At 48.0% G+C, this 70,023-nt stretch overlaps 3 protein-coding genes across 7 annotated transcripts; all 3 read left to right on the top strand.

Annotated features, from left to right (window-relative positions):
• Positions 1-17,196: 17,196 nt before the first annotated feature.
• Positions 17,197-26,671, top strand: LOC122455207 (serpin A3-3-like). Of its 2 annotated transcripts, none has more exons than XM_043490172.1 (5): positions 17,197-17,260; positions 19,130-19,756; positions 21,590-21,860; positions 23,584-23,731; positions 24,766-26,671. In XM_043490172.1, exons 2-5 carry the CDS (start codon positions 19,147-19,149, stop codon positions 24,958-24,960), a joined length of 1,224 nt encoding a protein of 407 aa, XP_043346107.1. In that variant the 5' UTR covers positions 17,197-17,260; positions 19,130-19,146; the 3' UTR covers positions 24,961-26,671. The 2 variants fall into 2 exon arrangements, with proteins under 2 accessions (XP_043346107.1, XP_043346106.1); XM_043490171.1 differs by having other exon boundaries at positions 17,218-17,264.
• Positions 26,672-35,232: 8,561 nt separating this feature from the next.
• Positions 35,233-43,624, top strand: LOC122455206 (serpin A3-3-like). Its single transcript, XM_043490170.1, has 5 exons — positions 35,233-35,358; positions 37,203-37,829; positions 39,665-39,935; positions 41,519-41,666; positions 42,724-43,624. The coding sequence occupies exons 2-5, from the start codon at positions 37,205-37,207 to the stop codon at positions 42,916-42,918; spliced, it is 1,239 nt and encodes a 412-aa protein (XP_043346105.1). The 5' UTR covers positions 35,233-35,358; positions 37,203-37,204; the 3' UTR covers positions 42,919-43,624.
• Positions 36,328-60,908, top strand: LOC122455205 (serpin A3-8). 4 transcript variants are annotated; one of them, XM_043490167.1, is made up of 5 exons: positions 36,328-36,377; positions 53,896-54,531; positions 56,375-56,648; positions 59,304-59,457; positions 60,499-60,908. In XM_043490167.1, the coding sequence occupies exons 1-5, from the start codon at positions 36,365-36,367 to the stop codon at positions 60,691-60,693; spliced, it is 1,272 nt and encodes a 423-aa protein (XP_043346102.1). In that variant the 5' UTR covers positions 36,328-36,364; the 3' UTR covers positions 60,694-60,908. The 4 variants fall into 4 exon arrangements, with proteins under 4 accessions (XP_043346102.1, XP_043346101.1, XP_043346103.1 ...); XM_043490166.1 differs by lacking the exon at positions 36,328-36,377 and adding an exon at positions 51,776-52,035; XM_043490168.1 differs by lacking the exon at positions 36,328-36,377 and adding an exon at positions 51,777-52,039.
• Positions 60,909-70,023: the final 9,115 nt, after the last annotated feature.

Here is a 70,023-nt window from a genome sequence, read left to right as displayed (position 1 = left end):
CATATTTGCTGGCACATTGAGTGAAGCACTTTCACAGCATCATCTTTCAGGATTTGAAATAGCTTAACTGGAATTCCATCACCTCCACTAGCTTTGTTCATAGTGATGCTTCCTAAGGCCCACTTGACTTCACATTCCAGGATGTCTGGCTCTAGGTGAGTAATCACACCATTGTGATTATCTGGGTCATGAAGATCTTTTTTGGACAGTTCTGTGTATTCTTGCCACCTCTTCTTAATATCTTCTGCTTCTGTTAGGTCCCTACCATTTCTGTCCTTTATTGAGCCCATCTTTGCATGAAATGTTCTCTTGGTATCTCTAATTTTCTTGAAGACATCTCTAGTCTTTCCCATTCTATTGTTTTTCTCTATTTCTTTGCATTGATCACTGAGGAAGGCTTTCTTATCTCTCCTTGCTATTCTTTGGAACTCTGCATTCAAATGGGTATATCTTTCCTTTTCTTCTTTGCTTTCTGCTTCCCGTCTTTTCACAGCTATTTGTAAGGCCTCCTCAGACAGCCATTTTGCTTTTTTGCATTTCTTTTTCTTGGGGATGGTCTTGATTCCTGTCTCCTGTACAATGTCACGAACCTCCCTTCATAGTTCATCAGGCACTCTATCAGATCTAGTCCCTTAAATCTATTGCTCACTTCCACTGTATAGTAATAAGGGATTTGTTTTAGGTCATACCATAATGGCCTATAAGAATGTGACTATAAATGGCCTATAAAAGTGAATGGTCCAATAAACTGTGGAAAAACTGTGGAAAATTCTGAAAGAGCTGGGCATACCAGACCATCTGACCTGCCTCTTAAGAAACCTATATGCAGGTCAGGAAGCAACAGTTAGAACTGGACATGGAACAACAGATTGGTTCCAAATAGGAAAAGGAGTACGTCAAGGCTGTATATTGTCACCCTGCTTATTTAACTTATATGCAGAGTACATCATGAGAAACGCTGGGCTAGAAGAAGCACAAGCTGCAATGGAGATTGCCGGGAGAAATATCAGTAACCTCAGATATGCAGATGACACCACCCTTAAGGCAGAAAGTGAAGAAGAACTAAAGAGCCTCTTGATGAAAGTGAAAGGGGAGAGTGAGAAAGTTGGCTTATAGCCCAACATTCAGAAAACTAAGATCGTGGCATCCAGTCCCATCACTTCATGGCAGATAGATGGGGAAACAGTGGAAACAGTGGCAGACTTTATTTTTCTGGACTCCAAAATCACTGCAGATGGTGATTGCAGCCATGAAATTAACAGACCCTTACTCCTTGGAAGGAAAGTTATGACCAACCTAGACAGCATTTTAAAAAGCAGAGACATTACTTTGCCAACAAAGGTCCATCTAATCAAGGCTATGGTTTTTCCAGTGGTCATGTACGGATGTGAGAGTTGGACTGTAAAGAAAGTTGAGCACCGAAGAATTGATGCCTTTGAACTATGGTGTTGGAGAAGACTCTTGAGAGTCCCCTGGACTGCAGGGAGATCCAACCCATCCATCCTAAAGGAGATCAGTCCTGGGTGTTCACTGGAAGGACTGATGTTGAAGCTGAAACTCCAGTACTTTGGCCACATGATGTTAAGAGCTGACTCATTGGAAAAGACCCTGGTGCTGGGAAAGATTGAGGGCAAGAGAAGGGGATAACAGAGGATGAGATGATTGGATGACATCATTGACTCAATACACATGGGTTTGGGTGGATTCTGGGAGTTAGTGATGGACAGGGAGGCCTGGCATATTGTGGTTCATGGGGTCACAAAGAGTTGGACACGACTGAACGACTGAACGGAACTGAACTGAACATCTTGGATTGATCCTTCAAACATTATGTAGTGTCCTTCTTTGTCTCTTTTCATGGCCTTTATTTCAAAGTCTATTTTATCTGATATGAGTATTGCTACTCCTGCCTTCTTTTGGTCTCCATTTGCATGAAATATCTTTTTCCAGCCCTTCACTTTCAGTCTGTATGTGTCCCTTAGTTTGAGGTGGGTCTCTTGTAGACAGCATGTATAGGGGTCTCATTTTTGTACCCATGCAGCCAGTCTTTGTCTTTTGGTTAGGACATTCAGCCCATTTACATTTAAGGTAGTTACTGATAAGTATGATCCCATTGCCATTTACTTTGTTATTTTGGGTTCAAGTTTATAAACCTTTTCTGAGTTTCCTGTCTAGAGAAGATCCTTTAGCATTTGTTGAAGAGCTGGTTTGGTGGTGCTGAATTCGCTCAGCTTTTGCTTGTCTGTAAAGTTTTTGCTTTCTCTTTCATATTTGAACAAGATCCTTGCTGGGTATAGTAATCTGGGTTGTAGGTTTTTCTCTTTCATCACTATAATTATGTCCTGCCATTCTCTTCTGCAATAGAAGAGTTTCTATTGCAAGATCAGCTATTATCCTTATGGGAATCCCCTTGTGTATTATTTGTTGCTTTTCCCTTGCTGCTTTTAATATTTGCTCTTTGTGTTTGATCTTCATTAATTTGATTAATATGTGTCTTGGGGTGTTTCATCTTGGGTTTATCCTGTTTGGGACTCTCTGGGTTTCTTGGACTTGGGTGGCTATTTTCTTACCCATTTTAGGGAAGTTTTCAACTATTATCTCCTGAAGTATTTTCTCATGCCCTTTCTTTTTGTCTTCTTCTGGGGCTCCTATGATTCAAATGTTGGGGCATTTAACATTATCTCAGATGTCTCTGAGGCTGTCCTCATTTCTTTTAATTTTTTTTCTCTCTCTGCTTCATTTATTGCCACCATTCTATCTTCCACCTCACTTACCCTCTCTTCTGACTCAGTTATTTTACTGTTGCTTCCCTCCAGAGTTCTTTTGATCTCAGTTACTGCATTATTCATTACTGATGACTCTTTTTTATTTCTTTTAGGTCCTTGTTAAACATTCCTTGCATCTTCTCAATCCTTGTCTCTCGTCTATTTATCTGTAACTCCATTTTGTTTTCAAGATTTTGGGTCATCTTTACTATCATTATTCTGAATTCTTTTCCAAGTGGACTCCCTATCTCCTCCTCTTTTGTTTGGTTTGGTGGGCATTTATCATGTTCCTTTACCTGCTGAATATTTCCCTGCCTTTTTATTTTGTTTAGATTGCTGTGTTTGAGGTGGCTTTTCTGTAGGCTGGAAGTTTGTGGTTCCTCTTTATTGTGGAGCTAGCTCTCTGTCAGTGGGGTTGAACTAGTAGCTTGTCAAGGTTTCCTGGTTAGGGGGGCGTGCATCTATGTTCTGGTGGGTGGAGCTGGAGCTCTTCTCTCTGGAGTGCAATGAAGAGTCCAGCAGTGAGTTTTGAGTTAACTATGGGTTTGGCATGGCTTTGGGCACCCTGTCTTTTAGTTCTCAGGGCTGTGTTCCTGCTTTGCTGTAGAATTAGCTTGGTATGTCTTGCTCTGGAGCTTATTGGCTCTTGGGTGGAGCTTGGTTTCAGTGTAGGTATGGAGGCTTTTAGGTGAGCTCTTGTTTATTAATGTTCCCTGGAATCAGGAGCTCTCTGGTGTTATCAAGTTTTGGAGTCAAACCTCCTGCCTCTGGATTTCAATCTTATTCTTACAGTAGCCTTAAGACTTCTCCATCCATACAGCACAAATGATAAAACATCAAGGTTAATGGTGAAAGAATTCTCCACAGTGAGGGACACTGAGAGAGGTTCACAGAGTTACATGGAGAACAGAAGAGGGGGGAGGAGATAGAAGTGACCAGGAAGGTAATAGTAGGTTATAGGGCTTCCCCGGTGGCTCAGAGGTTAAAGCATCTGCCTGCAATGCAGGAGGCCTGGGTTCAATCCCTGAGCCAGGAAGATCCCCTGGAGAAGGAAATGGCAACCCACTCCAGTATTCTTGCCTGGAGAATCCCATGGAGGAAGAAGCCTGGTAGGCTACAGTCCTTGGGGTCGCAAAGAGTCAGACACGACTGAGTGACTTCACTTCACTTCAGTAGGTTATAGAAATGAAAATTAAAGGAGTAATAAAGAACTTAAAAATTTAAAAGTCATAATAGTAAAAATCTATCTAGGAATTTCTCTGGAGCTTTTGTGGGCAGTGTGGAGTCAGTTCAGTTTCAGATAGTTCCCTTGTTCCAGCTTGTTCTTCTTCTCAAGGTGTGTAGGCCCCTTCCAATGGTTAGTGAATGTTAACTAGGGTGTTTTCATCTGTTGCTCTGTCACTTCCAGAGCAGTTCCCTCCTCTTTGTTTTGTTAGGTAGTTAGAATAGGGATAAGGAGTCCAAAATGGCGGTGGCTAAAAGACCTGGAAGGGAAAAGCCCATGAAAATAGAACAAAGGAAGGTCCGAGGACCAGAGTGAGAACTTCAGGTAAAAAAAAACAACGCTCCTGCCTAAGCCCAATTTGCATAGGACAGGCCCAGGGGGAACAAAAAACATATAAAAAGAGGAGCAAAAGCCCTCTTCTCTCTCTCTCTCTCTCTCTCTCCCCCCTCTCTCTCCCCTCTCTCCCTTCTCTCCCCTCTCTCCCCTCTCTCCCCTCTCTGCTCTCTCTCTCCCGCATGATGGGGCGCTCTTCTCTTCGCATCTTTGGGTCGACGTGCCCTCACGCCTCAAAGATGGATTTTCCTGCTATTATCTAAATAAATAGAGCTGTAACACTGAGCTGTAACACTGATTTATTTAAGAGCTATAACACGGTCTGTCCTCCGAGAGCTGTGACCCACCAAGGGGCTTCAATGTCCATCACTCCAAATTTTTGTTGTGACGAGACAAAGAACCGAGGAGCATACACTCACGTGACATCTATGGTGCCGTGACTCGGATTTAACCTGGCTGAAACAACCTCCAAGCTGAAGAGGCCAAGCGCAGCAGGAGCCCAACTCAGCGAAGCTCCTGCTGTAGAAGGGGAACGCGAAGAAAACCCAGCGCAGTGGAAGGCCATCGTGCTGGAAACCGGTGCAGTGAAAAACGAACTCGGCAGAAAGCCCACGTGGCTCAGCCTCAGATTCCAGACGACCTCCGGTTAAGGTAGGAGGTCCTTGCTTTATGGCTGGAAGGACATGCCTAACAATTACAATCTCTCGTTTCTCATTTCCTTGAACCTCCCGCGAACAGGCAGGCGGCAGTGGGTGCAATTGAGGGACTCTAGAGAGGCTATTTTTCAGTATGTCCCAAAGGCACTATCTGCTGGGCCCCAGTAGCGGTTACCGAAGCTGGTGGGGGTTCTTCTCTTCTTACTCTTTGTGCCAAAAATCAGGCCAATAAAAACTGTGAGCACCGGCTAGATATCTAGCAAACTTTCCAGTAGGCTATGAAGGGGATTCCTTGGCACACCTTTCCCACTGCTTTTCCCTCTTTTCCTTCAGCTCTCTCTCCCGGGATGCGAGCCCGACCAAAACCCAGGATGCCCAGCTCAGGCTCTGAGGTCTTATTACAAAAATTCAGTGATAGACAAAGCGATAAGTGGGAGGTGGATTTGCTAGGATTCAGAGAAAAGCGCCCATTCTACAGGGTACCGGCCATGGAATGTGACCTAACTAAGTTTTGCGAGCGGGGAGAGTTTATATGCTAATGAGTGGGAGGATCATCCCAGCCATTGGGGAACCACCCACTCCTCCCTCTGTTGACAGTGCCTTAGGGCTGTTCTGCCACCTCTGGGTGTGTCTTTTGGTTTACAGATTGGGGATTCAACTTTGCCGGAATTTGACTTGTCTTGATGGACCCAATTGACTTTTTTTTTTTTTTTTGACCCAATTGACTTTAATCGGTTTACGTTATGCCCTGGTGCTATGTCATTCTTCCAAAGGTTGTGCTCTGCCCCTCTTCCTTCCTGTTTCATGCTCCTTTCCTCAGCCCCATCCGGGCCCACAATGTTGCCTCTACAATCTTCTAGAGGGATAACCAAAACATAGCTGGCCTTGGGAGGGAAGTACTGTATAATATCCAACCCCTTAGTCCTACCTAGCATTGGTCACACTGGAGATCTTGGGGACGCCCAAACTCCAGTCCAGGGGTCCCAGGAGGTCATCACGCCTTGACCTGCCTAGGGATCTGGTCCTTGAAATGTTGTCACGCCTCAGCCTTTCGGGATCCGCTAGTCCCAAGGGTCCCAGGAGGTCCTCACGCCTCGACCTGCCCAGGGGCTCAATTCTCGGGAGGCTGTCATGCCTCGACCTGCCCAGGGATTCGATCTCTAGGAGGCTGTCACGCCTCAGCCTGCCTGGAGATCTGCATCCTGACCCGGGGACGCCTGGCTCTCAGGTTGCGACAGTACTGGGTAGGATAAGCTTCAAAAAGCCTATTAGTTTTTTTCTTTTCCTTCCTAACATGACTGTTTTTCAGTTGGGAAATAACCAATCCACTTCCCAGCAGACGCCCTTGAGATGCATCCTTGACAACTGGAAGCTGTTCGATCCTCTAGCTCTGAGGAAGCATCGTTTGAAATTCTTTTGTGCCACTGCGTGGCCACGGTATCCCCTGGGGGACGAGGAACACTGGCCCGAGGATGGGACTTTAAATTACAATACCATCCTGCAATTAGAATTATTCTGCAAAAGACAAGGGAAATGGACAGAGATCCCCTATGTCCAAATTTTCTTCAGACTGAGAGATATGAAGGAACTCTGTCTTAAGTATGGGATTGTTGTACGCCCTAAAAGTGAGCCCACTAGGCAAATGGTGTTAGGCACAGGCAACCAAGAGAAGGAAGCCCCCCGTGAAGGCTCACCTCCCACAGCTCCCGAGTTGCCTGGTGCTTCTTCCTTGCATCCAAGCGTTCCCCCATATCCAGGAGCACCCCCTCCACAAAAGTCAGCTCGAGTATGTCCCTTAGTTGAAACTGGAGGAGAATTCAGGCCATCCCGAGTCCATAAACCCTTCTCCCTCTTAGAACTAAGACAGATCAAACAAGACCTGGGAAGCTATACAGATGACCCAGGCAAATACATAGATACGTTCCAACATATTACCTTGGCCTTTGACTTGACTTGGAAGGACACCATGGTCATTTTTAGTCAAACTTTATCTGACCCTGAACATACTAGGGTCTTAAATGAAGCCCGGAGGTATGCAGCAGGGCTTCACATGTCAAACGATAGATACCCAGTAGGGGAAACTGCAATTCCCTCCTCTGATCCTAACTGGAATTATAATGACCCTGAGCACATCTGGGAAAGAGATCATTTTCTAATCTGTATAAAGGCAGGACTGAAAGCAGCCCAGCAAAAAGTAATCTGCTATGCCCAGGTCTCAGCAATAACTCAGGAGTCCAATGAGAACCCCATTGCCTTTCTGGAAAGGCTGAAAGAGGCCCTCCAAAAGTTTACCAATTTGGACTTAGACTCTTACGAAGGACAGGTGATTTTAAAGGACAAATTCCTCTCCCAATGTGCACCAGATATCAGAATTAAGTTACAACAGCTATAGCAGCAGGACTCTGCTGCCTCTCTAGATGAGATGATCCAGACAGCCACCAATACCTTTTATAACAGAGAACAGGAGAAGGAGGCCAAGGCCCAGGAGAGGGAGAGAAGGAAAGAGACAAGGCATGCCCAGATGCTGGCTGCCCTCCAGGGAAGCCCTATGGCACACCCCGAGCCCTTGAATGACAAGGCATGAAGCAAATGCCTAATCTGTAGACAAGCGGGGCATTGGGCCAAAGAGTGTCCTAACCGTGACAAGTCTCCTAGAACAGATTGCCACAAATGCCATCAACTGGGACATTGGGCGGCACTCTGCCCTTGGGACCCAAGAGCCTCAAGGTCAAGCGCCAAGCCTTCCCTCACGATGGTTCAAGAGGACTGAAGCGGCCCGCTCCAGCCAGCCCGCCTGTCACGGATAACCATCACGGGGCTGGAGCCAAGGGTGCGACTGGATGTGGCAGGTAGGTCCGAGAATTTCTTGGTTGACACAGGGGCTACCTACTCTGTCTTGATCTCCTACTCTGGAGCCTTCTCCTCCCAAACCTGTACCATTTTGGGTGCTATAGGAAAAGCAACTACTAGAAGATTCACCCAAGCACTTTTTTGTTGCTGGGATAGACAGATATTCTCCCACCAGTTCCTGGTGGTCCCTGAGTGTCCTACTCCCTTAATGGGAAGAGACATACTCACTAAACTGGGGACCACCCTTGTGATGGGAAGCTTTTCAGCCCCTAGGGCCCTACAGCTTCTGGTTACTACTGAGGAACCCATTACACCTCCAATAGAGAGAGAACAAAGACTATGGGAGGATAAAATTAACCCCCAGGTGTGGGACCAGGGGATTCCTGGACGAGCCCACCAAGCCGAACCGGTCATCATTGTCCTCTGAGATCCCACTCGGTTTCCTAACCAGAAACAATATCCTCTCAAAAGAGAGTCTCGGGAGGGACTACAGCCTTTAATAAATAAATTCCTTGCTTGTGGGCTATTGGTCCCCACCAGTTCACCAAGTAACACCCCAATCCTCTCAGTAAAGAAAAAGGATGGAATCTGGTGAATGGTTCAAGATCTCCGGATCATAAATGAAACTGTAGTCCCCCTCCAGCCCACAGTACCCAATCCCTATGTAATCTTGGGAGAAATCCCACCCAGTGCCAAGTGGTTTACAGTCTTGGATCTCAAAGATGCATTTTTTTGCATACCACTGGCTAAAGAATCCCAATATCTTTTTGCTTTTGAGTGGGAGGCCCCAGGAGAAAAACACCAACAGATGACCTGGACAGTATTACCTCAGGGGTTCAGAGATAGCCCCCACTTGTTTGGACAGGCCCTTAGCCGGGATCTCCTAGATCTGGACCTGGGACCTAATGGGAAAATATTACAATATGTAGATGACCTACTAATCTGCTCTCCAGATGAGAAAAGTGCCCAACAACATGCAATTCAGGTTCTAAACTTTTTGGCAGAAAGGGGATATAAAGTCTACCGTGCTAAGGCACAGATGGTCAAGACAAAGGTCACTTACCTGGGAGTTCAGATTACACACGGGTCCAGGAGGCTGTCCTCTCTCTGATCAGGTACAAGGAATCCTCCAGTTGCCCTCCCCCACGACTCGAAAACAATTGCGAACTTTCCTGGGGCTAACTGGGTACTGTAGAATCTGGATACCCAACTATGGTCTAATTGCCCAGCCCTTACATAAAAGCTTAAAAGGATGAGATGATTCAATCCCACTAATGTGGGGAACTCCTCAAAAGAAGGCAGAGGCTACACTAAAACAGGCCTTAACTCAGGCACCTGCCTTGAGGTTGCCAGATCCAAAAAAAGCATTCCAACTTTATGTCCATGAAAGAGAGGGAATAGCCTTGGGAGTGTTAACTCAAAGGTTGGGATCTGAGCCCCAGCCTGTAGCTTACTTATCCAAGAGACTTGATCCAACCGCCCAAGGCTGGCCCCCCTCCCCCTTCAAAATCTTGCAGCTATTGCAATCATGATAGAAGATGCTTTAAAACTCTCCTTTGGGGGCAAACTAACTATTTTTACCAGCCACCAAGTAAAACAACTCCTAAATGGGAGAGGCCATTTATGGATGTCTGATCAAAGAATACTCAGACATCAAGTAATACTGGTGGAAAATCCAGGCCTCACTATATCCCCTTGTGAGGTTCTTAACCCAGCCACCCTCCTGCCTACCCCCGAGGGCTCTCTCCCCTTTCACTCCTGTCTAGAAACCTTGGACCACTGGACAAAACCCCGAGAGGGATTGTCAGAAGATCCTCTGATCAATCCTGAAGAAATCTGGTACACTGACAGAAGCATCTTTGTCTTGGATAGAAAAAGAAGAGCCGGATATGCAGTAGTCTCCAATTTTGAGATCATAGAGGCTAAGCCTCTGCTGCCAGGTACTTCAGCCCAATTAGCTGAGCTCATAGCCCTGACTCGAGCTTTAGAGCTGGGAAAAGGAAAAAGAATAGCCATTTACACTGACTCCAAGTATGCCTTTCTGGTGCTACATGCACATGCAGCTATCTGGAAAGAAAGGGGCCACCTCACCACCCGAGGGTCCCCAATCAAATATGGTGATCAAATTCTTAGACTCTTGGAGGCAGTTCATCTGCCCGCTGAGGTTTCAGTCTCCCACTGTAAAGGACACCAAAAAGCTAGCACTGAAGTGGCACGAGAGAACCAAGCAGCCGATCAGGCAGCTGAGAGAGCAGCGTTACAGAACCATGACCTAATAGGGGTTGCCACCTTAGTTCCACAGACTAACTTGTCAGAAACTCCTTCATATACTGAAGGTGAAACTCTTAAAGCTAAGAGTGAGGGCTTTCAAGAAGATCATATGGGGTGGTTCCAAAAGGAGGGGCTCCTTTTTCTGCCTGGGAACCTCCAATGGAAGTTGGTTAACTCCTTACATGCCACCACTCATTTAGGAGAAAAGGCCCCCCAAAGATTACTAGAAAGGTCTTTCAGAGGAACAGGCTTCCAAACAACTATAAGACAAGTGGTCTCCTCTTGTCTCACTTGCCAATTAAACAACCCCCAAGGAGCTCAAAGACCCCAGCTGGCCCAGCCCGTCCAACAACATGGGGCCTATCTAGGAGAGGACTGGCAGATGGACTTCACCCAGATGCCAGTTTCTCAAGGGTATAAATACCTATTAGTCATGATAGATACATTCACAGGATGGATTGAAGGCTTTCCCACCTGAACTGAGAAGACTGAGGTGGTAGTAAAAAAACTGCTCCATGAAATCATTCCAAGGTTTGGTCTGCCCAGGTCATTACAAAGTGACAATGGGACATCATTTACCTCTAAGATCACTCAAGGAGTCTCTAAAGCATTGGGCATTACTTATTATCTCCATTGTGCCTGGAGGCCTCAGTCTTCAGGAAAAGTAGAAAGAGCCAACCAATTCTTAAAATCAGCGATAAAAAAGATAACCCAAGAGACTTCCCTGGGATGTAAGGAGGCTTTACCAATAGCTCTCCTCCATACCCGTATTGCCCCTAAGGAACAGGTTGGTCTTAGTCCTTATGAGATGTTATATGGGAGACCTTTTGTTTATGTCAATGACCTCTTCCTAGATCCAGAGGTTCAGACCCTCCAGTCTTATACCATGGCCATTGGACAATTCCAACAGGATATATGCTTGTGGGGTATGAGCCAGGACCCAAAAGACTCCAAGGAGTCACCACTATATGCTCCAGGGACTGAAGTCCTAATTAAAGTCTGGAAAGATGGGTCCCCAAAGGCTCAATTCCAGCCCACACAGAAGGGCCCCTACCCTGTAATACTTTCTACTCCCACAGCGGTCAATGTGTCAGGACATGACTCCTGGGTTCACTACTCACGAGTCAAGCCATGGAAGAAAACAGAAGAGGACTCTCAATACACCTGTGAGCCCCTGGGAGATCTCAGATACCTATTTAGAACTTCAAATGAGTGCCCTTCTAATAAACAACCCCAAAATCTGGTCTCTGGGGATAAGATTTCTCAAGACAGCTCTAAAGAGCCAACACAGCTTGGCAGGGATAATACTCCAAAACAGACAGGAAGTAGATCTTCTGATCTGTGAACAAGGAGGGACTTGAGCCATCCTGGCGATGTGAATTTAAAATTGGCTAATGCCCCTACTAGTCCTTGTTATGCCATACTGACGCTGCTAATGATTGCTCCATGTACTGTCAATTGTCTAACTTGTCTTGTCTCTGCCCAGGTCAAGCTATGACATGCAGCGCCAGTTCAACAAAGATAAAACTACAGCCAACCACAGAAAACATCAGTCACCCTTAGACGGACACTGCTAGAAGGACTCTGAGGCCTGAGACTAGCAAGAGGGGGAGGCCCAATGCCCCTCGCCGTCCCAGTTCAGCAGGAAGTAACCAGAGAGACCTCGACGCCCCATTCCCAAAGAATTGGGCCTCCCACCTCTTGAGGAGGGAATGTTAGGTAGTTAGAATAGGGATAAGGAGTCCAAAATGGTGGTGGCTAAAAGACCTGGAAGGGAAAAGCCCGCAAAAATAGAACAAAGGAAGGTCCGAGGACCAGAGTGAGAACTTCAGGTAAAACAAACACGCTCCTGCCTAAGCCCAATTTGCATAGGACAGGCCCAGGGGGAACAAAAAAACATAAAAAGAGGAGTCAAAGCCCTCTTCTCTCTCTCTTCTCTCTCTTCTCTCTCTCTCTCTCTCTCTCTCCCTCTCTCTCTCTCTCTCTCTCTCTCCTCTCTCTCTCTCTCTCCTCTCTCTCTCTCTCTCTCTCTCTCTCTCTTCTCTCTCTTCTCTCTCTTCTCTCTCTCTCTCTTCTCTCTCTCTCTCTTCTCTCTCTTCTCTCTCTCTCTCTCCTCTCTCTTCTCTCTCTCTCTCTCTTCTCTCTCTTCTCTCTCTCTCTCTTCTCTCTCTCTCTCTCTTCTCTCTCTTCTCTCTCTCTCTCTTCTCTCTCTTCTCTCTCTCTCTCTCTTCTCTCTCTTCTCTCTTTCTTCTCTCCTCTCTCTCTCTTCTCTCTCTCTCTTCTCTCTCTTCTCTCTCTCTCTCTTCTCTCTCTCTTGTCTCTCTTGTCTCTCTTCTCTCTCTCTCTCTCTTCTCTCTCTTCTCTCTCTCTCTTCTCTCTCTCTCTTCTCTCTCTTCTCTCTCTTCTCTCTCTTCTCCCTCTCTCTCTCTCTCTCCCCGCCCCCCCTCTCCCGCGCAATGGGGCACTCTTCTCTTTGCGTCTTTGGATCGATGTGCCCTCATGCCTCAAAGATGGATTTTCCTGCTATTATCTAAATAAATAGAGCTGTAACACTGATTTATTTAAGAGCTATAACACGGTCTGTCCTCCGAGAGCTGTGACCCACCAAGGAGCTTCAATGTCTGTCACTCCAAATTTTTGTTGTGACCAAGACAAAGAACCGAGGAGCATACACTCGCATGACAGTTTATTTTGGCTTCCTCTCTTTGCAAGTCCCTTCAGTGCCTAATTTCTGCCCTGACACAAGGGGACGAAGGTGGTCACTTTATTTAGGCTTACTTTTTCAGTTGTGTTGTGGGGAGGGGTGAACACTGCAAACAAATAGAGCTGGCATGTGTTGGGAGTGCCTGCAGTGTATGGACCACACATGAGTGTGCCCCAGCTCACAGCAGCATGTGTTTTCTGGGTCTACACTGCCCAGGCTCCAGGTTGCTCTGCAGGGGCACTGTCCAAAGCAGGCCTGCATTTCGTGCACTTTCAGGGTCTAAGCTGCTCAGGTTCAGTTTCTCGGGTACTCCACAAGGGCACAGATTCAGCTGAGCATGCGTTTTGTGCCCTTCCCAGGTCCAAGCAGCTCAGCGAACCAGGTGCTTGGTGAGTGCACTGTCCTAGGTGGGCCGGGCATCTTAATCACCCCCCCAGTCCCAGACACTCTGCCCCCTTCCCCCCCACCCCTCTCCAGGGAACACTGTCTCAGATGTGCCCTGTGTCTGCTCTGGAGAGCTGATCTCAGGCTACAACCCTCCTGGTGGATGTCAACCATCCAGGATCCCAGGAAGACATGGTTAGCAACTGGGAGCCTGCTCACAGTTTGGTGGAAGGTGCCATCTCTGGGGCCAAGATTGCCCCTCGCCTTCCAACTCTGGCTATGGCTCGCCTGCCTCTCTGCCTCCAGTGGTGGGGGAGGGGCCTGTATGCAGGAGGCTAGCTTTCCTTTGGTGTTCCCTCAATCCTTTGTTCTGTGAGAGAGCCAGGTTGCACATCAGGTTAGAGCCTTTTGCTGGAAAGTTCTCTCTCTCTCTCTCTTTTTTTTTTTCTCTCTGGCCATCCCACAGTTTGGGTTGCTATCTCAACTAAGCTCCCTCAGATTGTCCTCAGGGCATTCAGGCCCAGTCCTTATCCTAAGCACGCAGCCCGCACCTCCCTGTCCAGCCCCCACTTGCTGGTGGCAGAGGCGAACCTCTGGGCTACTTCTCTGTTTGCAGTTGTGGCTAGGAGCATATTCTGTGTTTTGTTTTGTTTTTTTCTCCTCCCGGTTATGTTGTCCTCTGAGATTCTAAAACTCCCCACAGACCTGCCCATGAAAGGGTTTCCTGCTGTGTGGAAACTTCTCCTCCTTCATGATTCCCTCCCCAGGATGGGTCTCCATCATCCCTAACTCTTTTACTCTCTTTATGTCTTTTAAAAATTGTCCTACCTCCTTTGGAAGAGAATGGGCTGCCTTTCTGGGTGCCTGGTGTTCTCTGCCAGCATTCAGAAGTTGTTTTGTGGAAGTTGCTCAGCATTCAAATGATCTTTAAATGAATTTGTGGGGGAGAAAGTGGTCTCCGTGTCCTTTTCCTCTGCCATCTTGGGACTGCCCTCTAAAGTGTACTTTTTTCCCCCCCACCAAGATAGAATATTATCTTTCCCCTGCTTTACATCTAGGGTTTGTTTCCAGCTTAATAAGATGAAACCATCAAAAATTGTTGTTGTCAGTCTCTAAGTAATGTCCGACTCTTTGTGACCCCATGGACTGCAGATCGCCAGGCTTCCCTGTCCTTCACCATCTCCCCAAGTTTGCTCAAACTCATGTCCATTGAGTCGGTGATGCCATCCAATCATCTCATCCTCTGCCTCTCACTTCTCCTCCTGTCCTCAATCTTTCCCAGGATCAGGGTCTTTTCAAGTGAGTTGGCTCTTTGTATCAGGTGGCCAAAGTATTTGGAGCTTCAACTTCAGCATCATTCCTTCCAATGAATATTCAGGCTTGATTTCCTTTAGGATTGACGGTTTTGATCTCCTTGCAGCCCAAGGAACTCTCAAGAGTCTTCTTTAGCACCACAATTCAAAAGTATTAATTCTTCAGCATTCAGCTTCTTTATGGTCCAACTCTCACATCTGTACCTGACTACTGGAAAAACCATGGCATTGACTATACACACCTTTGTGAACAAAGTGATGTCTGTTTTTAATATGCTGTCTAGGTTCGTCATAGCTTTCCTTCCAAGGAACAAGTATCTTTTAATTTCATGGATGCAGTCACTGTTCACAGTGATTTGGAGCCCAAGAAAATAATATGTTGTTGTTTCCAGTATTTCTCCTTCTATTTGCCATGAAGTGATTGAAGAAGGAACTCATAGGGCCTGGACTCCATCTGAGGCCTGTCCATGCTGATCGTGCTCGGCCACTTCTCCAGTGGACTCTGAACTCTGTGCTTAGCGCCTGTGGGAAAGACAATGGAAGGATAAGACCCACTCTGGGCAGGGGAATCTTGAAGATCACATCCAGGTTACTCATTGCCTAAGAGAAAACACACTAATCACCCCTGCCTCCGGACAGTATCTATTGGAATGTAACCGCAGGCTTATTGATTACTAACTGTTTGAACACGAGAATGATGGGGTTATTGTGATTGTATTTACCCTTCCTTTGTAAGCCTCAAGGGATTTGGGCTGGTGGGTTTGGACACGTACACATGGGGTATAAAAGATTTTCACAAATGCTGGTCGGGGTCCTTGGCTAAGAGGAGACTCTGCCTTGGGCCCATCGTTGCAATAAACTGCACTCCAATATCTGCATTGTCCTCCTAAGTGAGTTTGTTTCCCGGAGAGCATGGCTATGTGATGAGACTGGATGCTACGATCTTAGTTTTTTGAATGTTGAGTTTCAAGCCAGCTTCCCCTCTTTACTCCCATTAAATGGAAGGTGAATGTGGCAATGAGACCTCTGGGACCTGGCAAAAAACATGAAGAATACAAGCAGACTGGGTCCCTGACAGATTGGAATCACCATTTCAACCCACCACTGCTTAAATCAGGACAAGAGAAGAATAAACTGTAGTCTTGTTTTAGCTACTATTTTCTCTGGGGTTCCCTGCAACTTCAAAATATACAGTCAATTCTGGAAATTACTGGAGACTCAAAGGACACAGATCATGAATTCAGGACAGATGAGGCCAAACTCTTCTTTACCCTCTCAGTGTCTTACTGTCAATGAATATCTATGAAATTCAGTAAGCATGCAGTACTATGAAAAAAAATCAAAATTCTGTCCTCCTGGAGTTTACACCTAGTGTTATTTGATTAACTCTTCATAGACATGCCTCCCCCACCTCTTTCCAGTAAGGGACGTGTTCTTATCTGCATTTTAGAGATAAAGAGATTAAAGTCCATGATTTTCAATAAATATTGTGGATCACACAGCTGGTAAGCAGTGCTATCTGTATTGATGCTTACCTCATTCTAAAGCCATACCCTCCTCTAAGCCATCACTGTGGTGCTTCATCTGCAGTCATGTCCAACTCTTTGCAACCTCTTTGGACCTTAGCCTGCTGTGCTCCTTCATTCATGAGATTTTCCAGGCAAGAATGCCAGAGCGGGTTGCCATTTCCTACTCCAAGGATCCTTCCTGACCCAGGGGTTGAACACGGGTGTCCTCTATTACTGGCAGATTCTTTTCCTGCTGAGCCATTGGGGATGCCCAACATCATTAAGTCAGTTGTTTGCAAACTATGCTTGGTAGAACCCCAGCGGTCCCCAGAAGTCTAGCAGGGATTGTCATGGCTGGAGGGATGTGACTATGATGGATGAAGGGACAGGTTTTTCCCATGAGCACAGAAAATACCTGAAGTTATCTCATTGAGACAGCTAAGGAGACCTCAAGGGCAAGAAGGGAGGACAATCAGCTCTTAGGGTGAACCGATAGTGAAGGACAGCAGGGCGATGTCCAAGTCAGAGCAGGTCCCCCAAACAGATGGTGCTGGAGACCAGAGGCCCCGGACAGTTGTGCTCCTGACACTTTTCAGGGACCTCAGGCTCACCCTGCTTCTGTGGGAATGGGGGAGGAGTGCTTCAACTTACAAATCAAGCTGTAAACAAATAGTGTATTGCACACTCACGCACACACTTCAGAGAAAAGTGACTAATAAAGAAACACAACACAATGTTAACTCGGGATTTCCCTGGCCAATAGTGTTCTGGAAAGTATTTTACAAGCCCTTCTCTACATTTTCGGGGTTTCTCCATGATCCTTAAAGAGGATATCAGACCGGGAATAAAACACTAATAAGACAGAGTCAATAACTCTTTAAAAAGAAAAATAATTTGGAGCAGTTTTCAATGATTCATTTGATGTTTTCTGAGTTGTCACATCTTCCTCAGTTAGTATTTCATAAACAAAAGAGAACTCTAACATGGGAAAGATTTTTTTGTGGGTTTATTTACTGGCTATTTTTTAAGGGGAAAAACATCTATTTCTGTAACTAGATTGTTTGCATAGACCTAATGAATCCTGTTACCAGAAATGTTCATCTGCCCATTTCCAGTCTGAGGTCTTGTTCCCTCCTACATTTCGCAAGCCAGAGGAGGTCTTTGCAGAATAAATAGACAAACGCAGTCATGAAACACCTGCATCCAGGCAGACGGTGACTTCAGATCCATTCCCACATCCCGCTCTCACAGGCAGGTAATCCTGGATGCTCTCACACTGGGAGCCAAGGGACCCCTTTCCCAGGGTGGTTCTGGCCTCAATCAGGGGTTGGTAGAACCTGAGGCAGGAGGGAGGCGGGAGGATGTGTGTCCAATGCTAGGAGGGTTCTGAGCCCTCTGAAGACCAGTCTTCTCTCTGGGTCTCAGTTTTCATCCTGCAAAGGGAGGGATGTGCCACCAGGGCTTCTGGGGGCATTTCTGCTTTTGCGTCTTTGGGGTTGTGATTCGAGCCAGCTGTACCCTATCCAGCGGTGCATCCACCATCAGGTCAGAGGTCCCCCGAGGGCCCTGAGGTGCGTCTCCTTGCCTGGCACAGGGCGCTGCTCTCAGAGAGCCCTGGGGACGGAATTAGTGCACCGGGTCCCTCTGGGCAGAGGGGTCTCCAGGGGCGTTTCCTGCACTTCACTGTCCCTCCAGGACCCCCGGCCAAGCTAATTGTCAGCTGCGTCTGTTCAGCATTGGAAAGACAGGCTTCTCAGAGGTAGAGGCAACCCTCCAACCAGAACAAATGAAAAAGCACTATTCCTCCAGGAATAAGTTTCGGGAGTAAACGATTAACTTGTTTGGAAAAAAACCATTGTATCACTCCTGAGTAAACTGTTTAGGCAATTGATCGCCTCTCTCCCCAGGCTTGGGTGAGGTTTTTTCCCTGTCTCTGGACAAGACTCAGCCCAGCTTCCTGCCCTACATGCCTCCTCCTCTCCCCTCCAGTCTCCCGCCCGTCTCTGCCACTTGTCTCTCTCCCCTTCCACACTCACCACACCAGTAGCCCTCTCTCTTCTGAGATGAGGGACAGAGGCTGCAGGAAAACAGCCCTCTTTGCTGAGGTCTCCAGCTTTGACCTCAGTTTCTCTTGAGGCTTCCGGGCTGTATATCTGTCCTGTCCCAAGGGATCACAGTCTGGCTTGCAGAGTCCTAGAGAGGGTGGCTACTAGAGAGGGTGACATGTCTGGAACTACTCTTAGGAGCCCAGCACCTTCATCCTGTACGTCACCTGAGCCATTCCACATGTGGGACAGCGGTGGGAACTGAGGATCAAAGAGGTTCAGTCACGACCCATCACCACACAGCACTCAAAAGTGGTCCAAACGAAATCCTCGACCAGGTCCCTGAGACTCTGAGCTCACCTGCTTCTCCCCACTAGGAGGCCTTTCCAGGCTCTTCTTGGAAACACCCTCCACGTGTCCACCTGGCAGGGCTGAGCAGAACGCTCTGTCCTCCTTGTTCTTTGCACCAGCCCTGCTCGGGGCAGCCAGGCTCCAGCACGGCTCCCGCTGCCTGTGGCGGCCTCTCTCCTGAACCCTCTCTGTGACCAGGCACCTCGACGGGAGAGCCTCCCTGAGGTCACACCCTTGTCCTCAGCGGCGGGGAGAGGTGCAGTGTCCTCTGATGAGAGCAGGGCTCCTTCCTGGGGGGACAGAGAGGGGCACGGTGGGAAAGGAGCCCGGCTTCCCAGGCCCCTCTGAGGGTGTCTGCTCCCGGGAGGGAGATGGGTTCTCACTGGCCAGCACCTCACACCCATCACCAGCTTCCTCACCCTGGAACCAGGCACCCCAGGCTCCTCCCCTTCACTCTCTCCACGGCTTGCCGTGAGACCTTGGAAAAGGCCCTTTCCCTCTGTGCCCAGTCTCTCCACTGGGGAAATTGGTAACAACCACAGCACTTGGTCAAAGGATGAGAGGGAGCCCAGAGCCTTCTCATGGGTGTTGGGAGCCCAGGAGGTTGCCTACCCCTGGGAGGTCAGAGAACAGCAGGTCTGAGAGAGCAGAGACCATGGGGGACAGTGGGTGGAGGGTGGGATGTCATCTAATACACGGAGACTTAAGGAGCTTTGCTTTTCAGACACGAGGGCAGAAAGAATGTCTCCCTTTCTGGCTCTGGGGCTCCTGTTGGCTGGGATCTGCAGTGTCCACTCCCTCCCAGAGAATGTGATGGTGAAGGACCAACGCAGAAGGGTGGATGACCACACATTAGCCTCCAGCAACACCGACTTCGCCTTCAGCCTCTACAAGCAGTTGGCTTTGGAGAACCCCAATAAGAATGTCATCTTCTCCCCTCTGAGCATCTCCATAGCCTTGGCCTTCCTGTCCCTGGGGGCCCGTGGTCCCACCCTGACAGAGATCCTGGAAGGACTCAAGTTCAACCTCACAGAGATCCAGGAGAAAGAGATCCACCAGGGCTTCCAGCACCTCCTGCAGACGCTCAATCGACCCAGCAACCAGCTGCAGCTGAGCGTGGGAAACGCCATGTTTGTGCAGGAGGAGCTGGAGCTGCTGGACAAGTTCATAGAAGATGCCCGGGTGCTGTATTCCTCCGAGGCCTTCTCGACCAACTTCAGGGATCCTGAAGCTGCCAAAAGGCTAATAAACGAGTATGTGAAGAATAAAACCCAGGGGAAAATTGAGGAGCTGTTCAAGTTCCTTTCTCCAAACACAGTGTTGGTCCTGGTGAATTACATCTACTTTAAAGGTGGGTGCCCTGTTGATTCGGAAGGAAATGTACCTTTAGTTTTGTGTCTTCAGGGCTGTTTCTATTTCAGCTCAGCCAACTCTGTTGCTGGGCATTATAGAGGGAGCTGTCATCAGTGAGGACAGCTTGGGCACTAAGACCCTGTCCCCGTCATAGTCTTTGTCTATTTTTTTCTAAATCACAGCTGCCATTGCAGCACACAAGGGCAGGGGTGCCGTCTGAGCCACAGTGAAGCAAAAGTTGTTCAGTCGACTCTTTGCGACCCAGTGGACTGTAGTCTGTCAGGCTCCTCTGTCCATGGGAATTCTCTAGGTCAGAATACGGGAGTGGATAGTTGTTCCCTTCTCCAGGGGATCTTCCCAACCCAGGGATCGAACCCAGGTCTCATGCATTGCAGGCAAATTCTTTACCATCTGAGCAACAGGGAGCCTTTATATTTTCAAAATTGCCTGGCTGCCTGGAGGAAGGGGCTTTCCTCTAAGTCACTCTGGAGAGGCCAGGAACCCCAGCTTCTTTTAACACATGCGGGGAAGGCCACTGCTCCACACTCTGCGGGCTGTGTCTGACCTGGGCTCCCTCCAGGGGGACTTGGTCTCAGCGGGTGGAGGCGGGGCTGGTGGCCGCCTTCATGCTGTGACAGCCTCTGAGCAGCCTGGCCAACTCAAGGAACTTCAGCTGTGCTCCGTTATAGCCATGAGGGTAGCATTGGCAACGCCAACCCCAGAGGGAAGCCTCAGGGAAGGACAATACCCGGTTCAGACTCCTTTCCAGATTCTAGCTGGTCCAGGGCCCAACCCATTGGTAGAAACCCAGCACTGCAAACCTGATCCTGGAAACTCATAAGGGGCAGAGTGAAGGCAGAAAGATTTCACACACAGAGCCAGCAGTGCAAAAGGGACATGGAATAAAGACACAAAGAATGATCACTGAGCGAGGGGGTGGGCAGGTGCCTAAGGGACACCAGCTGGAGGGGACATGTGTGCCCTGAACTGGGGACTCCTGGCAGAGCCCTGGGGAGCCCTCCTGGATCTGTATTTTCCTCTGTAAATGAAGGCGTAGACTCTCAGTTCTCTAGAAAATTGTTAATAATCCAGGCCAGATCTACTGTATTGATCCTTACTTTTCTGTGCTCTCATTTCCTACCACCCTGACCTGTCCCAGAACTCTGTCCTCCACAGGGGTACCCCCCGCCCCAGCACAGCTTTCCCTCTTCTCCTGTCTCTAACCATGGGGACACAGGCAGGGGTGGAAACAAAGCAGGAAGCAGGGGTGGATAAATCCTCCATGAAGCCCCAGGGCTCCAATCTCCCCAAGAAGCCGACCCCCACCACTAAGGTCTCCATCTTCCTTGGGGGACACCCAAGGCCCCTTCTTTGTTGACCCCGCCCTGCCCTCCAGGTCCCCGTGTGGCTCCTGCTCCAGCTGGGCTCACGAGGTTGTGGGGACGTGTGTCCTCCCTACAAAGCCAATGACTAACCCCTGGTCACAAACATGTCCCCATGAAGGACCAGGAGGTCCCATATCTCCCCAGGCCCAGTCTCATCCCCATCTCTCTGTTGTCCTCCACATTCCTGTTGACTTCGCCTTCAGCACAACTAACCCGCTTCGTTACGTATCCCGCTTCCCAATCCTGACCTGCAGGGTTCACCCCCACCCCCTTGGACTTACCCACCTGCCCAGGGGTATGTGCACACCTAGCAGGCCCACATAGAGGTCCATGATATGGGGGCTGCTGGCGTGGGGAGGGTCTTCCCCGCTCAGGGACCAGGACTGAGGAGGGAATGACTTCAGCTCTTGCACTCACAGACTCTTGACCTGTCCCCCCTCCCCCAGCCCAGTGGAAGACCCGCTTTGACCCCAAACACACTCAGCAGGCAGAGTTCCACGTGAGCGAGAACAAGACGGTAGAGGTGCCCATGATGACCCTTGGCCTGGAAACCCCTTACTTCCGGGACGAGGAGCTGGGCTGCACGCTGGTGGAGCTCACGTACACCAGCAATGACAGCGCCCTCCTCATCCTCCCCGACAAGGGCAAGATGCAGGACCTGGAAGCCAAGCTGAACCCGGAGACCCTGACGAGGTGGCGAGGATCCCTGCAGCCCAGGTGACTCCCCAGGACCCGGAGCTGTGGGTTCACCTGCCTTCTCGGTCCTTCCCCCTCTTCCTGGACTCCTGACACCCAGCAACTGGGCCTCAGGAATGTGCAGGTCCGGGGGCAGAGGTGGGAGAGTCCATCCCCAATGACCTTGCTCTTTGCTGCCTGCCTGGCTCAGTGCTTGAATCCTTCTGTAAGACGATGACATCTGAGAGGGCCGGAGCCGAAGGTTCATCTCACACTAAGAAGAGCTGAGTCATGAGGACTCAGCATGACCCCTGACACTCATGTTCTCCCCACACGACTCCTCCTTCTGAAGGTGGAAGTGTTGCAGAAACCAATGTTGGAGAAACTAAACACCACACTCAGAGAGTTGGAGAACTCAGGTTTATTACTCTGGTCGGCCCGGAGGAGTTAAAACTCTAAGCTCTGAGCCCTGAACAAAAGGGTTACAGAGTTTTTATAGACAGACTGGAGAAGGAAATGGCAACCCACTCCAGTACTCTTGCCTGGAAAATTCCATGGACAGAGGAGTCTTATAGGCTACAGTCCATGGGGTCGCAAAGAGTCGGACACGACTGAGCGACTTCACGTCACTTCACTTCAGCAGACTACAGTGGATAACACTAGCGGTTAATAGGCTGGTTTAATCTAATGGTTTCACGGCCATGGGAAGAGCAGTCAAGATGGGGAGAAGGATGCCTGGCCTTTACGTGGACAGGCGTGATTAAGCAGGTTTGCAGGGGCTGGGCAATTGCAAAGAGCTGAACAAGGAAGAGTGAGATAAGCTCCAGTTCCTAGTAATGAAAGTCCCCACTTTCTGAGACTACATGACCTACATGATCCAGGCTTTGCAAGAAGCAAGCTGAGTTACAGAGGCAGAATGAGCAGGAGGTCATGAAATTTTTTAATTTTTCCTCTTCAGAAGGCTCAGATAGAATCAGGTGAGGGCTCAGCTGTGATGGCTTCTGAGGACGATATTTGCACTGTCTTTCCATTATAGTCACTCATTAGGTCATTCATCCAGTCAGCAGTGGTTGAATATGTTAATTGAGGACATACTATGCCTCAGGGACTTAGACCCTGTGGTAGGTCAGCAAATAAAACACTAAATTCTCTACCCTCATGGCATTCCATAATTGTGGGAGACAGACTGGAAAAAAATGTAAATTCCTCAGTACATTGAGAGGGGAGAAATGGGGAGGTGGGGAGAGTAAAGCACAGTAAAAGGGTGTAGAAAACTGGATCCAGAGGTAGTTTGTGATTGGCAATAGGGTGGCCCTTAGGTGACATTGCAGTCGGAGGCTGACCCTTCTGGGTGTGTTGGGAAAAGCATCTCTGGCCAAGGGAATAAGCAGGGCAAAGCTCTGAGGAGGAGCGAGCCTGGTGTGGCTGAGGATGAGTGAGGCCAGAGCAGGAGGGCAGAGGGGTGAGAGGGGAAGCTGGGAGGTCAGGGTCCCCCGACGGTGGACTCAGGTCACGTGGGGCCTTGCAGACTCCTTAACCTCCCCCTGCCCTGGTGCCTACTGGCATGTTAGACTCCTGCAGATTGGAATGGAAAATTAACAAAATAAGGAGATTTAGCCCGAGGGGTCTAGAAACTGAGAAAAAGAGTCCTTATTCCAGGGAGAAGAGGGATGGTAAGAGGAATCCTTGGAAGACCATGCTGTGAGGTGGAAATGTGGGGCATCTTTTCCAGCAAGTGTTCAAATTTGTTTTTTTCACTTTCTAGTCGAATACACGAACTCTACCTGCCAAAATTTTCCATCAAGAGTGACTATGAGCTGAATGACATCCTCTCCCAGCTGGGTATTAGGAAAATATTCACCGACGCTGACCTGTCAGGGCTCACGGGGTCTGGGAACCTGGTAGTCTCCCAGGTGAGTCTTTAAAGTGTGGACAATTCATCCTCCTATCAGAGCGCGAAACGTGGAGGCCAGGCAGATGGCAGGTCATCTGGAATTTGTAAAATAAATGCTTTCCCTGTGACTCAGTCTCCCTCCCTGGGACTCCCAAGCCCAGGAGAGCTGGTTGCAATCACGGTGACATCAGGTCCCACCTTCCCTGAGTTATAAAGTGACACAGAAGCCCATCATTGGGAAGGACCCGGAGTGGTGGCAGTGGAGCCCATGTCAGGCTCCATCTTTCACTGCGTATAGAGGGGAATTATCACATTTCTGCATGCCCCATCTTTTCATCTTTAAAGGGAGCATATAGTTCTTGGTTCCTGTTTGGTGCCTAGCAGAGCAGGTAAGAGGTTATAGGTACTAACAAAGTCCATGAAGCAATCACAGTGAAAATGTACTAAGAGCCCGTGAGAGGAACACCCAGTGTCCTGGTCCTGTGGTCCTAGAGGCAGACAAGTCAGCGTGAATGGTGGGGTGGGGGGGCCGGGCACCCCCACAGTCTCCCCTGCACCCCACCTGCCAGAGGACCTGGTGAAGGAGACACAGGGGCTCTGGGGCTTTGTGGTCCAGGGACGGGAAGCCGATCCTCGGCAAGGTGGCTGAGGGCTCAGGGGCACGTCAGCTGGGGCAGGAGAGGAGCAGAAAGCAGTGCTCGCCCATCAGATGCTTCGACCTGGAGGGAATGTGAGCAGTTGCCTGCAAGAAAAATGTCTTGACCTGGCCCCTCCCCCTGACTAGGGGGTCTTCGGAGGCAGCACAGTCTCTGGGTTAGGAGAGTGAGTCCTGTTCTTTGCTTCTCTGATGTTGGGCACATCACTCACAGACTTGGCCTTCAGTTTGCATGTCTGTGTATCATAACTATGCGAAGAGTGGGCAGTTTGTTGGGGGGAGAGCAGAGTGACAGGCCAGCGGCAGGTGGGTGAATGTCAGCCCCCTTAGAGGCGCTAGGTGACTGCTCACCTCCGCCCACTCCATCTCTGGTGGGTAATGTTCTGGTGTCCCCACAGGTGGTCCACAGCGCTGTGCTGGATGTGGATGAGGAGGGCACGGAAGGAGCTGCTGCAACGGGAATCAGCATAGAAAAAACGTCCTTTCGGAGAACCATTGTGCGTTTCGACAGGCCCTTCCTGATTGCCATAGTTCTCAAAGACACCCAGAGCATCATCTTTCTGGGGAAAGTCACCAACCCCAGTCAAGCCTAGAGCTCCGCTCTGAGCTCTGGGTGCCCTCCCTAAGGAGTGAGGTGCCCAGGTCCCTGGGTGCAGCCTGGGCCCTGGGCACTGAGGATGCACCCAGCCTGTCCCCACCTGCTCACCTCTGGGGAGGGGACAGTGAGTCTTCTGGGGGCTCCACATGCACAGGGAGTCTGTGTCCTCTGGGTCACCTCTGCTGTGAGGTTGCACCCATCACGGGAACTTGGCTTATGACCTTTCAGATGTCGTGATGGCTACTTCATTATGGCTAGAGTGGTTTTAAATGGTAAATCTATTTAATAATACAAATTAATAGAACTCTCCACTTTAATGCAGCATGAACAGAAAAGCTAATATGTGCTCAGCAGATAGAATATTTGCAAAATGTTCACTGTGGAGCATCCACTTCACACTGAGGATGCAATAGGAATTGGGTAACAAAGCACAGTCTCTCCCTCAAAGATTTTTTTGTTTTCATGGAAAAATTCAGACATTACAAAAACAGAGAGGATGATATAACCTCACGTACATATCAGCAGCTTCAGTCATTATCAGCATGGGGCCAATATAATTATTCCCTACCTCCTAGCCCCTTCCCTCTTTTGGGTTTGTTTTGTAGCAAATCTTACACATCCTGCTATTCAAACTGTAAGAATTTTTAAAAATACTTAAAATGGCATATCACACTTAAAAATAAACATAATTCTTTAATATTATCCAATACCAAGTTATTATTCCCTTATGTGGTGACTAAACTTAATTTTTTTTTTCTGAATTAGGATGCATTGTAAGAGACAATATCTATGCGTCGCATTTAATTACTTTACCTCTAAGTGTCTGTCTCTGTATTGAAGGGAAATTTATAGAACAAAAGTAGCCACTTTAACATGTAAAATTCAGCGGTGATTAGCACATTTACATGCTGTACAACTATCACTTCTTTTTAGTTTCTGACTGTTTTAATCACCCCCAAAGGAAACCCCATATCCATTAAGCTCTCACTGCCCATTACAACTTTTCCCCAGGACCTGGTAACTCCTAATAGAAATTTTTCTATCTCTGGATTTAACATCTCAGTATTTTATATAAAGGGAATGATACAATATGCGACCTTTGGTGACTGGCTTCATTCCCTTAGCATGATACTTTCAAGATTCATCCACACTGCCTGTGTTTCGGTATTTCATTCCTTTTTCATCTGGTGGCTCAGATGGTAAATAATCTGCCTGCAGTGTGGGAGACCTGGGTTTGATCCCTGGGTTGGGACGGTCTCCTGGAGGAGGAGGGCATGGCAACCCACGGCAGTATTCTTGCCTGGAGAATCCCAGGGGCAGAGGGAGACTGGTGGGTTTCAGTCCATGTGGTTGTAAAGAGTCGGACACAGTGAAGCAACTTAGCAGGCATGCATGCAAGGTCATTGGACATTTACTTCTTTGAAGAACCTCCAAACCTATTTCCAGAGCAACTGTACCATTTTACTTCTTCACCAGCAATGTACAAGGGGTCCAATTTCTCCTTATTCTTGAAACATATGCTGTTGATTTCCTATTAGTATTATTATTATGAATACAGCCTTCTTAGATTTGAGTTAATGTTTTCCTGCGGTTTTGATTTCCCGGAGGATGAAGGATAGTGAGCTTGTGTTCAGTGCTTAGTAGTCACTTGTGTATCTTCTTTGAAAAAATGTCTATTAAAGTCCTTTTTCCACTTTTTCACTGGATTGTTTGTCGTTTATTGAGCTGTAAATATTCCTTAAGTATTCTAGAGACAATTTCCTCATCAGATGTATGATTTGCAAATATTTTCTCTCATTTCATAGGTTTTCTTTTCACTCTCTTGATAGTTGACTTGTGATGCACAAAATCTTTTAAGTTTGATGAAGTCCAATTGACCTATTTTTGTTGTTACTCCTCATGCTTTGGTGTCAGATCTAAGAATCTGTTGCAAATCCAAGATCACAAAAATTTACTCCCATGATGTTTTCTAAGAGTGTTATATGTTTATCACTTACACTTAAGTCTCTGATCCATTTTGATTGGTTTTATATATGGTGTGAACCATCACCCTGACCCACTCTGTTTTTAAAGAAATATATTACAATGTATTTTAATTGAAACTTTAATATCAGTGTCCATTATAGTATTTAAAGCTCCTTGAAAGCTGGTATCCTGATATTTGTACACCACTGAATTCTCAGCAGGACTACAGGGATTACACATGGGGACTCAATGAATATTTGGTAAATAAATGAGAGAATGAGTGAGTGAGGAAATCACTATAATTTTAGTCACAGACAGGTATTATTGATTTGACTGGCATAAATCTTCTAACTATCTACTTGTTTTATGTTTGATCCATCTGTATTTTGTTTTTTTATTTTTCTCTTGCTGTATTTTTGGATTATTTGAGGAGTTCTCATGTTTTCGTTTTACTCAACTGTTGGATTAAAACCTATGCTTCTTAGTTTGTATACTTTTTCAGTGTATTGAGACTATACAATAAATCTTTAACTCATCAATATGTATCTTCTGATAATACTATATCACTTCAAGTAAAGTATGAAACCTTATCTCAGTATTCTTGTTTTTTTCTCCTTTTGTCCTCTTGTTCTCTTTTCTATAATTTACATGTGTTAAATTCCGTAATACATTGCAACTTTAATTTGCTGCACACAGTTAATTGCCCATCAGAGAGTTTCACAATAAGGAAAAAAAACACTTTTTATGATTTTTGGAACTCTTATTCCTCTGTACGAATTTTTATTTGTCTATTTACTTTCTGTCCCATGAACTTGCTTTAACACTTTTTGTAATGCAGGTCTACTGGTAATGAATTGTCTAAGATTTTGTTTGTCAAAAAAATCAATACTTCGCCTTCAATTAAAAAATATTTTTGCAGGATATACAAATGTGGTCTTATAAAACAACAGTCATTTCTTGTTATTGTCTGTCACAATTGTGGCATTCAATTCTGATTGGTCTCAGTAAGGCTGATTTCACTCTGGGTGTCTCTAGTGCTTACTCGCAGACCTTGGCTGACTGAAGCGATTGAACGCTTCCTCGCTCACATGTCTGGTGGTTGACGCTGGCTGTGAGCGAAGATCTGAGCTGAGATATGGTCAGGCCACCTACATGGGTTGCTTCCGTGTGGCTTGGCCTTCCTCACAGAGCTGTGCTAAACTCAGAAATCACAGGTGTCGCTTGTCCTCCAGCATAACGGTTGACAGTCATAAAGGCCCAGGCAGAAACCGCCAAGATCACATACGTGGGTGGGAAATATTGCTTTGGTTCTCTTTGCAAAATATTTCCTCCCAAGTATTCCCTATATTATCATTTAGATTTATGATGTTTTGTTTCCTTTCTACTCCTTTTTCTTCTCCCTAGGATTCCTACAGTGACTAAAATTGTATTAATTTCTTTTTTTCTCATGTGTGTGTGTGTGTATATATATATAGTCTAATTTATTTCTTTAGTATGTCCTTCCTTTTCTTTATGGTCTAAATTGGGTGTTGGGTACAAATGTTCTTGGAAATTAGATACCAGATTTTTTTATCCAAACAAAGTGTACTTTTTTTTCCCCCCTCCAAGGTAGAATATAATCTTCCCCCTGGCTTACATCTAGGGTTTGTTTTCCAGCCTAATAAGATGAGACCATCAGAAGTTGTTGTTGTTCAGTCTCTAATCATGTCTGGCTCATTGCAACCCCACGGGCTGCAGCTCGCCAGGCTCCTCTGTCCTGCTCTATTTCCTTGGATTTGCTCAAACCTGTGTGCCTTGAGTCGGTGATGCCATCCCACCATCTCATCCTCTGCTGCTCACTACTCCTCCTGCCCTCAATCTTTCCCAGCATCAGGGCCTTTTCCAGTGAGCTGGCTCTTTGAATCAGGTGGCCAAAGTATTTGGAACTTCAGCATCAGCCCTTCCAATAAACATTCAGGGTTGATTTCCTTTAGGATTGACTGTTTTGATGTCCTTTCAGTCCAAGGAACTCTTAAGAGTCTTCTCTAGTTCCACAATTCAAAAGCATCAATTCTTCACAGTTCAGCAGCCTTCTTTATGGTTCAGTTCTCACATGTGTCCATGACTACTGGAAATACCAAGCTTTGACCATACAGAGCTTTGTGAACAAAGTGATGTCTCTGCTTTTTAATATGCTCTCTTGTTTTGTCAAAGCTTTCCTTCCAAGGAGCAAGCATCTTTTAACCTCATGGGTGCACTCATAGCTCAGTCAGAAAAGAATCTGCCTGCAATGCAGGAGACACGGGTTTGATTCCTGGGTTGGGAAGATTCCCCTTGTCAACTACAAATTGGCGTTTACCAAGATCATTGCCAATGACTGAACAACAAGGACATTTGCCATCCTTCTGTGGATATTGAACCCCACACAGCTCTAGCTGTTGACCTTCAACAACCCCGGAGGAAGCTTAGGGTGGAGTGAGGCGCTCTGTGCCCCAGGGACTCTGGTGGGACCGGCCTTTAGAGTGTTGCATGTTTTTAGGAAGAGATTTTATTATCTCAATCCTTGCATCTCCTCATGGTTCAGTTCAGGTCAGTGGCTCAGTCGTGTCCGACTCTTTGTGACCCCATGAATCGCAGCACGCCAGGCCCCCTGTCCATCACCAGCTCCCAGAGTTTACTCAAACTCATGTCCATCGAGTCGGTGATGCCATCCAGCCATCTCATCCTCTGTCGTCCCCTTCTCCTCCTGCCCCCAATCCCTCCCAGCATCAGGGTCTCTTCCAATGAATCAGTTCTTCCCATCAGGTGGCCAAAGTATTGGAGCTTCAGCTTCAGCATCAGTCCTTCCAATAAACACCCAGCACTTATCTCCTTTAGGATGGACTGGTTGGATCTCCTTGCAGTCCAAGGGACTCTCAAGAGTCTTCTCCAACACCACAGTTCAAAAGCATCAATTTTTCGGTGCTCAGCTTTCTTCACAGTCCAACTCTCACATCCATACATGACTACTGGAAAAACCATAGCCTTGACTAGATGGACCTTTGTTGGCAAAGTAGTGTCTCTGCTTTTTTAATATGCTATCTAGGTTGGTCATAACTTTCCTTCCAAGGAGTAAGCGTCTTTTAATGTCATGGCTGCAGTCACCATCTGCAGTGATTTAGAGCCCCCAAAAATAAAGTCTGACACTGTTTCCACTGTCTCCCCATCTATTTCCCATGAAGTGATGGGACCAGATGCCATGATCTTAGCCTTCTGAATGTTGAGCTTTAAGCCAACTTTTTCGCTCTCCTCTTTCACCTTCATCCAGAGGCTTGTTAGTTCCTCTTCACTTTCTGCCATAAGGGTGGTGTCATCTGCATATCTGAGGTTATTGATATTTCTCCCCGCAATCTTGATTCCAGCTTGTGCTTCTTCCAGCTCAGCGTGTCTCATGATGTACTCTGCATGTAAGTTAAATAAGCAGGGTGACAATATACAACCTTGACGTACTCCTTTTCCTATTTGGAACCAGTCTGTTGTTCGATCTCCAGTTCTAACTGTTGCCTCCTGACCTGCATATAGGTTTCTCAAGAGGCAGGTCAGGTGGTCTGGTATGCCCATCTCTTGAAGAATTTTCCACAGTTTATTATGATCCACACAGTCAAAGGCTTTGGTATAGTGAATAAAGCAGAAATAGATGTTTTTCTGGAACTCTCTTGCTTTTTTGATGATCCAGCAGATGTTGGCAATTTGATCTCTGGTTCCTCTGCCTTTTCTAAAACCAGCTTGAACATCTGGAAGGTCACGGTTCATATATTGCTGAAACCTAGCTTGAAGAATTTTGAGCATTACTTTACTAGCATGTGAGATGAGTGCAATTGTGCGGTAGTTTGAGCATTTTGGGGATTGCCTTTCTTTGGGACTGGAATGAAAACTGACCTTTTCCAGTCCTGTGGCCACTGCTGAGTTTTCCAAATTTGCTGGCATATTGAGTGAAGCACTTTCACAGCATCATCTTTCAGGATTTGAAATAGCTCAACTGGAATTCCATCACCTCCACTAACTTTGTTCGTAGTGATGCTTTCTAAGGCCCATTTGACTTCACATTCCAGGATGTCTGACTCTAGGTGAGTGATCACACCTTTGTGATTATCTGGGTCGTGAAGATATTTTTTGAACAGTTCTTCTGTGTATTCTTGCCACCTCTTCTTAATATCTTCTGCTTCTGTTAGGTCCATACCATTTCGGTCCTTTATCGAGCCCATCTTGGCATGAAATGTTCCCTTGGTATCTCTAATTTTCTTGAAGAGCTCTCTAGTCTTTCCCATTCTATTGTCCGCTATTTCTTTGCATTGGTCGCTGAGGTAGGCTTTCTTATCTCTCCTTGCTATCCTTTGGAATTCTGCATTCAAATGGGAATATCTTTTCCTTTCTCCCTTGCTTTTCACTTGTCTTCTTTTCACAGCTATTTGTAAGGCCTCCTCAGACAACCATTTTGCCTTTTTGCATTTCTTTTCCATGGGGATGGTCTTGATCCCTGTTTCCTGTACAATGTCTTGAACCTCCGTCCATAGTTCATCAGGCACTCGGTCTATCAGATCTAGTCCCATAAATCTATTTCTCACTTCCACTGTATAGTCATAAGGGATTTGATTTAGGTCATACCTGAATGGTTTAGTGGTTTTCCCTACTTTCTTCAGTTAAAGTCTGAATTTGGTAATAAGGAGTTCATGATCTGAGCCACAGTCAGCTTCCAGTTTTGTTTTAGCTGACTGTATAGAGCTTCTCCATCTTTGGCTGCAAAGAATATAATCAATCTGATTTCAGTGTCGACCATCTGGTGATGTCCATGTGTAGAGTCTTCTCTTGTGTTGTGGGAAGAGGGTGTTTGCTATGACCAGTGCATTCTCTTGGCAAAACTCTATTAGCCTTTGCCCTGCTTCATTCCGTACTCCAAGGCCAAATTTGCCTGTTACTCCAGGTGTTTCTTGACTTCCTACTTTTGCATTCCAGTCCCCTATAATGAAAAGGACATCTTTTTTGGGTGTTAGTTCTAAAAGGTCTTGTAGGTCTTCATAGAACTGTTCAACTTCAGCTTCTTCAGCACTACTAGTTGGGGCATGGGCTTGGATTACTGTGATATTGAATGGTTTGCCTTGGAAACAAACAGATCATTCTGTCATTTTTGAGATTGCATCCAAGTTAAGAAGCTCTAAATCCCTTCAAGTTGACATCAGACCCTCATGACTAACAAAAAACCTTTTGTACATTGAGTGCTTCATGGTATTGAACTCCCCCTTCACCAAAATCTTATATATTGACTTTTCAGAACTGTCTGAGATGCTGCCTCCAAGGCTACAGTCCTCATTTTGCCCCCAAATAAAACTTAACTTACAATTCTCAAGTTGTACATCATTTTTTAGTCCACACTCTGGAGAGGGAAATAGCAATCCACTCCAGGATTCTTCCAGGACAACCCATCGTGCAGAGGAGCCTGGCAGGCTACAATCTTTGGGCTCACAAGAGTCGGACACAACTTCCAAATAAACCACCACCAGTCACTGTCCACAGTGATTTGGAGGCCAAGAAAATCATATCTGTCATTGCTTCCACTATTTCTCCTTCTATTTGCCATGAAGTGATGAGACTGGATGCTAAGATCTTAGTTTTCTGAATGTTGAGTTTCAAGCCAGCTTCCCCTCATGACTCCCATCCTTAAATGGAAGGTGGATGTGCCAATGAACTCTCGGGGACCTGTCAAAAACATGAAGAATACAAGCAGCCTGAGTCCCTGGCAAATTAAAATCAACATGTCAACCCACTGCTTCAAATATCAGGACTTAACAAAAGAAAAATCAGCTGTAGTCTTGTTTTCCCACTCTTCTTTGGTATTCTCTGTAACTTCAAAATATACAGTCAATTCTGGAAATTACTGGAGACTGAAAGGACATGGAAGGAAAGGGACTGAAAAGACTGAAAGGAAAAGTTATGACCAACCTAGACAGCACATTAAAAAGCAGAGATATTACTTGCCAGCAAAGGTCTGTCTAGTTAATGAAGAAGGAATTCATAGGGCCTGGACTCCATCTCAGGCCTGTCTGTGCTGGTCGTGCGCGGCCACCTCTCCAGTGGACTCTGAACTCTGTGCTTAGTGCCTGTGGGAATGACAATGGAAGGATAAGACCCCCCTCTGGGCAGGGGAATCTTGAAGAAGAGAAAACAGACACTAATCACCCCTGCCTCCGGACAGTATCTATCGAAATGTAACCACAGGCTTATCGGTTATTAACTGGTTGGAATGTAACCATGGGCTTATTGATTATTAACTGTTTGAACACATAACACGTGAATGATGGGGTTATTGTAATTGTATTTACCCTTCCTTTGTAAGCCTCAAGGGATTTGGGGTGGTGGGTTTGGACACGTACACACGGGGTATAAAAGATTTTCCCAAATGCTGGTCGGGGCCCTTGGCTAAGAGGAGACTCTGCCTTGGGCCCGCCGGTGTAATAAACTGCACTCCACTATCTGCATTGTCCTTCTGAGTGAGTTTGTTTCCCAGAAAGCGTGGCTATAACATGAAGGCTATGGTTTTTCCAGTAGTCATGTATGGATGTGAAAGTTGGACTATAAAGAAAGCTGAGTGCCGAGGAATTGGTGTTTTTGAACTGTTGGTGTTGGAGAAGGCTCTTGAGAGTCCCTTGGACTGCAAAGAGATCCAAGCAGTCCATCCTAAAGGGGATCAGTCCTGAATGTTCATGGGAAGGACTAATGTTGAAGCTGAAACTCCAATACTTTGTCCACCTGATGCAAAGAGCTGACTCATTTGAAAACACCCTGAAGCTGGGAAAGATTGAAGGCGAGAGGAGAAGGGGACGACAGAGGATGAGATGGTTGGATGGCATCACCGACTCAAGGCACATGAGTTTGAATAAACTCTGGGAGTTGGTGATGGACAAGGAGGCCTGGTGTGCTGCAGTCCATGGGGTCTCAAAGAGTTGGACACAACTGAGCAACTGAACTGAACTGAATTGAGAGCTTACACCTAGTGTGGACTAACTCTTCATAGACACACCGCCCCCACCTCTTTCCAGTCAGGGAAAGTTTCTTATCTGCATTTTAGAGATAAAGAGATTAAAGTCCACAGATTTTCAATAAATATCATGGGATCACACAGCTGGTAAGCAGTACTTTCAGGCTCGAAGCTTACCTCATGCCAAAGCCATAACCTCACCTCAAAGCCATCGTCATGTTCAGTTGTGTCCAACTCTTTGCAACCTCTCTGGGCCTTAGCTACTCTGGACCTTAGCCTCTGGCCCTTTCTTCATGGGATTTTTCAGGCATGAATACTGGAGTGGGTTGCCATTTCCTGCTCCAGGGGTCCTTCCTGACCCAGGGATCAAACCCTGGTGTCCTGCATTACAGTCAAATTCTTTTCCTGCTGAGCCATCAGAGAAGCCCAACATCACCAAGTCAGTGGTTTGCAAACTGTGCTTGGTAGAACACCAGGGGTCCTGAGAAGTCTGGCAGGGATTGTCATGGCTGGAGGGATGTGACTATGATGGATGAAGGGACAGGTTTTTCCCATGAGCCCAGGAAATACCTGAAGTTATCTCATTGAGACAGCTAAGGAGACCTCAAGGGCAAGAAGGGAGGACAATTAGCTCCTAGGGTGAACCAATAGTGAAGGACAGCAGGGTGATGTCCAAGTCACAGCAGGTCCCCCAAACAGATGGTGCTGGAGACCAGAGGCCCCGGACAGTTGTGCTCCTGACACTCTTTGGGGACCTCAGGCTCACACCGCTTTTGTGGTATGGGGGAGGAGTGCTTCAACTTGCAAATCAAGCTCTTAACAAAGAGAGTATTGCATTTAAATCATGCTCTATCATATATGCAAATGTGCACGCACACACACACACACACACACTTCAAAGAAAAGTGACTAATAAACAGAACACAATGTTAACTTGGATTTGCCTGGGCGATAGCTTTCTGGGAAATATTTCACAAACCCTTCTCTACATTTTCAGGGTCTCTTCATGATCTTTAAAGAGGATATCAGACCGGGAATAAACCTCCCAAAAGAGTCAATACTCTTTAAAAGGAACAATAATTTCAACTGGTTTTCAATGATCTATTTGATGTTTTCTGAGTTGTCACATGCTCCCCAGTGAGTATTTCATAAACAGAAGAAGACTCTAACATGGGAAAGATTTTTGTGTGGGTTTATTTACTGGCTATTTCTTCAGGGGAAAAAAAAAACCTATTTAGGTAACTAGATTGTTTGCATAGTGTAATGAATCCTGTTACCAGAAATGTTCATCTGTCCATTTCCAGTCTGAGGTCTTGTTCCCTCCTACATTTCGCAAGCCAGAGAAGAGATCTTTGCAGGATAAATAGACAAACAAAGTCACGAAACTCCATTATCTGGGCAGGCTCTGGATCCACTGCCCACATCCCACTCTCACAGGCAGGTAATCCGTGATGCTCCCACACTGGGAGCCAAGGGACCTCTTTCCCAGGGTGGTTCTGGCCTTGGTCAGGGGTTGGTAGAACCTGAGGCAGGAGGGAGGCGGAGGGATGTGTGTCCGATCCTGGAGGATTCTGAGCCCTCTGAAGGCCAGTCCTCCCTCTGGGTCTCAGTGTTCATCCTGCAAAGGGAGGGACGTGCCACCAGGGCTTCTGGGGGCGTTTCTGCTTTTGAGTCTTTGGGGTTGTGATTCGAGCCCGCTGTGCATCCAGCGTCAGGTCAGAGCTGCGCCAAGGGCCTGAGGTGCGTCTCCTTGTCTGGCACAGGGCACTGCTCTCAGAGAACCCTGTGGACGGAATCAGAGAAGTGGGTCCCTCTGGACAGAGGCTCTGGGGTCTCTGGGGGGTTTCCTGGGCTCCAGTGTCCCTCCAGAGACCCTGGCAAGCAGACAGGAGCTGAGTCTGTCCAGCACTGAAAATACAAACCACTCAGAAGCAGAGACAACCCTGCAACCAGAACAAATGAATACTCCAGGGATAGTTTTGGAAGAAAATGGTTAATTCATTTGGAAAAAAACATTGTATCACTCCTGAGTAAGCTGATAGTTTAGGCAATTGACCTCCTCTCTCCCCAGGCTTGTGTGAAGGCCTTTCCCCCCATCTCTGGACAAGACTTCCTCCCCTACACCCCCTCCTCCTCTCCCCTCCAGTCTCCTCCCCTCTTCTGTCTCTTGCTCTCTCCCCTTCCCCCCTCCCACCCCAGCAGCTCTCTCTCTTCTGAGATGAGGGGCAGAGGCTGAAGGGAAACAGACCTCTTGGCTGAGGTCACTAATTTGATCGCAGTCTCTCCTGAGGCTTCTGGGCAGTAGCTTTGTCCTCTGTCCCCTGGGAATCACAGTCTGACTTGTTGAGTCCTAGAAAGTGTTGCTAGTGGAGGGGGTTACACGTCTGGAACTCCTCTTAGGAGCCCAGCACCTTCATCCTGTACGTCACCTGAGCCGTTCCACATGTTGGATGGAGGTGGGAACTGAGGATCAGAGAGGTTCAGTCACTGCTCGTCACCATACAGCACTCACAAGTGGTCCAAACGACATCCTCGACCAGGTCCCTGAGACTCTGAGCTCACCTGCTTCTCCCCACTAGGAGGCCTTTCCAGGTTCTTGATGGAAACACCTTCAATGTGGCCACATAACACAGGCTGAGAAGAACACTCTAGCTTCCTCGTTCTTTGCACCAGCCCTGCTCAGGGCAGCCAGGCTCCAGCACGGCTCCCGCTGCCTGTGGCGGCCTCTCTCCTGAACCCTCTCTGTGACCAGGCACCTCGACGGGAGAGCCTCCCTGAGGTCACACCCTTGTCCTCAGAGGCGGGGAGAGGTGCTGTGTCTTCTGATGAGTGCAGGGCTCCTTCCTGGGAGAGCAGAGAGGGGACACGGTGGGAAAGGAGCCCGGCTTCCCAGGCCCCTCTGACGGTCTCAGCTTCTGGGAGGAGTGGGATGGTTTCTCGCTGGCCAGCACCTCACACCCATCACCAGCTTCCCCACCCTGGAGCCAGGCACCCCAGGCTCCTCCCCCTCACTCTCTCCACGGCTTGCTGTGAGACCTTGGAAAAGCCCCTTCCCCTCTGTGCCCAGTCTCTCCACTGGGGACATTTGTAACAATCACAGCACTTGGTCAAAGGTGAGAGGAAGCCCAGAGCCTCCTCATGGGTGTTGGGAGCCCAGGAAGCTTCCTACCCCTGGGCGGTCAGAGAGCAGCAGGGCCGAGAGAGCAGAGACCACGGGGGACAGTGGGTGGGGGCTGGCATGTCATCTAATACACGGAGACTTAAGGAGCTTTGCTTTTCAGACATGAGGGCAGAGAGAATGTCTCCCTTTCTGGCTCTGGGGCTCCTGTTGGCTGGGATCTGCAGTGTCCACTGCCTCCCGGAGAATGTGATGGTGAAAGACCAACACAGAAGGGTGGATGACCACACATTAGCCTCCAGCAACACCGACTTCGCCTTCAGCCTCTACAAGCAGTTGGCTTTAGAGAACCCCGATAAGAACGTCATCTTCTCCCCTCTGAGCATCTCCATAGCCTTGGCCTTCCTGTCCCTGGGGGCCCGTGGTCCCACCCTGACAGAGATCCTGGAAGGACTCAAGTTCAACCTCACGGAGATCCAGGGGAAAGAGATCCACCAGGGCTTCCAGCACCTCCTGCAGACACTCAATCCAGCCAGTAATGAGCTGCAGCTGAGCGCGGGCAATGCCATGTTTGTGCAGCACCAGCTGAAGCTGCTGGACAAGTTCATAGAAGATGCCCGGGTGCTGTATTCCTCCGAGGCCTTCTCGACCAACTTCAGGGATCCTGAAGCTGCCAAGAGTCTAATAAATGGCTATGTGAAGAATAAAACCCAGGGGAAAATTGAGGAGCTGTTCAAGTTCCTTTCTCCAAACACAGTGTTGGTCCTGGTGAATTACATCTACTTTAAAGGTGGGTGCCCTGTTGAGTTGGAAGGAAATGCACCTTTAGTTTTGTGTCTTCAGGGCTCTTTCTATTTCAGTTCAGCCAACTCTGTTGCTGGGCATTATAGAGGGAGCTGTCATCAGTGAGGACAGCCTGGGCACTAAGACCCTGTCCCCGTCATAGTCTTTGCCTATTTGGGGGTTTTCTAAATCACAGCTGCCATTGCAGCACACAAGGGCAGGGGCGCCATCAACCCTTTGTCTGAGCCACAGTGAAGCAAAAGTTGTTCAGTCGACTCTTTGCGACCCAGTGGACTGTAGTCTGTCAGGCTCCTCTGTCCATGGGAATTCTCTAGGTCAGAATACTGGAATGGATAGCTGTTCCCTTCTCCAGGGGATCTTCTGAACCCAGGTCTCAGGCATTGCAGGCAGATTCTTTACCATCTAACCCACAGGGAGCCTTTTTATTTGCAAACTTGCCAGGCTACCTGGAGGAAGGGGCTTTCCTCTCAGGTCACTCTGGAGTGGCCGGGAATCCCAGCTTCTTTTAACACATGCGGGGAAGGCCACTGCTCCACACTCTGCGGGCTGTGTCTGACCTGGGCTCCCTCCAGGGGGACTTGGTCTCAGCGGGTGGAGGCGGGGCTGGTGGCCGCCTTCATGCTGTGACAGCCTCTGAGCAGCCTGGCCAACTCAAGGAACTTCAGCTGTGCTCCGTTATAGCCATGAGGGTAGCATTGGCAACGCCAACCCCAGAGGGAAGCCTCAGGGAAGGACAATACCCGGTTCAGACTCCTTTCCAGATTCTAGCTGGTCCAGGGCCCAACCCATTGGTAGAAACCCAACACTGCAAACCTGATCCTGGAAACTCATAAGGGGCAGAGTGAAGGCAGCAAGATTTCACACACAGAGCCAGCAGTGCAAAAGGGACACGGAATAAAGACACAAAGAATGATCACTGAGCGAGGGGGTGGGCAGGTGCCTAAGGGACACCAGCTGGAGGGGACATGTGTACCCTGAACTGGGGACTCCTGGCAGAGCCCTGGGGAGCCCTCCTGGATCTGTGTTTTTCTCTGTAAATGAAGGCCTAGATTCCCAGTTCTCTAGAAAATTGTTAATAATCCAGGCCAGATCTACTGTATTGATCCTTACTTTTCTATGCTCTCATTTCCTACAACCCTGACCTGTCCCAGAACTCTGTCCTCCACAGGGGTACCCCCCGCCCCAGCATAGCTTTCCCTCTTCTCCTGTCTCTAACCATGGGGACACAGGCAGGGGTGGAAACAAAGCTGGAAGCAGGGGTGGATAAATCCTCCATGAAGCCCCAGGGCTCCAATCTCCCCAAGAAGCCGACCCCCACCACTAAGGTCTCCATCTTCCTTGGGGGACACCCAAGGCCCCTCCTTTGTTGACCACGCCCTGCCCTCCGGGTCCCTGTGTGACTCCTGCTCCAGCTGGGCTCACGAGGTTGTGGGGATGTGTGTCCTCCTTACAAAGCCAACGACCAACCCCTGGTCACAAACATGTCCCCATGAGGGGCCATTAGGTCACATATCTCCCCAGGCCCAGTCTCATCCCCATCTCTCCCTTGTCTTCCACATTCCTGTTGACTTCGTCTTTAGCACAACTAACCAGCTTTGTTTCATATCCCGCTTCCCAATCCTGACCTGCAGGGTTCACCCCCATCCCCAGAGGCTTACCACCTGCCCAGGGGTATGTGCACACCTAGCAGGCCCACATAGAGGTCCATGATATGGGGGCTGCTGGCGTGGGGAGGGTCTTCCCCGCTCAGGGACCAGGACTGAGGAGGAGTGACTTCAGCTCTTGCACTCACAGACTCTTGACCTGTCCCCCCTCCCCCAGCCCAGTGGAAGACCCGCTTTGACCCCAAACACACTCAGCAGGCAGAGTTCCACGTGAGCGAGAACAAGACAGTGGAGGTGCCCATGATGAGCATTGGCCTGGAAACCCCTTACTTCCGGGACGAGGAGCTGGGCTGCACGCTGGTGGAGCTCACGTACACCAGCAATGACAGCGCCCTCCTCATCCTCCCCGACGAGGGCAAAATGCAGGACCTGGAAGCCAAGCTGAACCCGGAGACCCTGACGAGGTGGCGAGGATCCCTGCAGCCCAGGTGACTCCCCAGGACCCGGAGCTGTGGGTTCACCTGCCTTCTCGGTCCTTCCCCCTCTTCCTGGACTCCTGACACCCAGCAACTGGGCCTCAGGAATGTGCAGGTCCGGGGGCAGAGGTGGGAGAGTCCATCCCCAATGACCTTGCCCTTTGCTGCCTGCCTGGCTCAGTGCTTGAATACTTCTGTAAGACGATGACATCTGAGAGGGTGGGAGCTGAAAGTGTGCCTCCAACTAAGAAGGGCTGAGTCATGAGGACTCAACATGACCCCTGACACTCATGTTCTCCCCACGACTCCTCCTCGTTTTGAAAGAGGAAGTGTTGCAGAAACCAAGCACCACACTCAGAGAGTTGGAGAACTCAGGTTTATTACTCTGGTCGGCCCGGAGGAGTTAAAACTCAAAGCTCTGAGCCCTGAACAAAGGGGTTACAGAGTTTTTATAGACAGACTGTAGCAGACTACAGTGCACAACACTAGCTGTTATTTGGCCGGTTTAATCCAAGGGGTTTTGTGTGCATGAGAAGAGCAGTCAAGATGGGGAGGAGGATGCCTGGCCTTTACATGGACAGGCGTGATTAGGCAGGTTTGCAGGGACTGGGAAACTGCAAAGAGCTGAACAAGGGAGAGTGAGATAAGCTCCAGTTCCTAGTAATGAAAGTCCCCATTTTCTGAGAGTTCGCGATCTACGTGATCCAGGCTTTTCAAAAAGCAAGCTGAGTTACAGAGGCAGAACGAGCAGGAGATCATGAAAAATTTTAATTTTCCCTCTTCAGAAGGCTCAGATAGAATCAGGTGAGGGCTCAGGTGTGATGGCTTCTGAGGACCATATTTGCACTCTTTCCTTTATATTCACTCATTTATTCACTCATCCAGTCAGCACTTTTTGAAAAGATTAATTGAGGACTTACTATGCCTCAGGGACTAACATAGACCCTGTGGTAGATCAGCAAATAAAACACTAAATTCTGTACCCTCATGGCATTCCATAATTGTGGGAGACAGACTGGAAAGAAATGTAAATTCTTCAGTACATTGAGAGGGGAGAAATAGGGAGGTAGGGAGAGTAAAGCACAGTAAAAGGGTGAAGAAAACTGTATCCAGAGGCAGCTTGTGATCAGAAATAGGGTGGCCCTTAGGTGACATTGCAGTCAGAGACCGAGCCTTCTGGGTGTGTTGGGAAAAGCATTTCTGGCCAAGGGAATAAGCAGGGCAAAGCTCTGAGGAGGAGCGAGCCTGGTGTGGCTGAGGATGAGTGAGGCCAGAGCAGGAGGGCAGAGGGCTGAGAGGGGAAGCTGGGAGGTCAGGGTCCCCCGACGGTGGACTCAGGTCACGTGGGGCCTTGCAGACTCCTTAACCTCCCCCTGCCCTGGTGCCTGCTGGCATGTTAGACTCCTGCAGATTGGAATGGATAAGTAACAAAATAAGGGGATTCAGCCCGAGGGGTCTAGAAATTGAGAAAAAGAGTCCTTATTCCAGGGAGAAGGGGGATGGTAAGAGGAATCCTTGGAAGACCATGCTGTGAGGTGGGAAAAGGCAGACATCTTTTCAAGCAGGTGTTCAAATTTATTTTCCTCATTTCCTAGACAAATACACGAACTCTACCTGCCAAAATTTTCCATCAAGAGTGACTATGAGCTGAATGACATCCTCTCCCAGCTGGGTATTAAGAAAATCTTCACCGACCCTGACCTGTCAGGAATCACAGGGACTGGGAACCTGGCAGTCTCCCAGGTGAGTCTTGAAAGTGTGGACAATTCATCCTCCTATCAGAGCGTGAAACGTGGAGGCCGGGTAGATGGCAGCTCACCTGGAATTTGTAAAATAAATGCTTTCCCTGTGACTCAGTCTCCCTCCCTGGGACTCCCCAAGCCCAGGAGAGCTGGTTGCAATCACGGTGACATCAGGTCCCACCTTCCCTGAGTTATAAAGTGACTCAGAAGCCCGTCATTGGGAAGGACCCGGAGTGGAAACAGCAGTGGAGCCCGTGTCAGGCTCCATCTTTCACTGCCTATGGAGGGGAATGATCACATTTCTGCATCCCCCATAATTTCATCTTTAAAAGGAGCATATAGTTCTTGGTTCCTGTTTGGTGCCTAGCAGAGCAGGTAAGAGGTTATAGGTACTAACAAAGTCTATGAAGAATCACAGTGAAAATGTACTAAGAGCCCGTGAGAGGAACACCCAGTGTCCTGGTCCTGTGGTCCTAGAGGCAATGAAGTCAGGGTGAATGGTGGGGTGGGGGGTGGCTGGGCACCCCCGCAGTCTCCCCTGCACCCCACCTGCCAGAGGACCTGGTGAAGGAGACACAGGGGCTCTGGGGCTTTGTGGTCCAGGGACGGGAAGCCGATCCTCGGCAAGGTGGCTGAGAGCTCAGGGACACGTCAGCTGGGGCAGGAGAGGAGCAGAAAGCAGTGCTCGCCCATCAGATGCTTCGACTTGGAGGGAATGTGAGCAGTTGCCTGCAAGAAAAATGCCTTGACCTGGCCCCTCCCCCTGACTAGGGGGTCTTCGGAGGCAGCACAGTCTCTGGGTTAGGAGAGTGAGTCCCTGTTCTTTGCCTCGGATGTTGGGCACATCACTCACAGACTTGGCCTTCAGTTTTCACATCTGCGTATCACAACTATGCGAAGAGTGGGTAGTTTGTTGGGAGGACAAATAAATAGAACAGACAGACAGCAGAGTGCAGGCCAGCGGCAGGGGGTGAATGTCAGCCCCCTTAGAGGCGCTAGGTGACTGCTCACCTCCGCCCACCCCGTCTCTGGAGGGTAATGTTCTGGTGTCCCCACAGGTGGTCCACAGCGCTGTGCTGGACATGGACGAGGAGGGCACGGAAGGAGCTGCTGCCACGGGAGTGGGCATAGTAGCAACGTCCCTTCGGAGAACCACTGTGCGTTTCGACAGGCCCTTCCTGATTGCCATAGTTCTCAAAGACACCCAGAGCATCATCTTTCTGGGGAAAGTCACCAACCCCAGTCAAGCCTAGAGCTCCGCTCTGAGCTCTGGGTGCCCTCCCTAAGGAGTGAGGTGCCCAGGTCCCTGGGTGCAGCCTGGGCCCTGGGCACTGAGGATCCGCCCGGCCTGTCCCCCCTGCTTGCCTCTGGGGAGGTGGCAGTGAGTCTTCTGGGGGCTCCACATGCACAGGGAGTCTGTGTCCTCTGGGTCACCTCTGCTGTGAGGTTGCACCCATCACGGGAACTTGGCTTATGACCTTTCAGATGTCGTGATGGCTACTTCATTATGGCTAGAGTGGTTTTAAATGGTAAATCTATTTAATAATACAAATTAATAGAACTCTCCACTTTAATGCAGCATGAACAGAAAAGTTAATATGTGCTCAGCAGATAGAATATTTGCAAAATGTTCACTGTGGAGCATCCAATTCAGGCTGAGGATGCAATAGGAATTGGGTAACAAAGCACAGTCTCTCCCTCAGAGACTTTTTTGATTTCATGGCAAAATTCAGACATTACAAAAACAGAGAGGATGATATAACCTCACGTACATATCAGCAGCTTCAGTCATTATCAGCATGGCACCAATATAATTATTCCCTACCTCCTAGCCCCTTCCCTCTTTTGGGTTTGTTTTGTAGCAAATCTTACACATCCTGTTAATCAAACTGTAAGAATTTTTAAAAATACTTAAAATGGCATATCACACTTAAAAATAAACATAATTCTTTAATATTATCCAATACCAAGTTATTATTCCCTTATGTGGTGACTAAACTTAATTTTTTTTTTCTGAATTAGGATGCATTGTAAGAGACAATATCTATGTGTGGCATTTAATTACTTTACCGCTAAGTCTCTCTCTCTGTATTGAAGGGAAATTTATAGAACAAAAGTAGCCACTTTAACATGTAAAATTCAGCGGTGATTAGCACATTTACATGCTGTACAACTATCACTTCTTTTTAGTTTCTGACTGTTTTAATCACCCCCAAAGGAAATCTCATATCCATTAAGCTCTCACTGCCCATTACAACCTTTACCCAGGACCTGGTAACTCCTAATAGAAATTTTGGTATCTCTGGATTTAACATCTCAATATTTTATATAAAGGGAATGACACAATATGCGACCTTTGGTGACTGGCTTCATTCCCTTAGCATGATACTTTCAAGATTCATCCACACTGCCTGTGTTTCGGTATTTCATTCCTTTTTCATCTGGTGGCTCAGATGGTAAATAATCTGCCTGCAGTGTGGGAGACCTGGGTTTGATCCCTGGGTTGGGACGATCTCCTGGAGGAGGAGGGCATGGCAACCCACTGCAGTATTCTTGCCTGGAGAATCCCAGGGGCAGAGGGAGACTGGTGGGTTTCAGCCCATGTGGTTGCAAAGAGTCGGACACAGTGAAGCAACTTAGCAGGCATGCATGCAAGGTCATTCGACATTTACCTCTTTGAAGAACCTCCAAACCTATTTCCAGAGCAACTGTACCATTTTACTTCTTCACCAGCAATGTACAAGGGGTCCAATTTCTCCTTATTCTTGAAACACATGCTGTTCCTTTTCTATTAGTATTATGAATACAGCCTTCTTAGATTTGGGTTAATGTTTTCCTGCGGTTTTGATTTCCCGGAGGATGAAGGACGGTGAGCATGTGCTCAGTGCTTACTAGTCACTTGTGTATCTTCTTTGAAAAAGCGTCTATTAAAATCTTTTTTCCACTTTTTCATTGGTTGGTTGTCTTTTATTATTGAGCTATAAATATTCCTTAAATATTCTAAATACTATTTCTACATCAGATGTATGATTTGCAAATATTTTCTCTCATTTCGTAGGTTTTCTTTTCACCCTCTTGATAGTGGACTTGAGATGCACAAAATATTTTAAGTTTGATGAAGTCCAATTTGCCTATTTTTGTTGTTACTGCTCATGCTTTTGGCATCAGATCTAAGAATTCATTGCAAATCCAAGATCACAAAAATTTACTCCTATGATGTTCTAAGAGTGTTATATGTTTATCACTTCTCTTAGATCTTTGACCCATTTTGATTTGTTTTGTATATGGTGTGAACCATCACCCTGACCGACTCTACTTTTAAAGAAATATATTACACTGTATTTTAATTGACACTCTAATATCTGTGCCCATTACAGTATTTAAAGCTTCTTGAAAGGTGGTATCCTGATCCTTGTACACCACTGAATTCTCAGCAGGACTACAGGGATTACACATAGTGGGGACTCAATGAATATTTGGTAAATAAATGAGAGAATGAGTGAGTGAGGAAATCACTATAATATTAGTCACAGAAAGATATTATTGATATGACTGGCATAGATCTTCTAACTTTCTATTGGTTTTATATTTGATCCATCTGTATTTTGTGTTTTTAATTTTCTCTTGCTATATTTTCGAATTATTTGAGGAGTTTTCATGTTTTCGTTTTACTCAACTGTTGAATTAAAACCTATACTTCTTATTTGTGTATTTTTTCAGTGTATTGAGAATGTACAATAAATCTTTAACTCCTCAATATGTATCTTCTGATAATACTATATCACTTCAAGTAAAGTATAAAACCTGACCTTAATATTCTTGCTTTTTTCATCCTTTTGTCCCATGTGCCCTTGTTTTTTTCCTATAATTCCATAATACATTGCAACTTAACTTGCTACACACAGTTAATTGCCCATCAAAGAGTTTCACAAAAAGGAAAAAAAAAACACTTTTTATAATTTTTGGAACTCTTATTCCTCTGTACCAATTTTTATTTGTCTATTTACTTTCTGTCCCAAGAGCTTGCTTTAACACTTTTTGTAATGCAGGTCTACTCGTAATGAATTGTCTAAGATTTTGTTTGTCAAAAAAATCAATATTTTTCCTTCAATTAAAAAATTTGCAGGGTATACAGATGTCATCTTATAAAACAACAATCATTTCTTGTTATTGTCTCTCACAGTTTAGGAATTCAATTCTGACTGGGCTCAGTAGGCTTAGTAAGACACTCTGGGTGTCTCCTGTGCTCACTCACAGACCATGGCTGACTGAAGCGATTTAACGCTTCCTCGCTCACATGTCTGGTGGTTGACGCTGGCTGTGAGCAAAGATCTGAGCTGAGCTGTGGTCAGGACACCTACATGGGTTGCTTCCGTGGGGCTTGGCCTTCCTCACAGGGCTGTGCTAAGCTCAGAAGTCACAGGCATCGCTTGGCCTCCACCATGACCGCTGACGGTCAGAAAGGCCCAGGCAGGACTGCCAAGATCACATACGTGGGTGGGAAATATTGCTTTGGCTCACTTTGCAAAGTATTTCCTCCGAAGTATTCCCTATACTGTCATTTAGATTTATGGTGTTTTGTTTTCTTTTTGCTCCTTTTTCTTCTACCTATGTTCCTACTGTGACTAAAATTGTATTAATTTATGTTTTTGCCATACGTGTATATATCTATATACATATATATATTTATATATATGTAGTCTAATTTAGTTCTTTAGTATGTCCTTCTTTTTCTCTATGGTTTAAATTGGGTGTTGGGTACAAATATTCTTGGAAATTAGATACCAAGTCTTTTATCCAACCAAAGTGTACTTTTTTTTCCCCCCTCCAAGGTAGAATATAACCTTCCCCCTGGCTTACATCTAGGGTTTGTTTTCTAGCCTAATAAGATGAGACCATCAGAAGTTGTTGTTGTTTAGTCTCTAATCATGTCTGGCTCATTGCGACCCCATGGGCTGCAGTTCGCCAGGCTCCTCTGTCCTGCTCTATTTCCTTGAATTTGCTCAAACCCGTGTGCCTTGAGTCGGTGATGCCATCCCACCATCTCATCCTCTGCTGCTCACTACTCCTCCTGCCCTCAATCTTTCCCAGCATCAGGGCCTTTTCCAGTGAGCTGGCTCTTTGAATCAGGTGGCCAAAGTATTTGGAATTTCAGCATCAGTCCTTCCAATGAACATTCAAGGTTGATTTCCTTTAGGGTTGACTGTTTTGATGTCCTTTCAGTCCAAGGAACTCTCAAGAGTCTTCTCTAGTTCCACAACTCAAAAGCATCAATTCACCACAGTTCAGCAGCCTTCTTTATGGTTCAATTCTCACATGTGTACATGACTACTGGAAATACCAAGCTTTGACCATACAGAGCTTTGTGAACAAAGTGATGCCTCTGCTTTTTAATATGCTCTCTTGTTTTGTCAAAGTTTTCCTTTCACAGAGCAAGCATCTTTTAATTTCATGGGTGCACTCATAGCTCAGTCGGAAAGAATCTGCCTGCAATGCAGGAGACACGGGTTTGATTCCTGGGTTGGGAAGATTCCCCTTGTCAACTACAAATTGGCATTTACCAAGATCATTGCCAATGACTGAACAACAAGGACATTTGCCATCTGCCCCTAGGGAGATTGAACTCCATGCTGCTATAGCTGTTGACCTTCGACAACCCCTGAGGGACTTCAGGGTGGAGTGAGGCACTCTGTGCTCCAGGGACTCTGGTGGGACCGGCCTTTAGATGGTTGGATGTTTTTAGGATAAAAACATTTGTTTTGCGAAAAGCAAAGGAGAAAAGGAAAGATATTCCCATTTGAATGCAGAGTTCCAAAGAATGGCAAGGGGAGATAAGAAAGCAAAGAAATAGAGGAAAACAACAGAATGGGAAAGATTAGAGATCTCTTCAAGAAAATTAGAGATACCAAGGGAACATTTCATGCAAAGATGGGTTAGATAAAGACAGAAATGGTATGGACCTAACAGAAGCAGAAGATATTAAGAAGAGGTGGCAAGAATACACAGAAGAACTGTACAAAAAAGATCTTCATGACCCAGATAATCACGATGGTGTGATCACTCACCTAGAAGCAGACATCCTGGGATGTGAAGTCAAGTGGGCCTTAGAAAGCATCACTACAAACAAAGCTAGTGGAGGTGATTGAATTCCAGTTGAGCTATTTCAAATCCTGAAAGATGATGCTGTGAAAGTGCTTCACTCAATATGCCAGCAAATTTGGAAAACTCAGCAGTGGCCACAGGACTGGAAAAGGCCAGTTTTCATTCCAATCCCAAAGAAAGCCAATCCCAAAGAATGCTCAAACTACAACACGATTGTACTCATCTCACACTCCAGTAAAGTAATGCTCAAAATTCTCCAAGCTAGGCTTCAGCAATACATGAACCGTGACCTTCCAGATGTTCAAGCTGGCTTTAGAAAAAGCAGAGGAACCAGAGATCAAATTGCCAACATCCACTGGATCATCAAAAAAGCAAGAGAGTTCCAGAAAAACATCTATTTCTGCTTTATTCACTATACCAAAGCCTTTGACTGTGTGGATCACAATAAACTGTGGAAAATTCTTCAAGAGATGGGCATACCAGACCACCTGACCTGCCTCTTGAAAAATCTATATGCAGGTCAGGAAGCAACAGTTAGAACTGGAGATGGAACAACACACTGGTTCCAAATAGGAAAAGGAGTATGTCAAGGCTGTATATTGTCACTCTGCTTATTTAACTTATATGCAGAGTGCATCATGAGAAACGCTGGGCTGGAGGAAGCACAAGCTGGAATCAAGATTGCTGGGAGAAATATCAATAGCCTCAGATATGCAGATGACACCACCCTTATGGCAGAAAGTGAACAGGAACTATGGCAGAAAGTGAAAGAGGAGAGTGAAAAAGTTGGCTTAAAGCTCAACATTCAGAAGGCTAAGATCATGGCATCTGGTCCCATCACTTCATGCGAAATAGATGGGGAGACAGTGGAAACGGTGTCTGACTTTAGTTTGGGGGGCTCCAAAATCACTGCAGATGGTGACTGCAGCCATGACATTAAAAGATGCTTACTCCTTGGAAGGAAAGTTATGACCAACCTGGATAGCATATTAAAAAGCAGAGCCATTACTTTGCCAACAAAGGTCCGTCTAGTCAAGGCTATGGTTTTTCCAGTAGTCATGTATAGATGTGAGAGTTGGACTGTGAAGAAAGCTGAGCACCGAAAAATTGATGCTTTTGAACTGTGGTGTTGGAGAAGACTCTTGGGAGTCCCTTGGACTACAAGGAGATCCAACCAGTCCATCCTAAAGGAGATAAGTGCTGGGTGTTTATTGGAAGGACTGATGCTGAAGCTGAAACTCAAATACTTTGGCCACCTCATGGGAAGAGTTGACTCACTGGAAAAGACCCTGATGCTGGGAAGGATTGGGGTCAGGAGAAGGGGACGACAGAGGATGAAATGGCTGGGTGGCACCAACAACTCGATGGTCTTGAGTTTGAGTAAACTCTGGGAGTTGGTGATGGACAGGGAGGCCTGGTGTGCTGCAATTCATGGGGTCGCAAAGAGTTGGACATGACTGAGAGACTGAACTGAACTGAACTGTTTTTAGGAATAGATTTTACTATCTCAGTCCTTGAATCTCATCATATCTAGAGAAGCACTAAATCCCTTCAAGTTGACATCACACCCTCATGACTAACAAAAACCTTTTGTAAATTGAGTGCTTCATGGTGTTGAACTCCCCCTTCACCAAAACCTTATATATTGACCATTCAGAGGTGTCTGAGATGCTGCCTCCAGGGGTGCAGGCCTCATTTTGCCCCAAATAAAACTTAGCTCACAACTCTCAAGTTGTACATCTTTTTTTAGTTGACACCCTGATGATGGAAATAGCAATCCACTCCAGTATTCTTCCCTGGAGAACCCCATGGGCAGAGGAGCCTGGCAGGCTACAATCTTTGGGCTCACAAGAGTCGGACACAACTTCCAAATAAACCACCACCAGTCACTGTCCACAGTGATTTGGAGGCCAAGAAAATCATATCTGTCATTGCTTCTGTGACTATTTCTCCTTCTATTTGCCATGAAGTGATGAGACTGGATGCTGTGATCTAAGTTTTTTGAATGTTCAGTTTCAAGTCAGCTTCCCCTCTTGACTCCCATTAAATGGAAGGTGGATGTGCCAATGAGCCCTCTGGGACCTGTCAAAAACATGAAGAATACAAGCAGCCTGAGTTCCTGACAAATTGGAATCAACATGTCAACCCACTGCTTAAAATATCAGGACTTTCAAGAGAAAAATAAGCTGTAGTCTTGTTTTTGCCACTCTTTTCTTTGGTATTCTCTGTAACTTCAAAATATACACTCAATTCTGGAAATTAGTGGAGACTGAAAGGACATGGAAGGAAAAGGACTGAAAAGACTGAAAAGAAAAGTTATGACCAACCTAGACAGCATATTAAAAAGCAGAGACATTACTTGCCAGCAAAGGTCCATCTAGTCAAGGCTATGGTTTTTCCAGTATTCATGTATGGATGTGAGAGTTAAAGAAAGCCGAGTGCTGAAGATTTGATGCTTCTGAACTGTGGTGTTGGAGAAGACTCTTGAGAGTCCCTTGGACTGCAAAGATATCCAAGCAGTCCATCCTAAAGGGGATCAGTCCTGAATTTTCATGGGAAGGACTAATGTTGAAGCTGAAACTCCAATACTTTGTCCACCTGATGCAAAGAGCTGACTCATTTGAAAAATCCCTGATGCTGGGAAAGATTGAAGGCAAGAGGACAAGGGGACGACAGAGGATGAGATGGTTGGATGGCATCACCGACTCAAGGCACATGAGTTTGAATAAACTCTGGCAGTTGGTGATAGACAGGAAGGCCTGGCGTGCTGCAGTTCATGGGGTCTCAAAGAGTCGGACACAATTGAGCAACTGAAGTGAACTGAACTGAGAGCTTACACCTAGTGTTATTTGACTAACTCTTCATAGACACACCTCCCCCACCTCTTTCCAGTCAGGGAAACTTTCTTACCTGCATTTTAGAGATAAGGAGATTAAAGTCCACGGGTTTTCAGTAAATATCATGGGATCACACAGCTGGTAAGCAGTACTTTCTGGATCGAAGCTTACCTCATGCCAAAGCCATACCTTCACCTCACAGCCATCTTCATGCTCAGTCGTGTCCAATTCTTTGCAACCTCTCTGGACCTTTGCCTGCTGTGTTCTTTTGTTCATGGGATTTTCCAGGCAAGAATGCTGGAATGGGATGCCATTTCCTGCTCCAGGGATCCTTCCCGACCTAGGGGTCAAACCCTGGTGTCCTGCATCAAAGGCAAATTCTATTCCTGCTAAACCATCGGGGAAGCCCAACATCACTAAGTCAGTGGTTTGCAAACTATGGTTGGTAGAACCCCAGAGGTCCCCAGAAGTCTGGCAGGGATTGTCATGGCTGGAGTGATATGACTATGATGGATGAAGTGACAAGTTTTTCCCCTGATCCCAGGAAATACCTGAAATTTTCTCAATGAGACAGCTAAGCAGACCTCAAGGGCAAGAAGGGAGGACAATTAGCTCCTAGGGTGAACCAATACTGAAGGACAGCAGGGTGATGTCCAAGTCACAGCAGGTCCCCCAAACAGATGGTGCTGGAGACCAGAGGCCCCGGACAGTTGTGCTCCTGACACTCTTTGGGGACCTCAGACTCACCCTGCTTCTGTTGGAATGGGGGAGGAGTGCTTGAACGTTCAATTCAAGCTCTAAACAAATAGTGTATTACATTTTAAAATCATGTCCTATCACATACGCAAATGTACACACACACACACACACACACACATACACACTTCAAAGAAAAGTGACTAATAAAGAAACACAAGCCATTGTTAACTTAGATTTCCCTGGGCAGTAGCGATCTGGGAAATATTTTACAGGCCCTTTTCTACATTTTCGGGGTTTCTCCATGGTCCTTAAAGAGGATATCAGACTGAGAATAAAGCACTAATAAGAGTCAATAACTCTTTTAAAAGAACAATAATTTGGAGTAGTTCTCAGTGATCTATTTGATGTTTGCTGAGTTGTCACATGTTCCTCAGTGAGTATTTCATAAACAGAAGAAAATTCTAACATGGGAAAGATTTTTTTGTGGGTTTATTTACTGGCTATATTTTAAGGGAAAAAACAACCTATTTCGGTAACTGGATTGTTTGTGTAGACCAAGTAAATCCTGTTACCAGAAATGTTCATCTGTCCATTTCCAGTCTGAGGTCTTGTTCCCTCCTACATTTCGCAAGCCAGAGAAGAGATCTTTGCAGGATAAATAGACAAACAAAGTCATGAACCTCCATTATCTGGGCAGGCTCTGGATCCACTGTCCACATCCCACTCTCACAGGCAGGTAATCCGTGATGCTCCCACACTGGGAGCCAAGGGACCCCTTTCCCAGGGTGGTTCTGGCCTCAGCCAGGGGTCGGTAGAACGTGAGGCGGGAGGGAGGCGGGAGGATGTGTGTCCGATGCTGGGAGGGTTCTGAGCCCTCTGAAGGCCAGTCCTCCCTCTGGGTCTCAGTGTTCATCCTGCAAAGGGAGGGATGTGCCACCAGGGCTTCTGGGGGCGTTTCTGCTTTTAAGTCTTTGGGGTTGTGATTCGAGCCAGCTGTGCCCTATCCAGCAGCGCATCCAGCGTCAGGTCAGAGCTCCTCTGAGAGCCCTGAGGTGCATCTCCTTGCCTGACACAGGGCGCTGCTCTCAGAGAACCCTGTGGACGGAATCAGAGAAGTGGGTCCCTCTGGGCAGAGGCTGCGGAGTCTCCGGGGGGTTTCCTGGGCTCCAGTGTCCCTCCAGGGACCCCGGCAAGCAGACAGGACCTGAGTCTGTCCAGCACTGAAAATACAAACCACTCAGAAGTAGAGACAACCCTGCAACCAGAACAAATGAATACTCCAGGAGTAGTTTTGGAAGAAAACGGTTAACTCATTTGGAAAAAACCCTTGTATCACACCTGAGTAAGCTCATAGTTTAGGCAATTGATCACCTCTCTCCCCAGGCTTGTGTGAAGGCCTTTTCCCCGTCCCTGGACAAGACTTCCTCCCCTACACCCCCTCCTCCTCTCCCCTCCAGTCTCCTCCCCTCTTCTGTCTCTTGCTCTCTCCCCTTCCCCCACCCCCCCACCCCAGCAGCTCTCTCTCTTCTGAGATGAGGGGCAGAGGCTGAAGGGAAACAGCCCTCTTTGCTGAGGTCACCAGCTCTGACCTTAGTCTCTCCTGAGGCTTCTGGGCAGTAGCTTCGTCCTCTGTCCCCAGGGAATCACAGTCCCACTTGTTGAGTCCTAGAAAGTGTTGCTAGTGGAGGGGTTGACACATCTGGAACTCCTCTTAGGAGCCCAGCACCTTCATCCTGTACGTCACCTGAGCTGTTCCGCATGTTGGACGGAGGTGGGAACTGAGGATCAGAGAGGTTCAGTCACTGCTCGTCACCACACAGCACTCACAAGTGGTCCAAACGACATCCTCGACCAGGTCCCTGAGACTCTGAGCTCACCTGCTTCTCCCCACTAGGAGGCCTTTCCAGGCTCTTCTTGGAAACACCCTCCATGTGTCCACCTGGCAGGGCTGAGCAGAACGCTCTGCCCTCCTTGTTCTTTGCACCAGCCCTGCTCGGGGCAGCCAGGCTCCAGCACGGCTCCCGCTGCCTGTGGCGGCCTCTCTCCTGAACCCTCTCTGTGACCAGGCACCTCGACGGGAGAGCCTCCCTGAGGTCACACCCTTGTCCTCAGAGGCGGGGAGAGGTACACTGTCCTCTGATGAGTGCAGGGCTCCTTCCTGGGGGGACAGAGAGGGGACACGGTGGGAAAGGAGCCCGGCTTCCCAGGCCCCTCTGACGGTCTCAGCTCCTGGGAGGGGGATGGTTTCTCGCTGGCCAGCACCTCACACCCATCACCAGCTTCCCCACCCTGGAGCCAGGCACCCCAGGCTCCTCCCCCTCACTCCTCCATGGCTTGCTGTGAGACCTTGGAAAAGCCCCTCCCCACTCTACCGAGTCTCTCCACCGTGGAAATTGGTACCAATCACAGCACTTGGTCAAAGGGTGAGCGGGAGCCCAAAGCCTCCCCGTGTGTGTTGGGAGCCCAGGAGGGTGCCTACCCCTGGGAGGTCAGAGAGGAGCAGGGCTGAGAGAATAGAGGCCACCGGGGACAGTGGGTGGGGGTTGGGGCATCATCTAACACGCAGAGACTGAAAGGAGCTTTGCTTTTCAGACATGAGGGCAGAGAGAATGTCTACCCTCCTGGCTCTGGGACTCCTGGTGGCTGGACTCTGCTCCAGTGTCCACTGCCTCCCAGAGAACGTGACCCCGGAAGAACAGCACAAAGGGGCATCTGTGGATGACCACTCATTAGCCTCCAGCAACACCGACTTCGCCTTCAGCCTCTATAAGAAGTTGGCTTTAGAGAACCCCGATAAGAACGTCATCTTCTCCCCTCTGAGCATCTCCATAGCCTTGGCCTTCCTGTCCCTGGGGGCCCGTGGCTCCACCCTGACGGAGATCCTGGAAGGTCTCAAGTTCAACCTCACAGAGACCCCGGAGACAGAAATCCACCAGGGCTTCCAGCACCTCCTGCAGACACTCAATCGGCCCAGCAACCAGCTGCAGCTGAGCGTGGGCAATGCCCTGTTTGTGCAGGAGGAGTTGAAGCTGCTGGACAAGTTCATAGAAGATGCCCGGGTGCTGTACGCCTCCCAGGCCTTCTCGACCAACTTCAAAGATTCTGAAGCTGCCAAGAGGCTAATAAACGACTATGTGAAGAATAAAACTCAGGGGAAAATTGAGGACTTGTTCAAGGACCTCGACCCACTCACGAAGGTGATTCTGGTGAATTACATCTACTTTAAAGGTGGGTGCCCAGATTGATATTCAGAAGGAAATGAACTTTTTTTTTTTTTTTTGGTGACTTCAGGCTATTTCTGTTCTGGGTCAGCCAACTATGTCGTTAGGCAAAATACTATATAGGAGTGGACTTCCTGGTGGCTCAGTGGTAAAGAACCTGCCTGACAATGCAGGAGACATTAGATCGATTCCCAGGTTGGGAAGATTCCCAGGACAAGGAAATGGCAACCCACTCTAGTATTCTTGCCTGGAAAATCCCGTGACCAAAAGAGCCTGGTGCGCTAGAGTCCATGGGGTCACAGAGTCAGACAGGACTTAGTGACTGCACACGAACCCTCAGTTCAGGATGCTGGGGCACCAAGACCCTGCACCAACCATAGACTTTGTGTGTTTGGGGATTTTCCAAACTCCAACGCTCATTACAGGACGTTAGTGCAGGGAAGCTGCTAACCCTTTGTCTGACGCAGAGGGAGAGTTTTGCTTTGACTTACTCTTACCCAGCTGCTAGAGGAAGGATCTTCCCATTCCCATCACTCGTGCGTGTGTCCTTCCTGATGAGGTGGTGTTGGAGCCCGTGGGAACCCTCAGCTGTGCCCACCATGGGCTGGTTCTGACCTGCTGGGGGACTTGGTCTCTGGAGGCTCCCGGTGAGGCCGGTGGTCTTCACGGTGAGACAGACTCTCAGGAGCCTGTGCATCCCCAGGGTATTCATTTGTGCTCTTCTATCAGCTGAGGGTGGAACAGGCCAGGCCACCATCCGGGAGCAGCCTCTGCAGAAGGGAGCTCCCTAGACAGGCTCCTCTCCCAGCTTTGAGCTGGTCTGATGCCCGGTCCCAGTGTCAGGAGGTCAGCATGGCAAACCCCAGCTGGATATTCATAAGGGGCGGAGTAGAGGCAGATGGATTTTGCACAGGGAGCCAACTGTGCAAATAGGGACCCAGAGAGGATCACTGAGTCAGAAGTGGTCAGGTGTCTAAGACGCACCAGATGTGGAGCACAAAATTGCCCTGAGCTAGGGGTTCCTGGCAGAGCCCAGAATGGCCCTCTGGGGCCACTGTTTTCATCTGTAAATGAAGGCCGAGAACTGAATTGCTCTGAAATATGAATTCAGGGCTGACTTTCCCTGGATTGTTCTTTGTATCTCCTGTGCTTTCTTCTCCTAGCATCCCATCCTGAGACTTTTTCCTCCAAAATCTCCTTCCCAGGGGCACCCCAGCCAGCCCTAATTTCCCCCTGCCCCTGCCTCTCACCATGAGGACGGAAGCAGAGGTGGAAACAAAGCAGGAGGTGGTGGGGGTGGATACTCACTCCATGAAGTCCAGAGCCCTGAACTCCCCTAGATGCCCCTGCCTCCGCGAGGATCCATCCTACTAGGTGGAGACCCAAGTCCTCTCCTCTGCTGACCCTGCCCTGCCCTCCGGGTCCCCGTGTGGCTCCTGCTCTAGCCGAGCTCACGAGGTTGCAGGGATGTGTGTCCACCCTGAAAAGCGAACGACTAAGCCCTGGTCACTTGCTCCCTTGAAGGACCAGGAGGTCCCATTTCTCCCCAGGCCCAGCCTCACCCCTGTCTCTCCCATGCCCTCCACATTCCTGTTGATTGCTCGTGGAGAACAATTAACCAGCTTTGCTTCGTGTTCCTCTTTCCGTCCTGATCTGTGTTCACTTCCATCCCCAGTGCTTACCTTCCTTCCCAGGTGTGTGTGCACACCGGCAGAGCCATCCCTAGAGGCACGTGGAATGGGGGGCTGCGGCTGTGGGGAGGGTCTTCCCTCTCAGGGACCAGGGGGTGGGGGAGGGAGAGGGCACCGTCTTTGCACCCACAGACACCTCACCTGTCCCTCCGCCTCCAGCCCAGTGGAGGACGCCCTTTGATCCCAAACAGACTTACAAGTCATACTTCCACGTGAGCGAGAACAAGAGGGTGGAGGTGCCCATGATGAGCATTGGGGGCCTAGTGACCCCTTACTTCCGGGACGAGGAGCTGGGCTGCACGCTGGTGGCGCTCACTTACACCAGCAACGACAGTGCCCTCTTCATCCTCCCCGACGAGGGCAAGATGCAGGACCTGGAAGCCAAGCTGAACCCGGAGACGCTGACGAGGTGGCGAGAATCACTGTACCCCAGGTGACTGTCCCCAGGACCCAGGGCTGTGGGCCCACCTGCCTTCTCAGTCCTTCCCCCTCTTCCTGGACTCCTGACCCCCAGCAACAGGGCCTCAGGAATGTCCGCGAGTGTGGGAACTGCTGGGAGAACCCATCCAAGGATGACCTTGCTCTTTACTGCCTGTGTGGCTCTGGGTTTGAATTAATTTCTCCTTCTACAAGATGATGACCTCAGAGGGGACAGTGGCTGAGGTTTCCTCTGCCTCTAGCATGTACTGAGTCATGAGGACCCTCAACACAGCCCCCAACACTCATGCACATTCTCTCCACGGCGCCACCCTTTGTAGGTGGAGGGAGGAAGATGGAACGTAGAAGGCTGAGGGCTCAGGTGAGACAGAGGCTGAGGACCAGCTTGGCATGGTCTTTCCATCATAATCACTCACTTATTCATTCATCCACTCAACACTGGCTGAGTTGATTCATTGAGGACATGCATGCCCCAGGGATTATTTTCATAATAATAATAATTTAGACCCTGAGGGTAGGTAGGCAAATAAGCCCCTAAATCCCCTACCTTCACAGCACTTACTTTGTAATTGCAGGAGATAGACAAGAAAGAAATAAAATAACTGAATTGTTTGTTACTTTGAGAGGTGAGAAAAGCAGAGGTGAGGGATAATAAAGGAAAAAGATAATTATTCCCAAATGTAGTTTGTGACTGTAAATAGAGTGTCCTTGGGTGATGTTTGAGGTGAGGGACTGAACCATGCAGATATGTTGGGAAAAGCATTCCTGGCCAAGGGAACAGCCAGTGCAAAGCCTCTGAGGCAGGAGCCAGTCTGGTGTGGGTGAGCATTAGTGAGGCCAGAGCAGCAGAGCGGTGGGCAAGGTCAGGGAAACCAGGGGGAACACAGATTACACGGGACCTTGCAGACCCCTTGACTCCCCCCATCTGAGGGAAATGGAAACTTGTCACAAGGTTTTGGCCCAAAGAGTGAATGATCCGAGCAATGTTTTAAAAGGATCGTCCCGGGTGCCTAGTGAAGAACTGCCTGCAGAGGACAAGCAGGGAGGCAGGGAGGCCAACCAGGAGCCCAGTGGGGTCACCCAGGGGAGGGCGCTGGGGGCTGGACCAGGAGGAGCCGGGAAGTGTGGGGAGGGGTTGAGTTCTGGGTAAACTGAGGGTAGACACACAGGTCAGGAGGTGGGCTTCAGGAGACCCATCTCAGGGGGACAGGAGAGGGAGAGGCAGGGCTGCACCCAGGGTCTGCAGGGGGCAGGTAGGGAGGGGGTGTGGGCAGCGTGAGAGGGTGGGGGTGCCCCCCACCCAGAGTCCCGCTCCCAGGCTCACATTCCCCCGGCCACCCCCTGTGCTTTTCTGGGGCTCAGCTCCCTGCTGAGAGGGGAGGGGTGTCCTTGACCCTCTGTTCTGAGTGGAGGATCTGCAGACCCAGCAGGGATGGGTGTGGGAGGCACTTTATAAACCACAGGGACTGGAGACCTGCCTGCACGTGACCTAGAGGCTGCAGCCCCTTCCCGACTCCTGTCCAGGGGACCTGAGGCCTTGGGGCTCCTGACTCCCAGCCCCTCCTCCCTGCAGATCCCAGGAGACCTCAGGACACTGGACCCCCTTCCCCTGGTTGTGCTCCCTTCCCAGCCCTCCCCCTCCAACCCCAAGAGCTACCACACGGCAAGGTCCTGCGGAGAATATCCACCAGACACCTTGATTTACAAGCCTTCAGGGGACATGGATCTACACACTCCTGGCCCATGGAGGATGTTCAGTAATATCTTATTGAATAAATGGATAAAGGATGAATGAATAAATGAGGAATGACAATGAGGAGAATCATTACCCCTGTATTCCAAAATGACCCAGAGTTTGAGGGGAGTCTCAGCCTCCTCATATTTGGCATTTTTAAGACCAGACACCCTGACAAGAGTCTTAAGGGAAATACAGACAGAGAGAGAGGGAGGGAGGCCTTGGGGTGGGAGACAGCATCTTTTGCTCCAAGAAACTGCTGGTGGCTCTGCTCAGAAGCTAAAGCCCTACCCCAATGGAACTCACTGGGAAGGCAAGACAGACACTCTGAATAAGATGATTCAGGCCCCCAAGTCCCTTGATTGCAGCCCTCAGCCCCCATGTCCCCTCCAAGCCCCTTTCAGCTCCTTCCTTCCCTGCTGCCCACACTCAGGCCACCCTTGTGCTGTGGAGCAGCCCCTCTGGCTTCCCACATTCCTGCAAGTGTATCCACCTCCTCCTAGGCTCCTCTTCAGCCAGTCAGCTCCATCCCCTCCCCTGGGACTCAGGCTCCATGCCACCTCCTGCAGGAAGCCTTCCTGGTGCCTGTGGAGCAGCTTCCCCGGCACAATCTCCCAGCAGCTGTGGAATCCACGCTGGAGGAGGGTGTTTCCTGTGCCCTGCAGGTCTGCAGGGGAGGAGCAGGGCCAGGTCCCAACCTCTGTGCACTGTCCCTAGGTTAGACTCCTGCAGAAAGGAAAGGATCATTAAAGAATTAGAGTTAGCCAGATGGGTCTAGAAACTTGAGGAAAGGAGTACTCCCCCACCCCCACTGCCCCAGGGGTAAGGTGGTGGTTGGAGAGTAAACCACAAGCTGTGAGTTGGGAAGAAGGTGGACACTGAGTCAAGCATGAGTCCATTTTTCATATTTCCTAGACGGATCCATGAACTCAACCTGCCAAGGTTTTCCATCTCCAGTGACTACGATAAGCTGGAAAACATACTTTCCCAGCTGGAAATTAAGAAAGTCTTCACCCAGGAGGCAGACCTGTCAGGAATCACAGACAACCACAAGCTAGAGGTTTCCCAGGTGAGTCTGAATTTTGAACAATTCATCCTTCTTCTAAGAGCTTGAATGGGGACAGACAGGCAGATGCTTGGCTAATTTCGAATTTAGAAATTCCTTAAATTTCTGTAATTCAGTAGCCCTTCCCAGGACTCCCCAAGCCTAGGAGAGCTGGGTTACCATCATATTGGGGGTTGTCCCCACATTCCCTGAAATAAGTGACCAGGATTCCATTCCTGGGAAAGACCTGGGGTGATGTCAGCGGTGGACCCCATGCCAAGCTCTACTTTTCACTCCTATAGAGACAGATCCCATAGCCCTCAGTTTTGTTTTTTTGTTTTTTTTTTTATCTGTAAAAGGAGGTGATGCAGAGTCTAGCAGAGCAGGTAAGAAGTAATAGGTACTAACAGTGGCTCAGGGCCATCGTGATGAATATAGACTAAGAGCAGGAGAGAAGAACTCCGGGGGTCCTGGTACTGCCATCTGAGAAGCATAGAAGTCAGAGTGAATGAGGGGGGCTGGTGCTAGACAGTCCTGCAGCATCCCCAGCACCCCACCCGCCCGAGGACCTGGTGAAGGAGACACAGGTGCTGAGAGACCAGAGGGGTTCAGGGATGGGGAATCACGCCCTAGGCAAAGTAGCCAAGGCCTCAGGGACATGTCAGCTGGGACAGGAGAGGAGGAGAGCTGTTTCCACCCAAATCTGCTGCTTGGAGGACTGTGACAGTTCCCTGCAAGAAAAAAAAAAAAAATGCCTTGACTTGGCCACCCCCCCACACTAGGGGGAATTTGGGAGTCTCGGGACTCAGAGAGGGTTCCAGAATCAGGGAGTCCCGGCTCTGTGCCTCTCTAACCCTCGACCCATCATTGATAACCTCACTTTGCACACCTGGGCATCACGACGGCAAACCAGCTGACAGGCTGATGGGAGGACAAACTGAACAGGTTGACAGCGCAGTGACAGACCAGGAGCAGGTGGATGCCTGTCGGTCCCAGAGGCGCTCGGGCCCCTGCTCACACCCTGCCTCCGCATCTCCAGTGGGTAATGTTCCCGCGTCCCCACAGGTGGTCCACAAGGCCGTGCTCGACGTGGGCGAGGAGGGCACGGAAGGAGCTGCCGCCACGGGAATCAAGGTGGGAATCACGTCCATAAACGAGATCCCCTTGAGCTTCAACAGGCCCTTCCTGATCGCCATAGTTCTCAAAGACACCCAGAGCCTCATCTTTCTGGGGAAAGTCACCAACCCCAGTCAAGCCTAGAGCTCCCCTCGGAATGGCGGGTCCACTGAAGAAGGAGCTGAGTGCCCTGATCCCTCGGAGCAGCCTGGCCTCTGTGCACCAAGGAGCAGCCCCCTATCTAACTCCACCCGCTCACCCTTGGGAAGGTGACAGCGACAAAGCCGGGGGCCCTGTGCCCTGCTCAGGAGGAGGCGCTGAGCCCGACACCAGCAGAAAAGCCCCTTCCTTGGACTGGACTCTCCTGTGTGTCTCCGCCCTGATCTTCCTGACTCCACGCCCTGCTGCTGCCTGGGCCCCAGGGACAAGCCCCTCTGACATCCTACACACACTAGGCCCACCCTACTTCTGAGGCCCTCTGCTTCAGCCTCACCAGCCGGCCCAAGAGCCAGTTTTGTGCCTGTGACCAAGCCTACTGGACCGCAGGCCCAGGACTGGGAGAGACCTGGCTGCCCAAAGCCCACTTCCAGGGGCTCTGATTCCAGGTCCAGGTTCACGCCTCCCTCCCCAGGACCTGGGATGTCCCCTCGTGCTCACTTGCAGGGGGCTCCAACCCTGACCACTTCTGGCACAGCCCCTGGAGGACCCCTCCTTCCTGCAGCTGAGCTGGGCCTTCCTCGGCCCAGGATCACCCCTCTGCCCCCCAGCACCCCAACCCGGGAGACCAGCTACTTCCAGGTTCCCAGCTGAGCTCCTCCACCTCCTGACCAGTTCCACCTCTTCCCCTGACAGAGGATCCCCATCAGCAGGCAGAAGAGATGCCCTGGGAGTGAAATAGCAGTAAACACACACGTGCAGTGAGAGCAACACCCAGCCCTGCCTCCCCTTGCTGTGATCAGGGGCTCTGTCATCTCCAGGGAGAACAGCTCCGGGCAATAATGACATCATCCGCAAATGAAGGGTTGAGTTCTCTCCGCCAGGCAGCCTGCTCATACCTCTACCTGAAGTCACCTATTTAGTCCTTGAGCTGATCACATGAGATACTTGCTGTTCCTCGTCCTGTTTCACCAATAAGGAAATAGAGGAACAGAGAGCCTCTGTAATTCCCTAAAGGCCATACTGCTAGAGACTATTGCAGGTAGGATGTTATGCTAACCAGATGGATGTCAGAGGTACACTCTAAACCACAAAGCCATTTTGCCCATAAGGATTTTTCAGCTATGGTCCTCATGGAACTTAGGGCATAATGGGGAAGATGGGTGATGAACAAAGAAGGCTGAAAGGGGAGGACCAAACTCGGGGGGAAGTCAGGGAAGGCTTCCTGGAGGAAGGGATCTCAGTTCTGCCAGTAGAGGAAAAGTAGAGGGTTGAGGGTAAATAGAGTGGAGAGTGTTCCCAGCAAGGAAAAAAAAAAAAAAAATGAGTGGGACAGAGTATCAAGTGGGGAAAGAGACATCACTTTACTGAGAAAGGTCTGTGTAGGCAAAGCTATGGTTTTTCCAGGAGTCGTGTGTATGTGAGAGTTGGACATAAAGAAGGAGGAATACTGAAGAACTGATTATTTCGAAGTGTGGGGCTGGAGAAAACTCTTAAGAGTCCTTGGACAGCACGGAGATCAAACTAGTCAATCCTAAAGGAAATCAACCCTGAGTATTCATTGGAAGGGCTGATTCTGAAGCTCCAATACCTTGGCCACCTGATGTGAAGAACTGACTCATTGGAAAAGACCCTGATGCTGGGAAAGATTGAAGGCGGGAGGAGAAGGGGACGACAGAGAATGCGATGGTTAAATGGCATCACCGACTCAATGGACGTGAGTTTGAGAAAACTCCGGGAAATAGTGAAGGACAGGGAAGCCTAGCGTGCTGCAGTCCGTGGGGTCGCAAAGAGGCAAACATGACTGAGCAACTGAACAACAATAGCAACAATACAAAGGCTTTCGCGTAGTCAGTGAAGCAGAATTAGAGGCTTTTCTGGAATTCCCCTGCTTTCTCCACGATCCAACGAATATTGGCAATTGGATCTCTGTTCCTCTGTTCTTACTAAAACCAGCTTGTATATCTGGAAGGTCTCAGTTCACTTACAGCTGAAGCCTAGCTTGAAGGTTTTTGAGCATAATCTTACTAAGATGTGAAATGACCGAACCTGTACAGCAGTTTGAAACTTCTTTGGCATGGCCCTTCTTTGGGGTTGGATTGAAAACTGACTTTTTCCAGTCTTGTGGCCACTGCTGAGTTTTCCAAATTTGCTGACATATTGAGTGCAGCACTTTAACAGCATCGACTTTTAGGCTTTCAAGTAGCTTAGCTGGAATTCTGTCACGCCCTCTAACTTTGTTCATAGTAATGCTTCCTCAGGCCCACTTGACTTCACACTCCAGGATATTCGGCCCTAGATGAGTGATCCCATAGAAGATGGAAGAAGTTAATCAGAGATGATGAGGTGGGGATGGATGGGATGCCAAGCATTAGAGAGGAGCCCTTTGCCCAGAGGCATGGCACACTTTCTATCCTAGAGACAGGACAAGAGGGTGAGCGTGTGGCTCTAATCATGTGGCCAGAAGGTGAGGGAGCTCCCCTCAAATGACTCCTGCTTTCCATGTGCTACAGAGAGATGTTATCTACTTACTGAATCCTTCCTGGAGATGCAAATGGACCAGAAGTCTGGGACGGGGAGACAAGGAGACATCAGGAAACCTCAAAGTTCTAGCAGGCAAGAGTGGGAGTTTTCTCTAGCTCCACAGTTCGAAATAATCAGTTCTTCAGTATTTCTCCTTCTTTATGTCCAACTCTCACAGGTCAGGTCATTGACCTGTGTAGGGGTGTGATTTCCAGTATCTCGGCAGTGCAGACACGGACATAAAGAGGGCAGAGGATGCTCTGGAAGTCATAGTTCCCCCTGGCTACAGGGATGGAGGAAATATGAGTGGCCGGCAAAAAGGAGAAATAATTCAGTTGAAACTAATGACCAGAGAGTTTTTCAAATGATGGGATTTTATGTTTCAGATTGGGGAAATCAGGAGGGATGATAGGAGAGTCTAATGGGGAAAGATAGAGTAATCTGGAAACAAGATGGTACTTTGAGTTTGAATAGGCAATGGTACCTTGAGCTTGAATACACAGGATGATTTGTATATGGCTGTATTTCCCCCTGCCTGTAGTTATCCATGGTGACTTTGGGATCAGCAGGCTTCAGCTGAAATCTTGGTTTGACATGTAATAGTAACACAGCCTTGGCCAAATGACCTGACATTGTGAACTACCACTGCCCTTAAATGACAGAGAGCATCTTCTCCGAAAGACCAACGGTTAACAATGATTATTGTTACTGCTGCTGCTTTTGTTGTTACAGTTGTTCAGTTGGTAAGTCATGTTTGACCCTTTTCGACCCCATGGACTGTAACTCACAGGCCACACATTTCAAAGGCTGGATTCCACAGCCTACCCTCGCAGCCAAACCAGACACTTGCTCTTGTATCTAAGTGTGTGAAGTCCTATTGGCCCCATGGTGCTGCATAAGGGCTGTGGTTTAGATGACTGAGGAGCGCACTGAAGCAGCTGCCACCATGGGCATCAAGATTCATTTCTCTGCCAGGAGCACCTAATCCACCATTGTGCATTTCAACAGTCCCTTCCTGATGGTCATCAATTTCCAGGACAGCCAGAGCATCCTCTTTCTGGGCAAAGTTGTCAATCCCAATAAGCAATGGAAACAAAATCACGATTTGCAAAGAAAACTGTACTAGGACTTGCCAAAAAGATATGCCATACCCAACAGGTACTCTCTAAGTCCAGAATGGATTAACTGCAGCTTGTTAAGCCCCCTGTGTACCCAGATAAGGCCACAGCAAACTGTTTTAAGAGTAACAGCAGAGACTCGTGGGCTGCAAAGCTAAGACCACTGACTTCTCATGCAGTTTATAAACTCTGATCACGCTTTCTATCACCCTAAAGGCCCTATGAACTAACTCCAACCAATGAAATCCCGTATTTCTCCTAACTTCCCCGTTTGAGACATTACTGAAATGTTGTCAAAGTGATGGTCCCTCCCACTCAGCAAGTTTTAAGACCAGATTTGTGTGATCCGTGGGGTCCTCTGGTGGTCTAAGTGAGGTACTGCAACGTCAAGAAGGTCGACTTCCCGGCTGAGGCTGGTGGTCCCCAGCAAAGGTGTAGTAAACAGAAGAGTCAGGATGTTTGGACTCTAAACCCAGCTGATCCTGGGGAGCTTCCTTGCGCTCCTTGAACCTCCGTGATCTGTGTGTGAAGCTCTGTAAAATCATGATCACCAGTAAAATGGTTAACGTTGAGTCTGCTTGGAGGCAATGCTCCCACTTCCTCAGACCCAGGGCTGTCTTCACACAGTTCAACACTGCTCTGCCTAAATGCAATGGCACACAGTTAGAAGACAATGGAAGGAATTAAGGTGAAGAGGGTAGTTGGTCAAGGGGTATAGATCAGGGGATATAGATCTGAAAATAGAGGAAAAGGGACCTTTTGAGACACAGTTAGGAGATACCATAGATTGGACTGAGGCATCAATTCTTCATAAAGAAGTAAGAACAGTCTTCAGTAAAGGTGACACTCGCGTTGCCAGCTTGGGAGCTTAGGAAACTGGAGGGAGCCACTTGGAGAAATGGTAACACAGGAGGAGGAGGATATGGGAGGAAGAGGATGAGCTCCTATATATAGACCTGAGATGCCTGGCAGCGTGGCCTGCATCCATGATGGAAAGAACAGACAGCATTTGCTTCTTTGGGTAAGGAAATCTGAGCAGGGCCTGGAAACCTGCTAACGCGTGGGAGAGACGAGACTTCCTGGTGAGGATGCCCTCCTGGTGACAGCGTGAACAGAAGGGAGCCTGGGGCCTCTGATCAGGAATGACCACACTTCAGGGACAAGAAAAAGGAAGAGAGGGCACCCAAAGAGACAGAAAAAGATGAGGAAGGTCACAGGGACACTTTGGGAGAGAGGAAAAGGACAAAGAGGGCTCGCAGGACAGACTGGACCTACAAGTGGGGGTCTTTGTGACTTGCAGGGGCAGCGACAGTCGAGATGTGGGAGGAGAAAGCAGATTGTAGAGTTTAGAGAGAATGAGCGGTGCGCAAGGGGTACAGCAAGGGGAGACATTTCTCTCCAGCAATTTTGCATCAAAGAAAATGACAGTCAAGGGGGAGTTAGAGGGGGTATAGAGGAAGACATTTTTTTGAGATTCAAAGGTTTTTAAATGATTATTTTTCTCCTTGAGGACTTTCTCCTCTAAAATCAAATCATTTGGATTATAAACATTCAGGAAAATGAACGTGTTTAAAATAAGGTGTGGGGAATTCCCTGGTGGTCCAGTGGTTAGGACCCAGAGGTTTCACTTCTGGGGCCCAGGTTCAATCCTTGGTCAGGGAACCAAGATCCACAAGGCTCACAGCACAGCCAAAATAAAGTTATTTAAATAAAATAAAATAGGGTGTATATTTACTCCTCTCTGACCTTTATTCCCTCAAAATGATGGTATAAAAACTATGTACATACATCAGATATACTTCAGTGTTAAAAAATCTACATAGGAGAAATATTGTTTCCTTAAAAAAGCTGTAGGTAAAGTGTTAGTCACTCAGTTGTATCCGACTGTTTGCAACCCAAAGAAGTATAGCCTACCAGGCTCCTCTGTCCCTAGGACTTTCCGGGCAAGAATACTGGAGTGAGTTGCCATTTCCTTCTCCAGCACATCTTCCCAACCCAGGGATTGAACCCAGGTCTCCCACATTGCAGACAGATTCTTTACTGTCTGAGTCAAAAGGGAAGCAGGGGGGAAAAAAGCAATGGAAGACATAATTTTAAAAATTAAAAGTTAAGTGAAAAGTGAGCACATTTAAATGCTGATGATAAGAAGCCTAGAGAGAAAAAATGGTTGACAAGTCATAGAAGGAAGATATTAATCCATAGATATCAGTCAAGTTGGTTTGGGCATTAATGGGGTCTTGAGCTGCAGTGGACCTGCAGAGACAACGAGTGCAAGGTTTCCTGTCTCATGGGTAGACAATCACCTGGAGACCCTGGTCCCAGTGTCCTGGGAGATGCTGGGAAATAGAGAATCCTGGGAAGATCTAGGCCTACAGAGATCGTGCAGGGAGGGTTGACACTGACTCGGCTAGCCAAGCTGAGTCTGCCCGTCCCTGGGCTTCCCAGGAGGCTCAGATGATAAAGAACATGCCTGCAATAAGGGAGACCTGGGTTTGATCCCTGGGTTGGGAAGATCCCCTGGGGAAGGAAATGACAACCCACTCCAGTTTTCTTGCCTGGAGAATCCCATGGACAGAGGAGCCTGGGGGGCTACAGTCCATGGGGTCACAAAGAGTCGGACACGACTGAGTAACTAACAAGGCAGAGCAAGAACAGAAAAATTAGAGAGCAAAGGTCTGCCCCAGGAGGTTTATCATAAATTCTCAATCAACTGGAAAAAAAAGTACAACAAAGAAGTACAGCTTATAGGCCAACAGTTGTGTAAAACAAAAACACATAAAAATTCCTCAAATAACCCCAAAAATATAGCAAGAGGAAAAACACAGACTATAGCTAGATCGAAGAGAAAACAAATAGAAAGTTAGAAGATTTACCCTAAATATATCAGTGATCATAGTCAGTAACAAATATTACAGTAAGTTATTCATTCATTTATTCACCAAATATTTATTGAGTACCTACTATCTGTTAATCACTATAGTCTTATTGAGAACACAACAAAAAGTGTCAAAGTCCCCATGTCCTCAAGAAACTTTGAGTGTAGCAAAAAAATTCAATTCAATTTCAATTAAAATACATTGCAATATATTCTTGGAAAATAGAGTGGGTCATTTTAGACCTTTCCCTCAAACCACGTATAAAAATGATCTCCAAATGGATCAAAAACATAAGCATAACAGCTAAACCTATAAAATTCATAGGAGAAAACATAGAATAAAATATTCATGATTGGATTTGGCAATGGATTCTCAGCTCTGACACCGAAATCATGATCACTACCAACAAAAAAACATAAGCTGGATGTCATCCAAATTAGAAACTTTTGTGCATCAAAAGACACTATCAAGAGAGTGAAAAGACAACCTAACAGAATGAGAGAAAATATTTGCAAATCACATATCTGATGAGGGAAGTATATCTAGAATATTTAAAGATTATTTACAACTCAATAATAAAAAGACAAACAATCCAATAAAAAGCTGCACAAAGAACTTGAATAAACATTTTTCCAAGGAAGAGACACAAAAGTCCACTAAGCACTGAACCATCCATCATTCATCCTCATGGAAATGTAAATCAAAACCACAATGAGATACCACCTTGCATCTACCATAATGGTAAAAATAACTAGCAATAATAGAAATAACCAGTGTTGTCAAGAATATGGAGATATTTAAACCCTTATAAATTGTTGATGGAATGCAAAAATGGTGCAGCTGCTGTGGAAATCGGCTTGGTGTTTCCTCAAAGAGCTAAAGATAGAGTTAACCACATGACCCAGCAATTCCATTCCTAGGTGTACACCCCAGCAAAATGAAAACATACGTCCACAAAAATACCTGAACAAGAATGGCTATATTAGCATATTCATAATACCCCCCAAAATGAAACAGGCAACTGTCCATCAGCTAATGAATGAATAAACAAAGTATGGTATTCTCAGACAATGGAATACTGTTCAGCCATATAAAGGAATGAAGTGACATGTATACACATCTACTGACACGTAAACAATGTGGATGAACCTTGAAGATACCATGCTAAGTGAAAGAAGGCAGACACACAAGATTTCATGCTGTGTGGTTCCATTTATGTAAAATGTCCAGACATTAAACTCAGAGATAATGAAGTCTGGCATAAACCTATTAACCAATTTACACCCTGTCTCTGTTCTCAGTCTGCAAGTCACTCTGTGCCACACCTGCCACCAAGCCAGCTCACAAAGGACAAGGTTTTTGAGTTGCAAAAGTTTTGCAAACACTTTCTGTTGAGTACATATTAACTTTTCTGTTCATGCTGCATAAAAGTGGAAAGTTCTATTGATTCGTACTTGCCATTTAAAAACCACTCCAAGAAAGTAATCAGGCCAACATGACATTTGAAAGAGTCATAAGAGAAGCTCCTAGGAGGCCAGTTTGATGACCTGGGCTACACTCCTGTGACGGGCACAGTGTCACAGCAGGAAGTATCCCAGAGGAGAGAATGACCCAGGAGAGGCTGGAGCGTGGCTCCCATGAGCTCCGCCTTCCCTGGTGTAAAGAAGGTCCATGTGCATCTCTGGTTTCAGCTCCATGGCCACCCTGAGTGGTCAAGGGGGCAAAGGAGGGAACTGAGACTCGGGGAGTTGGGCTGCAAATCCTGAGCCTCAGCCCAGGACCCCCGCCCAGCCCCAGCTCCTCCCATGCTCACAGCTCTGTCTCCTCCACCCATGGATTCCCACACACCCCGCACTGAGGGGGTGGTTGCTGTCCTCACTGCTGCTGGTGCTGAGGGTGGGTGATGGGCCGGGGGAGCCTCAGAACAGTCCTGGTCATCCCAGGAGACCAGCCTGTCACAACTCCCCCTCCAGGGACGAGCTTCTGTGTCAAGCGCCCTGCAGACCTGCTGTCTGTCCCCAGCTCCTCTAGGGTTCAGGTGAAGATTTCAATTCCAGGTGAATGTGGGGCCATGGGTGGGGCTGGAGTCTCAGCCCCCAGCCAGCTTGGTGAGCCGGCCACAGGTCACCTCCTCCCAAAACACACTTCTGCCCTCCAAGTTCCAAGACCTGCACACGTGGGCAACAAGCTGTGGGGTGCCAGCTCATCTTACCTCCACGAGCTTGACCATGTTCCTCTTTCTGCTGAAATCCCTTTTTGGCTCTCTCCTGATCCATCATCCCATCTCAGCGCAGGGGCCACCTCTTCCAGGAAGCCTTCCAGGAACTAACTGCCCTCCATGCCTCTTTCAGGCTCCCCTGTCTAGGCCTCATCTGGCTGCCATTGCTCCTGGCTGTAATCAGGGCTCTGCATTTCCATCTCTTGAAAAACAGGGCCGCTTCCTCCCAAACAGGGCCCAGGCTGCCCGTCCTCCATATGCTGAAGACTGAATATTTGTTCAAGGATGAAGTCAATAGAGAATAAAGGAGCTTATCTCTGGGACTGATTTACCCATTGAACCACCTTCACATTGCATCATGTTGTTCAGTCGCTCAGTCATGTCAACTCTTTGCGACCCCATGGACTGTAACACGCCAGGCTTCCCTGTCCTTCACTATCTCCCAGACTGTGCTCAAATTCATGTCCATTGAGTCAGTGATGCCACGCAGCCATCTCATCCTCCATTGCCTGCTTCTCCTCCTGCCCTCAACCTTTCCCAGCATCAGGGTCTTTTCCAGTGAGTCAGTTCTTCTCATCAGGAG

This window comes from Cervus canadensis, chromosome 17 (assembly GCF_019320065.1).
Source record: "Cervus canadensis isolate Bull #8, Minnesota chromosome 17, ASM1932006v1, whole genome shotgun sequence".
Lineage (NCBI taxonomy): Eukaryota > Metazoa > Chordata > Mammalia > Artiodactyla > Cervidae > Cervus > Cervus canadensis.
This window is presented reverse-complemented; position numbering and strand designations above follow the sequence as displayed.

Excerpts from the sequence above, each read along its gene's own strand:
- LOC122455207 (XM_043490172.1), top strand. The coding sequence starts at position 19,147 with ATGTCTCCCTTTCTGGCTCTGGGGCTCCTGTTGGCTGGGATCTGCAGT. Across the intron at positions 19,757-21,589 it reads GAATTACATCTACTTTAAAG|CCCAGTGGAAGACCCGCTTT; the intron begins GTGGGTGCCCTG and ends CCCCTCCCCCAG. Across the intron at positions 23,732-24,765 it reads GGAACCTGGTAGTCTCCCAG|GTGGTCCACAGCGCTGTGCT; the intron begins GTGAGTCTTTAA and ends GTGTCCCCACAG.
- LOC122455206 (XM_043490170.1), top strand. The coding sequence starts at position 37,205 with ATGAGGGCAGAGAGAATGTCTCCCTTTCTGGCTCTGGGGCTCCTGTTG. Across the intron at positions 37,830-39,664 it reads GAATTACATCTACTTTAAAG|CCCAGTGGAAGACCCGCTTT; the intron begins GTGGGTGCCCTG and ends CCCCTCCCCCAG. Across the intron at positions 39,936-41,518 it reads CGAGGATCCCTGCAGCCCAG|ACAAATACACGAACTCTACC; the intron begins GTGACTCCCCAG and ends CTCATTTCCTAG.
- LOC122455205 (XM_043490166.1), top strand. The coding sequence starts at position 51,978 with ATGAACCTCCATTATCTGGGCAGGCTCTGGATCCACTGTCCACATCCC. Across the intron at positions 54,532-56,374 it reads GAATTACATCTACTTTAAAG|CCCAGTGGAGGACGCCCTTT; the intron begins GTGGGTGCCCAG and ends CTCCGCCTCCAG. Across the intron at positions 59,458-60,498 it reads ACAAGCTAGAGGTTTCCCAG|GTGGTCCACAAGGCCGTGCT; the intron begins GTGAGTCTGAAT and ends GCGTCCCCACAG.